Source organism: Vulpes lagopus, chromosome 15, assembly GCF_018345385.1.
Source record: "Vulpes lagopus strain Blue_001 chromosome 15, ASM1834538v1, whole genome shotgun sequence".
NCBI classification, from domain to species: domain Eukaryota; kingdom Metazoa; phylum Chordata; class Mammalia; order Carnivora; family Canidae; genus Vulpes; species Vulpes lagopus.
The window spans coordinates 8,723,610-8,784,557 of NC_054838.1; the positions used below are offsets into that span (position 1 = coordinate 8,723,610).

The window sequence follows — 60,948 nt, forward strand, 5'->3', positions numbered from 1 at the left end:
CCTGCTGTTTTCTTTTCCTTCATTGCACTTACCACTGTCTGAAATTACCCTCTTATTCATTATTTTACCCCGGTTCATTGGCAGTGTGTACCCCCCTAGAAGGTAGTTACCATGAGAGCAGGGAAGCTGACTAACTTGTTCTCTAATGCATATCCAGCTTCTGGAACGATAGCCAGCTCAGAGGAGGCCCTCCATAAAATATTTGTTGAATGAATCTGCTTCACAGGATCCCAGAGCCATGACCACAGTTCTGATTCCCATTCCTCCTGAGACCAGTGTTTCTGATGTATCTTCCTGGGATTGGCAGCCAGGTGCCCTTGGCCTTCACCTTGAGCAGACAGGCTGGTGTCCGTGGCTCCCAGAGGTTTGGCCAGGAGCTGAGGCCAGCTCCTACAAAAAGATCACATCACACCCCCAACCCGCATCCACCCCAGCCATTGGTCTCGGCTGAGTTTCTCCTCTGACAAACCTTGTTAACGTCCTTGGCTTTTCACTCTTCAGGCTTGCAGCCAGGAAATATGACTCTGGAGGTGAGCTCTTAGGAACACAAAGATGTCCTCTCCTTTTCAGTCAATTATTTCACACAAATGCTCTGCTTTTAATTTACCCATCTCTGTCCCCACAGCATCTGCTCCGAATCCCAACTCCTTGGGAATGGTATGAGGACATGATTCCTAGACCCCTTAAATGGATTATCTTTGCCAATTTAGGTGTGGGATAATGCCCAGCTTTTATTGAGAGACTTAACCAAAACCAACTTCAGGAACCCCATTTATGCATTTGCTATGACTATGACACTAAGGCCATTGGCCACAGGGACCCTCAGAGTCTACCATCAGAAAAAGAGCCTCCTGAAGATAAATGTGCTCTGAGAGCTAAGTGTTAGAGCTGCCTCGAATTCTTAGGGAAATGAACAAGAGAAAAATGAAGAAACGAAAGGAGGAAGGAAAGAAAATAGGAGCTAAAAAAAAAAAAAAAAAAGAAAATAGGAGCTAGCCAAAAAAAAAAAAAAAAAAGGTGACCTACTTTGCCACTATAGACATATTGGTCTGTTTCTTCCTCGCTGATTTAATTATTTAAGCATTCAACAAAAATTTATGGGGCACCTATTACACATCAGGCATTGTCTGCAACAACACCCAGGATCTATCAGTGATCCAAACAGACGACAATGTCTGCCCACGTGGAACTTCTATTCGAGTGGAAGGAGACAGACAGACTGAAACAGCAACTACATTAAACAGATAAGTTAGGTAATTTAAAATTTATCAATACAGGTATTAATAAAGAACATATTAAAGAGCGCCTTACGTTGCAACAAATATACGATATAGCTTATATAGTACCCAGTACGTTAGGAGGTAAAATCCATGCCACCATGAGAGAAAAGGTAAAGGTGGACTGGGCAGCAGAAGGCAGGGGGCAGAGGCAGGCTCCGCTGTTAAGGAGAGTGGTCAGGGTGGGCCTCATTGAGGAGATGACCTTGACCAAAGACTTGAACAATGTGAAGGCGTTAGTTCCACGTGCTATTTCCCTTTCTTTTTGATATCCAAGAGGATCAGAACCAAATCTGAGGCTCAAGCCCAGTGCTCTGGAGGCCCCTGTGGTCTGCATATTTGTGGTCTTTTGTCCGTTGGAGAGGCAGGGCAGGACAGTGGTGCAGGTCGTGAGTTCCAAAAATCACACCAAATATCGGTTCCGCTGCTCACCAGCTAAGTGACTTTGCGCATCACAGTTCACCTCTCTGGCCTTCAGTTCCCTATGCCTCAAAGGGAAGGTAATAATAGCACCTACCTCACAGGGCTCTTTTATGGCTTAAAGAAAATAACCTACGCAAATTCCATCGCCTTCAGGAAGAACTCGATAAAAATCAGGTGTAATGACCAAGCCTTGGTCTTGTCTCTCAAAGTGTACTTACATTTTCCTTGGTCCTGATTCTCTATCCTTATTGATATTTTAACATTGCTTTATGGTTTCTGCTCCTGTGGTAAGCTACCTCAAATCCTTTGCAGATTGGGGTGGGTTATAAATAAGGAAGTAAATAAATAAAATCTGGAGAGGGGAACGCTGCCACCGAAGCAAAACATTTCATTATCAGTAGAGTGAATTCCAAGTGCGGCCAAAAGGAAGAAATATTGACTCTAACCTCTAAGAGCCCATCAAAAACCACCAGCAAGATGCTCTCTGGTTACTCAGACCATCTTTCTCTTCCCCTTGCTCCTCTTTCCTAAACCCCTCTTCTTCCCTTCCTCAAGAAAGGGTACATGAGTCACACAGAATGGCCCAATAAGCCTAAGCCCTCCCAACCCCTCAATGACGACCTCATGGCATGGGACTCACAGAATTCTCCTTCTTCCTCAACAGAGAAGAGAAAGGAAACTGGTGGGCTTACTCTCCGTGGTGCTGGGGTTAAGAGATGGGTGCTGTTCAGGGCACTGAGTCAGACAGAGGTCAGGATCTCATTCCTGCCATTAATTAGCGAGTCCTGTGGCAGTGGGGAAGGCCCCGGAACTCTCTGGGCCTCAGTTTCCTTGTTGGTAATAACAGTGCCTCCCTCCTAATGTATCCATGCAGATGAAAGGGGAGGATACAGGGAAGTAACATGGATAGCTTGTTTTTAAAGCCCTTAATAAAAGTTGGACTTTCCTTCTTTCACTGCGCCCCAGGGTAACATTTACCAGGCAATGGGAATCTGAGACTCTTTAAAAGGGGGTTCACAGGGCAGAAACAGGGTAAGAAGACTAGTTTGGCTATATCTCATTGTGACAGAAATGCCCTACAAGAAGGAGACAGATCATTTTTTTTTAGCCTCTACTACTTTGCAGGCACATTCATGCAGGTGTGTGTGTGTGTGTGTGTGTGTACACATCCCTTATGCCACAGGCATATATATATATATATATATATATATATATATATATATATATATATAGTGTGTTACCATATAGATCATCACAGATCCTTACTGTAACTGTTGAGATGAACATGTCACATCTGACAGCTGGGACTGGGTTTGGAACCCAGAGCACAGAGCTAGGAATGTCTGTGAGGCTGTGCTGGCCTTCTGGCATTTTCTTTATGAAGGGCAACAACTAGCCTCCATCACAGGACATCACAGACACCATTGGCAGAAACCTGCGAGGCCCCGGACCCGCTGGAGCGCCAAGCTTCCGTGACTCCTGAGCTGGTTTCCAGAAGAATCTGGACCAGGCTGACCTTGCCGAGGCTCTCTGAGCCCTCCTCCTCCCCTCCCCTCCAACAGCCTCCAGGGCCTTCAGTGTTAAGGCAGCCCTGCTCCATGGATTTTGGCTTTGGAATTAGCCAGATCTGAATTTGAAACACCCACCCCTCGCACAGCAGCTGTAGGACCTTAGGTAAGTCACTTACTCTTTCTGGCTCCTGTCCTGAAAATGATGACATCCAAATGTCTGCGTCCCAAAATGATCGTGAGGATGAACTAGAGCAGTGCCTTGGAAATAACACAAAACGGTGCGGGAACATACTAAGTGTTCATTTCTGGTCACTGTTGTTACATTGACACCATCAGGGAAAATCATCCTTAAGCTGACAGAGATGATGCTCTCAAGGCCTTAAGAACCAACTGACACATCTGCCCACGCTTCTGCACAGACCAAGCATGGTGGCCTGGTTATCTGACGTTTGGTCCATCCCTTATGCCACAGGCAACTACTTGTGGATAACAAGAAGACCTGGCTGGGTGGGCCCTGTGCCCCTCCCAGGGGGAAAAAAAAAAAAAGACTAATCAAGATCCAGGCCTTCCAATCATTGCCTTTGATCCACAAACATGCACTGATGGTCCCTTTTGTGCTGGGACCTGGGGAGAGATGAGAAACCCAGACCTATCCCAGGAGTTTATGGTGCACTTGGAAAAAAAAAAAAAAAAAAGACAAGGAACCGCATCATGGTAGACAGAAAGGAATGAGTGCTGAGTACCCCTGGGGCCATGAGTGAAAGCCCCGTGGAGAAGCACGTATTTGAACCGGACCTTACAATCTAGGTGAAACGTCAGTGCGTGACTTCCCAGGCTGGAAGCACAGAATGAACACAGGACAGAAATGGGAAAAATACCAGAGTTTGTTTAGAGAACAGAATTTTGGTGAGCCTGGAGGACTGGAATGTCAGAGGACTGAGGTGAGAGCTGGCAGTGAAGGGCCAACGAGCCACAGGAGACACAAAATAAAGGTCATGACTACCGTGGAGAGAACAGGGGCAGGGGGCCTGCAATTTAAAACGGGATGGTCCAGAAGGCCTGTTCGAGGTGACACGTTTAAGAGGTAAAGGAGCAAGTCATGTGACTATCTGGGGGAAGCTTCCAGGCAGAGAGCATCGCGGAGCCGCCGTGCAAAGGTCCGGGGGCCAGGGGGTGGCTGCCATGTCGGTGATGCACTGAAGGGGACCAGTGTGACCGGAGCGGCAGGGAGTGAGGTGAGAGTTCAAAAGGAGCCGGCTCCTGAGACGCCTGGCGGGCTGTTGTGGGGCTTTAGCTTTCACTTGCCTGAAACGAAGAGCCACGGTAGGATTTCCAGGGAAGGCGAAGACTTAGGTTTTATACGCATCTCGGACTGCTGTGTGCAGACCCAACTGCAGGGGCCGCGGCTGAAGCAGGGACAGCAGCCTGGAGGCTACCGCGGAAATCCAGGCGAGAGGCGGCGGCTGGGGCCAGGGCGGTAGCTGGGCGGTGCTGCGCCTCGGTTTCCCCGGGAGAGCCTGGGCCTAGCGCCCCGGGCCCTGCCCTGCCCTGCGTGCGGCCTGACGCCTCCGGGAGCGCCCTCCTCCCCCACCGGGAATCGCAGCAACCTCCCGCCAGCAGGGCGCCAGCCGGGTGGGACTGCGGGGCGCGCGGGCAGCCCCCGGACCCCCCGGACCCCACGGGGGCGCCGCGGCAGGGCCGAGCGCCGGGCGGGACGGGCCGGCGGGGCCGGGTCGAGCTCCAGCTCCCGGGACCCACGGGGGAGGGGCGGGCGCGGGCGCGGGCGTCGCGCGGGCAGCCCCGGGGGCGCCACAGGCCCCCTCCTCGCCGCCCCGCGGCGGCCCCAGCACTGACCCCTTTGTCTCGCCGTCCTCGGCCGCAGCCGTCCGCCTGTCCGTCCCGCGCTGGGCTCGGCGCGCAAGGCCCCGCCGGGGGTCCCTCTGGCGGCCGCCGGATCGGCGCACCCGGGCCCGGGGCTCCCGGGAAGAGGAAAATCATGAATGAAACAGACGCACGCGGATCTCCCGCTCCCCCGCCCGCGGGTGCGGGCAGCCTCCGCGCGGGGCGGGGGCGGGGGCGGGGCGGGGGCGGGGGCGCCGGGGCTCGGGGCGCGCGGGGGCGGGGGCGCCGGGGCTCGGGGCGCGCGGGGGCCCTGAGCTGCCGCCCCCGCCCCGCCCCCCCCGCCCCCCCGCCCCCGCCCCCGCCCCCGCCCCGGCCCCGCCGGGCCCTGCGCAGCTCCCGGGGGCGGGGCGGGGCCGGGGGCGCTGCGCCCGCGACTCCGCAGCCCGAGCGCGCCTGCTGGGGCGTCCGGCCGGGGAGCGCGCACGGAGCGCGGGACGGAGCGCGGGGCGGGCGGGCGGACGGACGGACGGACGCCCCCGCACACGCAGACGCACGGAGCTCGGCGCGGCCCCGTCACCCACGCGGGAGCACACGCAGACACGCGCACCCTCGCGCGCCCTCCCGCCCGCGCCCGCAGCCCGCTCCGGCCGGTAAGTGCGGCGCCTCGGTGGCGCCTTTGTGCGGGAGCCGGCGGGGGGGCGCGGGTCCCTCCGGGGCGGCCCCGCGACGGGCGCCCCCACCCCCCGCCGCCCCCGCCGCCCCCGCCGCCCGCCGGCGCCACCGCCACCGCCACCGCCACGCCCCCGTGGGGCTCCCGCGCCCCCGGGCTGGGGGAGGGGCTCGCGCGCGTTCCGGGGAAGGACGGAGACGCTGCCCCGGTCTGAGCCCCGCGGGGAGGCCGGAGGGCGCCGCTCGCCCGCAGCCTCCCCCGCCCGCCTCGCCTCCCCCGGCCCCGCGGAGCTCCGACCCCCCCCACCCCCAAACCGAGAGCCCGAGGGCCCGGCGCGCCCCCCCCCTGCAGGCCCCTTCCCGGAGGAGGCCCGGGCTCCTGCCAGACGCGGAGCGGGTCCGGGTCGGGGTCGGGTCGGGTCGGGGTCGGGGCCCCAGGGGTTACCTTACCAAGGATCGCGTGGCTTAGAGGGTCAGGACCAGATGAACCCTCGGAACTCATTTCACCCCCTCGCCTTACAGATGGGGAAACTGAGGTCCAGGGAGGTGGCTCGACCAAGGTCACCAGAGTTAACGACCAAGCCCGCATGAGAATCTAGGGTCCCTGGCTTTCGTGTTCATTTCCCCCCTACGTAATTCAGTCCTATGCCCACTGAAGCCCCAGAACCCCAAAATTCATGAGTGTGCCAGGGAAGTCTTTGTGATTCCAGCCCTGCCCCCACTTGGAGCGGCAGGTGCCATTCATTTGCCACCATCCTTCCCGTGGGGGGTGTGGGGGGGGAGGGTGGCCTTTAGTTTGCCACAGTCAGCCTCAGAGGAGAGCTGTCTTATGCAAGCAAGCACAGGTTTGGGGATTGCATTTGCAAGAATGAAGCAGCTCTAGGCAGGAGATCAGATCAACCAGTTGATGTGCCAGCCCCTTCCCTCACCTTTACCAGACTATGTGCCTTCCCAGTCACGCTCTCCTCCTCCTAAATGGCAGGGGTCTTCTAATCTAACCAGGCTCCTTCATCATGCCTTTGAGGAGGTCTCCAAGTCCTTCCTGTCGGGCCACCCCTTCCTCCTTGACGTCTGTTGGCTACAGCCTCTTGGTGTTGCTGACAAAGCTGCTGGGGAAGCTTGAGTTACAGCCTCACCAGGCTCGGAGGGTAGCTCAGGGCAAGACTCCCTCAAGGGCAGCTGGGTGTCCCCAGAGCTGAGCCCGATGGCCGGCACACACAGGGTGCCCCGAGAGGTATGTTGAAGGCGTGCAAGCTGGACAGCGAATGGATGAAGTCGAGCACTTTTGAGGAGACTCCGTTGGGTGAGATAGTTGGCAAGGAGGGCGGTGTTCAGTCTCTAGGGGCCTGAGGCTCTTGTCTCGAGAGCCTCCCTCCTGAGTGGGGTGAGCAGCCTGGCAGGGAGCAGAACCGAGGTGACTGGGCGGCCCGACTCCAGGGACCAGCACTGGTCCACGTAAATGGCATCCCACTCCAGAAGCGCCATGCACATAGGCGTCTTAATGCGAGGTGCCCCCTGGCTTTTTGTGGGGTGGTGGGTCCCAGGCAGAAAGTGCAGAGGTCCGGGTTCCAGGCCCTGTGTCCTCCTCACCGTCTGGGCAGTTTCAGTTAAATGCTCATAACCTCTCTGGGTCTCAGTTTCTCCATCTGAAAAATGAGATCGTTAGATTGGAAATTTTCAGGATACCTTTCAGGTCTGAACTGTTGGGGGTGGGGAGGGGAGCGCTTATTTATATAACCACTGTGGGCCTGATTTTCCTCTTCTATTACTCTGCGAGGGAATAAAATGAGATGAGATGATTTATGTAGGGTACTTAGCACTGTGCCTGGGGCATAGAAAGAGCTCTAGAATTGGTAGCTATTAATACTATTAAAAACCCCAGCTTTGTGGATATACCCTCCACTTCTTCCCTCTTCAGGTTGCCCAAGGGCATGGGATTTTAGGGCCTCGGAGTCCCTCTCTTTGAAAAAAATCCCTTCCTCGCCCGACTTAGGGCTCAGCCGGCCTAAGACATCCATGAAACCTCCCCGGGACAAGTCACGCTTCCATTTATCAGTTGTTTTGTAGCTAATCGTGACCGTATTTAGTAACTTATGTAGTGTCGCTTACATTTAATTCTCCTAACACACCCATAATAGCCATAGAGTTATCATTCCCGTTTTATAAATGGGGAAGTTAAGACGCAGAGTTTAACCTACCTAAGAAAGCGTACTTTAAAAGTCTCAGAGCCAGAGAGCTGTGCCTCGGAGCTCAGATGATCTAAATCCAGATTCTAAACTCTTCTAAGTCATGTTGCCTGTCCTTGCCCAACACCTGCCCTAAAAGAGCGACTGATGACCTTTGGGAAAGAGTTGAGAAGAAGGATGGGTTTTATTCTTCTGGAAAATCAGGAAGAGCTTCTTGGAGAAGCTTTGTAGCATTTGAGTTGGGTCTACGTGATTAGCACACTCGAAGAAGGAAAGATTTCAAGTACTGGAAGCCGCATGAGCAGAGAGCAGACAGTGGGGGCTTCTCAGGCATGTGTGGAAACTGGAAAGTGTTTCATTCCAACTGGAGCAGAAAGGATTAACAGAGGAGTTGTGAGAAGGAACTTCTAGGTAGAAAGGTGGAGGCAGTTTCTAGGAGCATTGAATGCCAAGCTGAGAGGTTGGTCTTTAGGACATGGTCAAGCCTGGCCATTAGGAAACTCAGCCTGGCTGCCCTGTGGAGAACAGATGAGGGGAGGACCTACTGGCAGGGAGCCCAGGTAAGAAACAATGACAGTGGTCTAAGTAAAAGATAAGGAGCGGGGGTGGTTGTAAGAATGAAGAGAGGAGGAGGCCCAGGTGTCACCAGAACTGACAGTGGTTTAGGACACGGGTGCTCGAGGGAGGGAGGAATGAGAAGTGGTGGCAAGGTTTTGAGCCTGAGTGGCTAAGGATGTCATTCACAGAGAAAGCCCAATGGGAGGGGGTGTGGGGAGGCCTGCAAGTGGGGGCCGTGGATCTGACAGGGAACCATAATGACTCCTGCAAAGCTGGCTCACTGAGCACCCCTAAACTGTCAAGAGCCAGTTTGTTCATTCATTCATTCATTTGATCTCCAGATACATATAAACATCTGTTACGTGCCAGGTTGTTCTGGGCTCTGGGGATACATTGCTGAAAAAGATGAACTTCCTGCCCAAGCTCTACCAAGGGAGACAGAAAATAAAACATAAGCAGAGATATGACATTTCAAGGGGTGAGCAGTGCTCTGGGGAAAAAAACAGGGTGGGGCGGGGGAAGAGTGAAGGAAGAGGTTTGCCTTTAAATAGAATTGCCTTTGAGGAGGTGATAGTTGACCAAAGACCTAAGTGAAGTGAGGAGACCAGGGGAGAATGGCATTCCAAGAAGAGGAGACCACAAGTGCAAAGGCCCTGGGGTAAGAATACCTTGGCGTTTTCGGGGAACAGGAAGTGTGGCAGTAAGAGATAGAGATAGGAGAGAGGAAGGATGGTAAGGGCAGAGGTAGGAGAGGCAGGGCCAGCTCGTGTAAGTGTTTATAGGCCTGAGGAATAAGAAACCACAGCGTTAATGAGTTCCAAGAGAACCAGAGTCCTATTCTCCTTGTATTCTAGTGACTGGCAAACCAAGCCTGACACTCAGCGCTGGCTCACTAAGTAGTTGTGGAATGAATTAATGTTAGAAATGACCACCTACGTATGAAGCCGTATGTCTTGGAATGATACAAACCTCTAGATAAAGATATGGCATAGTGAGCTGTAGTATGATCAAAATGATAAAGCTCAGATGATTTGACTGTGCTGTCATTCAAGTCTGAAAAGCCCATGGTTCGCAGATTTGTTGGACAGCAAGCATCTTGGTGGGAATTTCTGACTTTGGGCTAATGTAGGGGGTGAACTGTTCGTGGCCAAATCTCCTGGGCACTGTGCTGGCGAAACAAAGACCCTAAATTGTCCTTCCTCTGCATGATGAGGTGGTTGGTTGAAGGCATTAGAGAGGCTTTGACATGTCCGTCTTAAGAGTCAGAACGCTCCCCTCTCCCCGAACTCTCTGAAAGCCACTCAGAGGGATTTGTGTGGACTTTGGTGGCGGGCGCAGTGTGGGTGTCTAGAGTCAGCTCCAAAGATTGTATGTTTCATCATCGGCCTAAAGGTGTTGCCTGGCCTTAAAAAATAAATTGCATCGTAAAAATAACATGACCAAGCTATAAAGCAAATGTAAGATTAACCATGATCTTGAACATCCTGTTCTGTTTCTTCTAAAAATCTGTGTCTTTTTTTTTTCTTCCTGCAATTTATTATTTTTTTTAACTTAAATTCCGGTTAGTGAACATAGAGTGTAATATTCGTTTCAGGTATACTATTTAGTGTTTCGACACTTCTGTACAACACCCATGCTCATCATAGATGAGCATCACCTTAATTCCTCTTTAATCCCCATCACCTATTGCCCCATCCCCTCACCCCCTTCCCCTCTGGCGACCATCAGTTTGTTCTCTCTAGTTAAGAGTCTGTCTCTGAGTTGCCTCTAAAGGTCTGTATTTTTAATAGACGAAATCAGTCAACGTCGGTCTTAGTACCTTGTGTTTTTCACTTAACATTTTTTCATGACTTCTTCTGTGTTCCGTCATGATCTTCTTTTTATCCTCAGTGGCTTTACTATATTTTGTTTAGCCGTTTCTTTGTTGACGGATATAGTAGTGAACATGTTCACGCACAGCTTTCCCATCTCAAATTCTCAAGGCATCCGTTTTAAGCATCCTCTAGAGGGTATGATGGGACCATAGAGGGCCTATAAAGGGGCCCAAGGGACAGAAAAGGAATGACTGTGGACAGAGGCAGGTTGATTTCACCGGCATAAATGATGTGACTGTGGGTCCTGGGGTAGAAGGAGAACAGAGGACACCAGAGCAAGAGCCAGGAGAGGATGGACAGGGAGATCATGGATCAGGAGGCCAGAGGCAAAAGAGCACTTAAGGATGTGACATCCGATTCGAGATGGAGTCCCTCCAGCATTCTGTTGGTTCAGTTTGGGGCGCTTCTTTAAAATGATGAAGTACACGAAGTTTGCTCTTTTACCCATTTGTAAGTGCACAGTTCGGTGGCATTAAGTACATTCACGGTGTTGTACCACCATCACCACCCTCCGCCCATAGAAAGCTTTTCATCTTGCAAAACTGAAACTCTGTATTCATTAAACAATAATCCTTCATTCCCTCCCAGCCTCTGGTAGCCCAAATTCTACTTTTTCTCTTTATGAATTTACCTATTGTAGGACCCTCATGTAAGTGGAATCATATAGTATTTGCCCTTTTGTGTCTGGATTATTTCACTTAGTGCCGTGTCCTCAAGATGCATCCATGTTGTAGCAGGTGTCAGAATTTTCTTTCTTTTTAAGACTGAGCAATATTCCTTTGCATGGACAGACTGCATTTTGTTTATCCGTTCGTCCATTGGTCACTTGGGTTGCTTCCAGCCTTTGTAGACAGTGCTCCTATCAGTATTGATGTAGTATCTGAGCTCCTGCTTTCAGTTCTTTTGGGTACAGACCTAGAAGTAGAATTGCTGGATCGTATGATAATTCTGTGTTTAACTTTTTGAGGAACCAAGGGGGCTTTTTTTTTTTTAAGGGATTTTTGTGGGCCCAGCATGAAGAGGGCCACTAAATGAAGTCTTAGGAGTGCAGAGTCTGGGAAGAAGCCATTAATTAAAAAAATAAAAAAATAAAAAAAGATGTACTCAGGGCACCTGGGTGGCTCATTTGGTTAAGTGGCCAACTCTTGGTTTCAGCTCAGGTCATGAGATCAAGCCCTGCGTGGTGATCTGCATGCGGCACAGTCACTTCAGATTCTCTCTCCCTTTCCCTCCAGCTCACACACTTTCTCTCACTCTCAAATAAATAAAATCTCTTTTTTTAAAAAAAAAAAGGTAGAATTTCATGGCTTCTTCATGGCCTTGAAGATAATAGGAGAGAAGGGAGTAAAAATGAATCCAGCCTCCATTTCTGAAGAATTATTGTGATTTAGAGGCATTGTGGGTGGAAAAAGAAAGTTCTCCAGGGACGTCTTAGTGGATGCAGTTCATTCATGCATGCAAGTATTTACTGTGCCAGGAAATCCACATGGCCATGAGAGCCCTGCCCACAAGGAGCCTATGTCTCCTGGGGGGCCCCCGACAGGTAACCCTGCAACAGTCCTCCGTGCCGATGTGTGATCTGATGGTAACAATAAGCCCTCACTTCTTGGTGCTTGTGACATGATCTCACCTAATCCTCCTAACAGTTCAGCACAGAAGATTTATATTGTCCTCAGTTTCCAGACTCAGAGAGCTTAAGGAACTTGCCAAGAACACACAGCAAGTATGTGGCAGAGCCAGAATTCAGACCTAGGCAGTGACTGTCCTCTGGTGCTGAGCCAAGGGTTGTGGGAGCACAGGAGAGACGCCTGCACAGCACGGAGATCAGAGAAGGCTTCCGGAAGGAAGAGGTGAGGCAAGGATCTTAAGTGTAAGTCAGCCGTGTTCGAGCTTCTTTTGCCCATGATTTCAGAAAATGGTTTTCTGGAGCAGCAGCAGCAGAGCAGCCTTCAGCCCTGCCGCCAGTGACTCTGATCCCCCAGGGCGCCCCACCTCACTGAGACTCCATCCCAGAGGAGGATGATCGTTCTTCATCCCTGGTGCTTATCGTGAGGCAGGGAGGCCAGGCAGGGGGTATTTCCTTTTCCCTCTCATCTCAGCTGCCTCTGACTACCCCAGCTGTCCTCCTTCCAGCCCCTTCCAGCCCTAGGGGCACATGCGGGCCTCCCCCCTCCTGGGCCTGAGCAGCCTCAGGACAGCAGGCCGGAAATGACCAAATACAAAGCCCAGGAGTGGCCATGGGGGTCCTGTGCCCACCTTCCTGCTTCCCAGCAGGGACCCTCCTGGCCTCTGAGAAGGGAGAGCTCTTCCTTGTGGAAGCATCCCTGGCCCCATCCCTCAAAGATTGCCAGCAGCACCTTTAGTCGCAACAACCAAGGACGCTCACACACGTTTTTAAGGTCTAGTCTATGAACAGGGAGAGGTACAGACCTTAAATGTTGCATTCAGTGAGTTTTGATGGTGGAATCGAGTTACGGACCCGTTGCCAGGATTGAGATGGGGCGCATCTCCACCACCCCCGGGCATTCCCTCTTTCTCCCGTCCAGTCAGTAACCTGCCCCCTGAGGTGACTGTTGTTCCTGGTCCTGTCATTCTGGATGTTTTGTCCATTCCTGAGCTTCGTAGGAATGGCATCAGAGCATGTGGTCTTCTGTGGCATCAGGCAGTTTGGGGGAGCCTCCACGTTGGTGTACCCCCAGCCTCGCCGACACAGATTCCTAAATGCCAGCCAGAGCGGCGACACCTGCCACCGTCATCCTGCTGAGAAACAGCGGCCTCCCAGTTAAGTCAGGGTGCCTTAGCCTGCTGCCCAGAGCCGGCTGCTACGTGGGGGCCCCCTCTCCTGCTCACTCCCCAGCTGCTCCAGGGGGTCCTTTCCTCCCACTCCCCCTGCGCTCTCATCTCTCTGGGCCTTTGCCCCAGCGCCGTCCTCTGCCCGGCTGCCCTCCCCGCTGTCTGCCGAGCCCCTGCTTCTCCTGGAGATGCTTCCCAGACCCTCCCCTAGTCCCTCCTTGGCACTCCCATTAGGTAGCCCCCTTGACCTTTAGCACTTTTCCTTCCTTTTTTTTTTTTTTTTTTAATAGTTTCAGAGGTAGAATGTAGTGATCATAACACCCGGTGCTCATCCCATCACGTGCCCTAGTTCATGCCCATCACCCAGCTACCTCATCCCCCTCCCCACCTCCCCTCCAGCAACCCTCAGTTCGTTTCCTAGAGCTCAGAGTCTCCTGTGGTTTGCCTCCCTTTCAGTGTTCATCTCATTTTATTTTTCCTTCCCTTCCCCTGTGTTCATCTGCTTTGTTTCTTAAATTGCACATGTGAGTGAGATCAATATGGTATTTGTCTTTTCTGACTGACTTATTTTGCTCAGCATAATACCTTCTAGTTCAGTCCATATCGTTCGTTGCAAGTGGTAAGATTTCATCTTTTTTTGATGGCTAAGTAATGTTCATATGTATACACACACACTCACGCCCCACATCTTTAGGCATTCATCTGTCGATGGACACCTGGGCTTTCTCCATAGTTGGGACATTTAGCACATTTCTGACTCTATGTACTAAACTGGATGCTGGCTGAGGGCAGAGCCTGGGTCTTAGTCCCAACAGAGCTCATAGTAAAATGGATTTAAGGTCTTGGAGGCCAACTGGATTTAAAACAACCATGCAAAATAAATCTCACGTGCTCTCTGAAGCTGATAAGAGAGCGTGAGATAATCTCTGACTACAGGTGGTAAGTGTAGAGTGAAACCCACCGCCAGTGAGGCAGAGACCTCCAGCCCTTCCCCAGAGGACGTAGCATCATGGGAAGTGGTACCAATGAGTACAAAGTAGTGCAGCTCAGGGAGCCAGGGAAAAGAAATCTGAGTCAATCAGGGAAGGCTGCCTGGAAGAGGTCAAGTTCCAAATGTTTTCAAAGAGGAGTCGGTTAAGCCAGAGAGTTGCATAATCAGGGGGTAGTTCACGGAGACCCTTAAAGCATGATCCACAGTAGCCTGGATCTGTCCTCTTGTGACCCTTGTCCTGAGTCTCACATGGCTGCCCTTCCTTTTCATTTCTTTTTGCTCACTTCTATCTTCTTTTTCTCCCACATAGTCACTCCTTCCCATCTTTTCAAATCTGAGAGTACAGGAAAATGCTGGCTGCACAGAGAATGGTGGAGCCCTCTGCACTGGGCTCCCTGTCGTGGGCCCCATGGGAGGAGGCCCATCCTCTGCCCCTTCTCAGCCTGGGGCAGCTCACAGGAGCCCAGGTTTTTTGTTTTGTTTTGTTTTGTTTTATGATAGAGAGAGAGAGAGGCAGAGACACAGGCAGAGGGAGAAGCAGGCTCCATGCCAGGAGCCCAACGCAGGACTCAATCCTGGGACTCCAGGATTGCGCCCTGGGCCAAAGGCAGGCACCAAACCGCTGAACCACCCAGGGATCCCCGGAGCCCAGGTTATGAACAGGAGAGCTGGGGAGCAGCCCAGGGTGGAGTGCAGTCTGTTGCCAGACTCCGAATCACAAGTCAAATGCCAGGAGGAGAATTCAGCCAGAGGAGCGGTCAGCATGCACTGGGCTCATTCACTGGAGAGGCTTCCTGGAGGAGGTGTGGTGCTGAGGCAGGCCCCGGAAGGGCCCGAGGCCACGGCTCGGAGAAGAGGAGCAGGGAGGCCTTAGCAGGAAGGAGAGCAGGAGAGACCAAGGCTGAGAATCAAAAATGAGCGTGGCCGGAAGCTGGGGCAGTTTTCAGGCTGGAGAAGGATTTGGGGAATTCCCTGAAGTCACGTTTCCAGTTCTTCGACCCACCTTCCCAAGGGCTCTGAGTCTGATGAGGCGGACCTGGGAAGAGCCCAGGGCTCTCCAGAGGGAAGAGGAGTCTGTTCTGCTGGGGAGTCCCTGCATTGTTCTCATTAACTCCAGGAACACCTGACGGAGCCCCAGGAAAAAGGAAACAGACCTTCGTAGCTGATGGCACTGCCTGGTGCAAAGAGCAGGAGCATCTCCTTGCCAGGTTGACTTAGAGGGAGCGGGCAATGGAGCTTTGAGCCAGGTCAGCTGTCACGAGGAGGAGGATGTCGGCCTCGGGTTGCCTGGTACTTCCTTTACTCCCGTTACTTCCACAGCCTCTACCAGAGAACCCTGCCACAGGCAGCTCTGCTGCTCCTGCAACTCCCAGGAAGAGACTGAAGTTCGGAGAGGTCCAGACCCTGGCCAGGGACCCCATGGCAAAAGCGCAGGGTTTCAACCAGATCTCTCTGCCTCTAGATCCATCCTTTTTTCAGAGCGCCATAGGTGCCTTGAGGTGTATGACTTCAGAGTGCTCAGCTGTCATATCTTGAGGGATTCACCCATAACTGAGGACCTTGGTTGACAATCTGCCCTGGACCCCCAGGTTTCCAGCTGTACTAGCACCAGGCACTAAGAGGACCAACCATCCTTGGCCCAGGACCAGACTGTCCTGTCTTCTCCATGGGCCACCTGAGCAGGACTAGAGTGACCCTGAGCTGTGCTCGTGCCAGAGTCTAACCCCTCTGAGTGCCATTAGCTCCTGTACAAAGTGAGGTCATGATGTCTTTTTCCCAGGGTTGCTGCAAGGGTCCAATTAAATAAGGCATTAGAAAGCATGTAGCACATAGTAGGCATGCAGCTGATACTACATTTGCATACAGGAGGTCAGACCCTTTTAAACCTTGACTCCTGGTCCTGTTTTTTTTTTTTTTCCTTTCCCATTCCATTGACGCTCTATTGTCTCTCCTGGTAAAGGAGCCTCAGACCCAACTAATGTTTCCAAATGTAGCCTCTCCCAGGCCCTGCATCTGACTCCGTTTGTCTGAATCTTTCACCAAACCATAAAGTGCCAGGGTCCTCAAGCCTGTGCTGTCAGTGCTTGGGCCAGGCCCGAGCCCTGAGGGGTTAAATCAGAGGCAGAGGGTGGGGACTGTGGCCAAGGACTAGACCTCATGGTGGGCTGTGGCTGAAGCTGGAGCCCTCCCTAGCTGGAAGGGGGATCGACCCTGGTTCTGAACCCCAGCCCTCCTGTCTGTACATGCATGCAAGCCCTATGTGAAAAGTGGGTTCATAAGCATGAAGAGCAGAGTAGATGCCAAATGGGACCATCGTGGATGACAGGTAGTCCAGGCCAGCAGTTGGCATCAGGACATCTAGGGCTGAAACCAGAGGCAGGTAGACACCAGCAGCATGAAACCATTTGTGATCCAGGAGGGTGTGTGACCAACACAGGCTGAGTCAGAATTCTAGGTCCTGGTGGGTTGGGGAGAGCTGCAAGAGTGGAGTGGGCCTCGGTCCTAGAAGGCAAATGACCAAGACAGAGTTCCTGCCAGGCATCAGGCGAAAGGCCAGGTGCTGGGATGGGGCCAGTGTCAGGGCCAGACAAGGAGCAGGGAGACCGAGGACTGCTGCAACTCCCAACAACCCCCGTATGAGCTACTTCTTCCATAGCATCCTCGGTGCCAGGCATTCCTCGAGGAGCAGTGTGTCTGCTCATCCCATGATGTGATTGTAAGGATGAGAAAACTGAGGCACAGAGGGTTGCAGTGAAGCTCCTGATCTCCTCCAAGACTGGCAGCCGGACCCCTCACATTCCTAGCTCAAAATCAGCCATCGTGGGACCGTTTACACTGTGAAAACTAGCAAATGCCACTAATCGGGGCTTTTAAAGTTATTTTTTGTTTCTGAGAACTAATTTGTTAGCACATCACAAGACTCGTTCTAGAGTCTCTATGGGCCTCATTTATATGAGAGAAAGAAGGGCTATATTAACTGAGAAACAGGCAACCTGACATACAAGATGATGACAGCTAACATTTTTAGGTGGGTTTTATTTTTTTAAGACTTTGCTTGAGAGAGAGTGTGCAGGCATGAGCAGAGGGGGTGGGGCAGAGAGGGAGGGAGAAGCAGGCTCCCTGATAAGCAAGGATCCTGATGCAGGGCTCGATCCCAGGACCCTGAGACCATGCCCAGAGCCAAAGTCAGATGCTTAGCAGACTGAGCCACCCAGGTGCCCCTTCAGCTAACATTTTTAGGAGCTTACTGGCCCCTCTTCTAAGCATTTTCCATGTATCTCATGTCAGAACTTCATGTGAGGGGGCACCTGTGTGGCTCAGCAGTTGAGTGTCTGCTTTCAGCTCAGGGCATGATCCTGTGGTCCCGGGATCGAGTCCCCACATTAGGCTCCCCTCAGGCAGCCTGCTTCTCCCTCTGCCTGTGTCTCTGCCTCTCTCTCTGTGTCTCTCATGAATATGTAAAATCTTAAAAAAACAAAAAAACAAAAAAAAAAAAAACCTTCACGTGAGGATCAAAATTCACTTAATCCCCTTTTTGAAAAAAAAAAGACTTTGAGAGCAAGAGAGCACACGAAGTGGGGAGCGGCAGAGGGAGACAGAGAAGCAGACTCCTCGATGAGCAGGGAGCCCGATGCGGGACTAATCCCAGGACCCCAGGATTGTGGTCTGTGCCGAAGGCAGATGCTTAACTAACTGAGCCACCCAGGCACCCCTCACTTAATACCTTTAAGAATCTGGGCAGCCCCAGTGGCTCAGCAGTTGAGCATCTGCCTTCAGCCCAGGGCGTGATCCTGGGGACCCGGGGTCGAGTCCCACATCGGGCTCCCCACATGGGGCCTGCTCCTCCCTTTGCCTCTCTCTCTCTCTCTCTCTGTGTCCCTCATGAATAAATAAATAAAATCTTAAAAAAAATACCTTTAAGAATCCTCTGAAGTGTAGATGGCTATTCCCATTTCACAGGTAAGGAAACTGGGCACCGAGAATTCAAGTATCTTGTGCAAGATTGGACAACCACTGGGGGATCCTTAATTCCTACTCGGCAGCCCAATCCCAAAGCCTGTGCTTTATGGTTTTTAATGAGCCACCTATTCATACTCCACATCTAGCCTGCTTTTCATTGATCTTTTCAAGAAATGTGTCTTGAATATATCTGCCAGGTGTCAGCTAGAGCGGCCGCGTGGGGAGCAGGAAGGTCCGTGTCAGGAGCTGTACACTCAGTGGTTTAAATAAAGCCCCGGCCTAGGGTTGAGGCAAACGGAGTTTCAAGCCTGGTTCTGCCACTTACCAACTGTGTGACCTTGAACAATGACTCAGTCCCTCCAAATCCCAATCTCTGCATGTGTAGGAGGAGGGTGATAACTGTGTTTAGTTGATAGGGCTGTAGTGAGACATGAATGATGTAGTACCTGCCCAGCGGTTGGCATGGTATCCAGCACACAGCGAGCCCTCAGTCGGGGGTGGGGGGGTTGCCGTGATTCTAAACCACAGGTTTGTGTACAGATGCCTCGTGGGGATTGGGGATTCAGGCGTCAATAGATCATTTCTGAACAGAGAGGTGGGAAAGGAAGAGGGAGTACCCAGTTTTTCCTTTCTTTTTTTTTTTAAAGATTTTATTTATTTATTCATGAGAGACACAGAGAGGGGGCAGAGACACAGGCAGAGGGAGAAGCAGGCTCCATGCAGGGAGCCCGATGTGGGACTCGATCCTGGGTCTCCAGGATCATGCCCTGGGCTGAAGGCAGGCGCTAAACCTGCTGAGCCACCCAGGGATCCCCTACCCAGTTCTTCCTAAGGGAGTCAGGGATGGTTCTGCCGAAGAGGTGACATTTGAACATTTGAATGGGATCTTAAACGGGTCATCGAGAGTTTTCCAAGCCCGGAAGGAGAAAGGGGGCTTTTTTTACGGTGAAAGGGAAAGAACGTTCCAAGGAATTATAGGTGAGGGTGGGCATCTAACTGAATACCCTCACAAGGGGTGTGCTCATGCCTTCACGTCTGTGATAGTCTTCTCCTCGTACACTGAACTCCGTACCTGGGTCTTGGAAGGTGTTGGGAGAGGGAGCAGAATGAGTGTTTCAGAGTGTTGGAAAACAGGGTTAAACCAGAGGACCTTTGAACTCTGAAATCCGGCTCTTCGGTTGATCTTTCTCTGGGCTCGCCACACAAACAGGACCATCCGCAGCAACATTCATCAGAACTGGACATGGCCCCAGTGGGGAACTGGCTGGGGTGAGATGGGCCCTACACACTTGCCAGTCAGGTGGCCTTTGCCCAGCAGCTCCGTGGTGCGGGCGGCGCCCTCTGCTTGCTCCCTGCCGCTCCACCACTGCCCGCCTCATTAAATCCACCTCGACAGCCCTGAAGTTGAGCCTTGACCTGAAGGAAAGGCCCGTAAAGGTCATTAAGTTCCATTCCCTTGGTTCTCAGCTGGTGCCACTGAGACCCAGATCTGAGGAAACGACTGGCCCAAGTCACACAGTGGCCTTGGACGAGAGTCCAGGGCTGCTGGGTCCTTGGCCATGAGTGCGTTGCTTGCTCCAGTAATGGAGCACATAGGCCTAATCATATAGGCTCCCCACCCCAGCCAAGGAGGACTCTCTGGGCTGATTCTTCCTATGGAGCAACCCGAGGCCACTGTCCAGGCCAGGACTTCCAGTCATTCTAGGCCTGGGGAGGGCACACAGAGCACACGTTAGGGCCCTGGGCAGGAGGACAGGCATGCTAGAGTCTCCCTCCGGCTCCTCCACTTATTTGCCCTCTGCTTTCTCCTAACTCCAGGCCCTCCTTCTGCCCGGAACACCCCACCCAGCCGTCTGTCATCCCGTGGCTGCTGGCCCCAGCTCCTCTGCTTGGGGAAGCCTTAGTTGCTTCATCTGTAAAATGGGATGCAGCCTCATTGACCTATAGTGAGGATTTTTTTTAAAAAAACATACACAGCACAGCTGCTGTAGTCTGCTGATTCATGCATGTTCACTCGCTTCCCACTTTCAGAACATTGTTTTCAACAAAGGTGGAAAGCCAGAAGAGAGGAGAGCTTAGGAACATGGGCAGTGAGGAGCAGAGCTGGCATTTCTAGCTGTGTGGCCTGGGGCAGGTCACTTCACTTCTCTGAGTCTCCATCTCTCCATCTAGAAAATGCAGAAGAGTATGTTCCTCCTGGGGCTATTGGAAGGATTAAGGTCCGCCTCACCTTGGGAGGGAGGGGAGAGAGATGGAGAACAAGAAGGAAGAGCCGCACAGATGAGCATCTCCATCAAAGCCCCTGCCCCACGTCATGCTCCCTTCCCACGCTCCCCTTGTGAGACTGAATTTTTTTCCATCTCTTGCATGTGCCCTGCTTTCTCCTAACTCCAGGCCCTCCTTCTGCCCGGAACACCCCACCCAGCCGTCTGTCATCCCGTGGCTGCTGACCCCAGCTCCTTCTTCACAGCACATCCTCCATTCCTTCCTGGGAAACTTTCCTGACTTCTCTACCTCATTCGGGGCCTCGCCGGTGCCCCCTGCACTTCTCCATCTGACTGGCCACATGTGTCACCACTGCCTTTTGCTGACCCAGTAGGCTGTGAGCTAGACTTCACACCGTGGCCTGCACACAGGAGCTGTTTAGTGAACACTAGCTGAGCAAACGAACATTCCAGCCCCTGGATCTGACTCGCGCAGAAGATGGAGAACTTGGTGTTGCCCGAACCCCTCTGCAGGCGAGGCCTCTCCAGCATCCCTCCACCTTCCCTTCCTTTGGGTCTCTGCCACACCCACGCCCCAGTATCCCACCGACAGAGCAGGAGGGAGAATTTATCATTTATCTGGGCACATCCCAAGCAGAGAACATGCAGACCCTGTGTTTGGGATCCAGAACACTCCCAAGTTTGCAGTCTGCTCAGACGTGGGGACAGATGGCCGGACAGTGGACAGCTGGGCAGGGAGGGTAGGCAGCATGGCAGGATGGAAATAGCAGTGAACTAAGCGTTGGGAGCTCGGGGCTCGGAGCCTGTCTGTTCCCCACACATCGGCCTGAGTTCTCTGGTAACAAGCAACAGAAGTTGGCTCTGAGTCATTTAGGCAGAAAGGTCTAACAGAACCACAGGAAAGAGACCTCTGGTCCTGGGCCCTCCCTGTGGCAACGGACAAGTGGGCCACCCAAAGAAGAGTTACCTCCCAAAGGGAGTTTGGATTTTGTTAACTACCTGAAAACCGCTGCCCGTGCTGTGTGACGTGAGGCACGGCACTCACCTCTCTTGCCTCAGTCCCCCATCTGGGTGTTCTAAAGCTGGCCTCTCTCCATTCATATCTCTAGTGTGCTTTTTGCTGAAGAGCTTCCTGCCCTGGCCCCCGATGGCGCCTTTCCCCACCCAGACACCTTGGGAATGAATTATGAGGAAGCCAGGTGAGTGGTGTGCGTGGGCTTCCCTGCAGCTCACCCCACTGAGGAGGGCAAGCCCTCTCCTTGTGCATGCGCTGGGACACGGGACTCATTTGCATGAGGTAGTCAGTGTGATCCTTTGTCTTCCATGAAACCAGCATGTCCTTGGCCCCTGCATGCTAAACACGCTGCTGAAAATCTAGGTGGCATTATGGGACTCTTTCTGGTGGTGGTCTGGCCGTCTTCTCCAGGCTGGGGAGCTCCTAGCTAGAGCCTGTCCTCCCGGAGCCCCCAAAGCCACTAACCCTAAGACCCTCCCCCTGCCTTCCACTTGACCTCTCTAACATGTACCCCAGCAGGCTCAGGTTCTGAACACCTGGGATGCAGAGGTGGCTGAGGGGGTGGGGATGCTCTCAAGTGATTGGAAACCTGGGGTAGGGGAGGCAGGGGCATAAGCAGCTAATTGTAGCAGCAGAACACAAAGGCAGAGAGAGGTAGTGAGCCAGGAGTAGGGGCGAGCCCCGAGATGGGAGAGCTTGGTTCTCCCCAGGAGATCAGGGAGTGCTCCAAGGAAGAGGTAATGTTGAGGATGGGTAAGATTTGGCAGGAGGGAGAAAGGAAGCTTCAAGCTGAGGTAACAGTAAGAACAAACGCCTAGAAGTAGGAGTATACAGGTTTGATTCAGGGAATAGCGACATCTGGCAGGATCAGAACTCTGGGAGGGCAATAGGAGTTCCACATCAACAGTGAGGGGTGTCTTGGGGGCCGCAGAGCCCCAGGAGCATGAAGCCCAAGGTAGAGGGCATGCCTGCCTGGGGTTGGGTCAGGAGGTTGCTGGGGGCTCAGGCTAACACCCAGAGTAAGGCCTACCCAGGAACAGGGGGGCAGGCCCCTCGGCCTCCCTCCCCAAACCTATCAGCTATTTCTCTACACTAGTCCTGGGCAAAGCTGGCATCACGTCTTGACAGCACCCACCCATCTCCCATTCCATCCCCTAGGGAGATGTGAGGGCTCCCCCCCATCCCAGACGGGCCTCTGCTGGGCCTCTCATCCAGCCCACAGCAGGTACCTGCCCTGTGTCTCCCCTGCTAGCCGTGAGTTCCGGGAAGATGAGGCAGGCTGGTCCAGATCCAGTCTCCAGCTTCCAGCAATGGTGGGACAGCTGCGGGGTACACGCCACCTTCACACATGCACCCATGAACGAGCGATAGTGATGTCGTTCAGGCCGCGAGGGTTCTGACCGCCTTATTTTACGAACGCAGCTTCAGGGGCCCAGGGTGAGACAAGATTACCCAGTCATAGGCATGTTGGGAGCTGAGTTTAAGGGAGAAGTTTGGTTCGTAGCAGCACTGTTCATAATAGCCAGAAGGTGGAAGCAACCCAGATGTCCATGGCTTGATGAATGGAGAAATAAAATGTAGTATATCCGCACAGCCGAATGTTATTCAGCCATAAAAAGGAATGAAGTACTGATCTGTGCTCCAACCTGGATGAACCCAGAGAACATTATGCTAAGTGAAAGAAGCCAGACCCAAGGCCACGTAGTGTATGATTCTGTTTATATGAAATATCCAGAACAGGCTAATGCACAGGGACAGGAAGCAGATTAATGATTGCCAGAGGCTAGGGGAGGGGAGAATGAGCAGGGGCTCCCTCGTGGGTAGGAGGTTTCCTTGTGGGGTGATGAAAATGCTCTGGAACTAGAGAGTGGTGGCAGTTGCATGACATTGTGAATATATTAAATGCCACTGAATTGTACACTCTCAAAACGGCTAAAGTAGTGAATTTTATGTGAATTTTAGCACAATTTAGGAAAAAAGAGTAGTTCAGGACCAGATGAGATACCACCGGCCAGGTCTACCGTCTGCTCCTCAAAACACGTGCCACTGGCCCCCCTCCTAGTATAGGTCTCCCCTCCTCCCCAGGCCAGGGGTGGAGAGCCTGTGGCACCTTGGTTCATGGCAAGCCCTAAGGTCAAGTGGAAGAAGGCAGGATTTCTGACACTGAGGCCTGCTTCTTGCTGATTCACCTCTGGTCGAGGCCTGGCCCCCGTCATTTCCACATCCCACCCACCAGCCTGCTCCCCTTCAGCACCAAATGTTCCATATGTCTCAGACCTCTGTGCATTGCTTTTGCTGTCTGCACCGTGAAGGAGGTTCTTTCTCTTGTCACCCCTCATCCATCTGGAAACATCCTTTAAGAAGCAGCTCTTACCTTCCCCTTGCAGAAGATCCTTCCCCCTGCCACCCTGCACCCTGCCCCCTCACCACAATCTGAGCTGAGCTCCCCAAGGTATGGCGTGAATACGTCGATCAGAGCAGGTGTGGGTGCAGTGGTGTTTGCGTGTGTGTCTTCCTGAGACGACTGGCAGCTGTGCAGGGAGGGGCCTGGCTTGTTCGTCATTGGATTCCTAGGACAGCTCTGGTGCCTTGCTCACAGGCGGTGCTCAGCGAACGCTTGTTGAATGAGGCAATGGCTTTGGGAAGCTTCTGTCCCCGCCCAGATATTCCCCATCAATGAGGGAGGGACAGGCTGGGTGATCTTGGAGTCCTTTTATCTCTGGGGTTCTCTGGTTCTAAGAACAGCAGTGGGGGGCCCGCCCAGCCAAGTGGCTGCATGTTCTGCTCCCGCCGCCCAGTGCATAGAAATCCAGGAGAAAGAGGGAGCCTGCAGTAATCCACTGCAAGCAGCTATTTCTGCTCTTGGCGGGGAGGAGAGAGGGCAGTGTCCAGAGACTGGGCTTCTCCCTCCAGCCCGAACGGACCATCTCTTCTCTTTGGAAATCTAATTAAAACCCTTCCCTGAACAGCCTCGCCACGCAGGTTTGGGCTGAGGTGGCCTGGAGTCCCTTCAACGACAAAGCCGAGCAGTGGGCTCTTGCTCCATTTTCCTCTGCAGATGAGAGGTGCTACTCTTTCTGCTTTTTTGATTATGAAATTAGTCATTTTCTAGGAAGCTTATTTATAGAGTCCGCTGCACACATGCAGCGCTGAGCTATTCTGAACACGGCTTGGGGCCTGGGAGGCTTAAGGTGTGAAAGCAGCTGTGAGTCACACACGGGTCCCCTTCCAGAGGTATCTAGATACCTTGGTTACCTTTCTACACCCAGCCAGGAGCCAACCCTCATGGGCTGCTCTCCAGCCAGGGTGCTCTTTACAATAAGGACAGAAAAAGCTCAGGATCCCAGTCCCCACGGCCATCAGCTGAATATAGTACCTGGAGCAAGTCAGACCCCCCACTCGATGCCCCATTTGCCTCCTCACCTAAATGAGGGGCCTTCCGGATGTGTGATTCTGTGCCTGCTCTGGACAGCAGCTGCAGAGGCGGGTTCCAGGTGGCTTCATAGAGACCTGCCCACGAAGCAGCTCAGAGAGTGGCCATGTTTCAGGCTCCTGATGTTGTTTTCCAGAAAATCAGGGCGACATTCATTTATTCAATGAGTATTTGTTTATTTATTTATTGAACACCTACTACGAGCCAGGCGCTATACAAGGCTTTGGAGATACAATGGCGAATAAAACTGAAATGGAGCGTATCGTCTAACGTTAAACAACGGCATACATTAAAATGAAATTTCAAACTGTGTCGAGTGCCATGAGTAAAAAGTGCTAGGAAATAGAGCTGGAGGGCTTTCTAGGCAGAGACAAAAGCATATGTAGAGACACTGTGGAGGAAGGAGCCTGTCCAGTGTAGCTGGAGGTCAGAGGACAAAGGGAAAGGGGATATGAAATAAGGTTGGGGGATATCCTGGAGTCAGCCTTACAAGACCCAGTAAAGCATGTTAAAGCATTTCTGTGTTCTAAGTATAATAGGATGCCACTTAAGTAATTTTTTAAAGGAGGTTATATGATAAATGTTGAGTTTTAAAGCAATTGTTTCTAGCTCAGGCCTGCGCCGTCCAGTTGTGCAGGTTGTAAACCGCACACCCTGTGAAGCCAGATGTATTGGAACCACATGAAGAATGTTTTAGGGGCTAGTCTGAATGAATGCCAGAGACCAGTTAAAAGACTGCCAAAGTAATCTAGGCAAGAGAGGCTGGCATAGACCAAGATGTAGGTGGTGGAGAGGGAGAAAAGTAGAGGGATTCAGGAGACATTTAAAGGGCCTTGAAGATAGCAGCCTTCTCTCTGCAAGAGAGCTACGCTCCAAGGACTGGGATTCTCAGAGCCCTTGCCAGTCAGAGTGAGGAAAAGATAAAATAATGCAATGCCAGCTGAGAACAGAAAATGTCAGAGTGAAAAGGGTCGCCCCCTTAACCCTGCCTGTCTATCCGTAATCGTTTCAGATCTGCAGCAGGGCCTCAAACGGGCCTCAGGACCAGTCTGAGAGACAGGATTGCAGAAATAGTGGGCAGAGAGGTAGCTGACCTCTTGGACTTCATGGAAGCATTATCCTGGCAGTGCTGTACTCAAGTTTGTTTGAGTTGCTAATTTCAGAAATCAGATCCCACTGGCCTAAGCTAAAACGTTAGAATTTATTGGAAGGATCTAGGGGCATCTCATGGTTTTGATAGACAGACTGAAGACGCTGGATGGGCAGGAATGAAGCAGGCCCCAGGCCCACAGCAGCAGATGTTTTTGGACCTCCCCTCCAGGACACTGTGGCTACCATGATTCAGAGCCAGCAACCGCAGGCTGCAGAATGCATTTGAAAAGTGCAAGGGAGAGGAAGCGATGGACCCAGCCTGGTGGGTGTGTCTAGCCCTTGATCCCAGCTACTGCCAGGGGTCAGAACGTGAAGGGCAGCGAGCTCCGCTGGAACCCATGTTTGCATGTCAGGCCATTCCCAAAGCCTGAGGAAGCTCTGTGAATGGCACAGTTGCCCCCAGGGTATATCTACTCTGCAGACACTTCTGGGATCTAGCTGAGCTCCAGCAACCTTTTTCCAGCTTACGGGGTAAAGGAGAAAAGCTAGGCCCCAGTGTAGTCCTGGAAAGTGCCCTGATGGGCTAGAAAGAGGGCTTTCTGATATCAGAAAGAAACAGAACATTTAGAGCAGGCAAAAAAAAAAAAATTACATATTTATACTTTTTCTAACTATTTCTGGGGAAGAGTTTTGCATGCCACTTTCTACTGCCCGGGGCACAAGGTACTTGCAGCCCCTGAGGATCTGGGCACAGCCTCTGTGGGACCCAGGCCCCTCTTCTTGCTCCTGTGATTCAAATCCACATGAACTGGGAGGCCGGACAAGACAATAGTCACTGAGAGCGTACGTGTGGAGTCCTAGACTGTACTTCCATATCCAGCTCCACCCTAATGAGCTGTGTGACCTTCGGCCAGTTACCTAACTTCTCTGAGCCTGTTGGTTGATCCCTAATCCACAGGGTCACAATGAAGACTTAGTGCAATAAAGCATGTAAATGCTTTGCACACAGTAAGCCCTCTCTCCATGGCAGAGGGCACAGTGCTGATGATGGTTGTAGGGCTACTGCTGCTCATTATGGGGCATGGAAAACCGCCTGCAGAATCTGTTCTTGCCTCTGCAGCTTGACCCTTCTGCAAGTTGGTCCTTCTCCTCAGGCCCCCCAACCCCAATGAGGCGCTATTCAAGGGGGCCCAGTGCAAGCAAGAAGCCTTTTTATCCTTGTTCAGGGCTCTGCCTTGATCCCAGCTCCATGGCATCATCTGGCATTTTTCATCCACTGCAGGAGTGAGAGAGAGAAGCACGCGGCCGATGACTCCGAGGGAGGGACCCTGGACATGTGCTGCAGTGAGAGGCTGCCGGGTGAGTCTGCCCAGCACCCAGGGGCCCCCGAGCTCCCAGGGCAAGGAGAGAGCCCCGGATGGCTTGGGCTGGAGTGGAGCCCGCTTAGCTGTGAACTTGCTCAGGAGGAGTGACTCAGCTGCTCTCGAGGTCTTCATTTAAATGAGGACTTGTTTTCCTAATCCTTGGTGTCTTTCTGACCTGTTGTCATTTGAAGCTGCTCTGGGCTCCCTGGGAGGGAAGAGCAGGCCACTGAGGGTGTGCCGGGAGGGTGGAGAGCAGGGTGATGGGGAGTCCAGGGCTGGTGGGCCATGACTACTGACCAGCGGTGTGTGGGCAGAGTCCAAGAGATAAGGCAAGGGGACACGACGGTGGGTGGGTGATGTGGAGAAAGTACTTGACTTTCAGCCCCATAGGGAGCCCCCGGCTGTGAGGGTCAGACTGTGCCGCTTGAGTCTGATTGACCATGCCCGTGGGGAGCGTGGCTGGCCGTCACCGCAGAGACATTACCCTGGCACTCTTGCCTATGGGCTGACAGTGTGTCCCAGCTGTAGACCGAGGACCCAGGTTATGGAAGGAAGAAGGAAAGAAGGATAGAAGTTTTTAATACTTGTTTTCTTTATATAAACGTTTGTGGGGTTTTTTTTTATCTTTACAATAAATACCCATCATAGAAATAATAGAAAATAAGACAAATGAAAAAAATTTTCATAATCCCATGCCACAATATTCATTTTCACCTTTCCTTCCAATCCTTTCTGTTCAAAAACAGCCTTTTGAATGTTGACTTTGAAGTCCCAAACCTGTAGCTTGTCAGAAACCTAGTGATTGGCGAGGAACCTTACAGGGGTTTAAAGACCAGTGACGGCCTTTAAGACAGGCACTGAAAACAACTAGGCATGACTCTAAAGCGATGACTCTTTAAAATAAGTAGGTATTTTACTCCCGGGGATAACCAGGGCCGCAGCTGCTGATGCAGCTTCTCAGGCCTCCAGGTAAGGACTGAGCCCTTTGGTGCAGTTTGTGCCGTAGCCAGTAGGGGGTACCGTTGCTCAAAAACACTTTGGAAGGCCTGTTGAGCTGGTCCAGGATGGCTGTCACCTTTCAGGTGCCTGTGGGGACCCGAGACAGCAAGCTTCAAGAACAGAATTCTCCAAAGGGATGCGAGAGCTGTCTGTGAATGTAGAAAAGGCTGTCCTGTGAAGGGGGCAGCAGATTCGTTGCGTGTATCTTAAGAGGCTGGCATAAATCCGATATACAGAAATTAAAGAGGCCTGTTGACACAAGGGATGCAGAACAGTTTTTTTTTTTTTAAGATTTTATGCATTTATTCATGAAAGACACACACAGAGAGAAGCAGAGACACAGGCAGAGGGAGATGCATGCTCCCTGCAGGGAGCCCGATGTGGGACTCCATCCCAGGGCCCCAAGATCATGCCCTGAGCCAAAGGCAGATGCTCAACCACTGAGCCACCCAGGCGTCCCAAGATTGTATTTATTTATTTGAGTTAGGGAGAGAGCCGGAGGAGGAGCAGAGGGAGAGGGAGAAGCAGGCTCCCCACTGAGCAGGGAGACCGATGTGATGCGGGGCTCCATGCCAGGCCTGCGGGATCGTGACCTCAGCCGAAGGCAGCTGCTTAACTGACTGAACCACCCAGGTGCCCCAGAACTTTCCTTCTGAGTCTGAGAGTGGTCCACTCATAGAACTGGATAATTCAAGAGGAAGAAAATGAGTGTGCCATCACCAGAGGCATACAAATATTGTCTGGATAGACAGTGAAGAGGAAATTTCCACAATGGGTGGGAGGTCGAGATGACATCAAAAGTCCCTTTCAACTATTAAACGTTCCGTGATTCAGATATGAGTCATAGAATTCAGAGATGATTCTATGACCGGGGATGGCCCAGTGGCTAGAAAAAAAACCCACGGAAAATAGGACATGATGTATAGGAGTCCAGAGAGTAGCATGGTGTGAAGGAAAGAAGAGGAACCAGCTTTGGCATTTGAGTCTGGCGTACAGGCTCTTTATGGACAGGTCACTTACCCGTGCTGGGACTCATTTGTAAATGGAAACAACAGCAATATGAGCATTTATCCTCACAGTGATATGAATATTTCAATTAAATAAATATAATCACACAAGCATTCAGTCCACAAATACTTCTTGAGCACCTGTGATGTGTCGAGTATTATACTAGGTGCTAGAAATACAGTGGTAAATAAAATAGATGTAGTCCTTGCCCTCCTTTGAGCTGCTTCTGGAAAATGGGGTGGAGCCACCAGAGAGAGACTACATTAATAAGAATAATGCATGAAATTTCAACCACCTCCGAAAGCCAGCAACCAACTTAGTATGGAGGAGGGCCATTGGTCACCGCCAGTGGACCTGGCACACTGCCTTCCTTGTGCTAGGCACTGTCCTGCATACTCTCTCATGTACATCTCACATAATCCCATCTGTTGCCCTAAGAAGTTAGTATCATTTCCTGTCCCCCTCTTACAGATGAGAGGACTGAGACCCAGGGAAGTGAGGGAGTCCGTCCAAGGTCACTTAGCTAGTGTTTGGTAGAGTGAGGATACACTTTATGCCGTCTCTTTCCAGAGCACATGCTCCTGGCCACTTCCCCATTCTACCTCCATTGTCACCATGGAGCTGCCATCGGGTTTCTGGCACTGTGTAAACTGAGGCAAGAAGAGCTAAGGCGTGTCTGTCCCCAGGGAGGAGCCTGGAGGTGATGGGCAGTCACCGTACTGTCCACATCTGCATCTTTCCTCTGGAAACCCTGCCTGCCAGGGGCTAGGCAAGTTATACGCCCCTCTAGACAGCCCTGATGCCATCATGATGTGATCTTGTAATCACGTTTTGTCTGTTTCCTCCACGGGACCATGAGTTCTGTGATGGCAAACGCCTCTCTCTTTCATCCTCCACGTCCAGTCTTCCTTCACTCATGTCTTCATTCACAGAATGACTGTTCATTGACTGCTTCCCAAGGCAGGGCACTCTTGTAAGCACAGAAGATTCGACAGCAAACCAGGCTGAGAAAGTTTCCACCCTCACAGGGCAGTGTTGTGCATTGATTAGGAGCAGGGACTCTGGACCTGGGCTTAGTTCTACCATTTACCCTTGTGGGGTGGGGGGCGGTGCGGTGATCACAGCAAGCGACTTAACCTTTCTGTGCCTCCCACTTACAAAATATAAGCAAGAATACTATTTACTACCACGTAGAGTTGTTGGAGGATCACAATGAGTTAATGGAGAGCTCAGAACAGTAGTTCTGGCACATAGGTAGTTTGATCCATAGGCATTTACTATTCAGAGAAAGACAATAAAATAAATAAGTAAAATGCTTAGGATGGTAAAGAGCGGTCAGTGCCATGGAGAAAATTAAAGCCAAGAAGGGGGAGATGGGAAAGGACTGGGGGTGTCTTGGCGTCGTAAATAAGGCGGTCTTGCAAGCTGGTAAGGAATACACTTCCATAAATGCTCATCAGCCAGGACCACTGATGTGAGCAGCAACGTGGAGATACGTGGGGGTATAAAGGCCGAGAGAATCCGGGTGCAGAGCCTTGAGAATGAGCCCACGGACACTGCAAGCAATTGCATAATGATGGTGTAAAAATACAGCCGTCAAGTAATCTCCCCCCGCCCCCAGCTGTCTTCCCGCCGGGCGAGATGCGGTGGAGTGAGGGCTAGCCTTGCCCGAGTGACTCACGCATTCCCACACTGCCAGGCAGGGGCAGCGTGGCCAACATGCCAGGCCACGGTCACCTGGTCCTGAACCAGCACCAAGCAGGTCACGTAGTCCTCCCAGATTGAGATTTCTGGGGGAAAACCTCCTCCGGCATCGCCAGCACCCCCGGGCAGCCCCCAGCTGCCCCGGGACAGGTGCCCGCATGTGCTCACACACTCGTCTTAGTTCTCACTTGTCCCAGCCCCGTGCCCATGTATGCACATGTACATACCCACACGCCGCTCCCCAGGCACACGCCCCGTCTCTCTCTGCCTCATGCAGCCCCACGGGCGCACACCCACTGGAAGCTCATGCACCTGCGAGCCTCCTTCCTCTTGCGCACTCGGGATCTCTTCCCCTCATGCTGCCATCATCCAGGCTGACTTGCCTGCTCTGTCATTCCAGCTTTAGGTCTCTTTCCCTTCCGCAGCCAGGCCCTTCCTCACGTACACTTCACAGACAAGTGGACACACTCCTTCCCTCCCATTCTCTACCCTTTCTTTCCCCAGGCCCTCAGCTGCACTCCCAATGCATGGCACTCGGTGCACACACACACACATTTTTCTTCTTCCTTGGACACACACTCTTTTACACATGGTCACTCTCCTTTTCTTCTCTTTCACTCCCCATTGCTTGCTCATTTTCTTGCTCACAGTCACCCAAACACATTTATACATTCAAACTCACACTCCCCCCGCCTCTGTGTGTAGGTGTTCATATTTGCAAGAAACCAGGCAACCCTGCCGGTGCTGGGGCCCCCGCTCCTTCCCCAGCCAGCACCACTGCAGGCCTAGCCTGGAACCAGCAGTTTCCTCTGGGGTACAGGTCAGAGGAAGGAGGTAGACAAGGCCATGGTAGATGCTACGTGTGGTGTGACATCACAGAGTGTTGTTCACACTGTCTCTAGCTGGCAGGCTTGTGGGCTGGGCTACTCCTAATGTGTGGGGACCAAGGCCAGACAGCGAATAAGGTCCCTGGTGTGGTGCCTCACCCTTTGCTGAGTCCTACGCTGCAAGAGCCCTCATGTGCATGCATGTGGGCACGTCAGTCTGTGGATCCAAACTTGGTCCACATCCCACACCCAGTTGCTGCCTCTTGGCCATCCCTCAAATCTAAAGGTACCCAAGTGGAAGGTCACGTCCACCCTCAGAAGGGTTTACCTGCACCCATGCACACTTCAGGACCTTTGAGCAGGGAGCTCTGGAGCCCTGGTAGCCAGAGCATGGCCTGGAAAGGGGAGCGTAGGCATACCTCCTGGCCCTGTGGACCCCTCGCCTTCTAGGGAGTGGCATGGCTGGAGCAGAAGGAGCTCAGTCTGGGTGTAAGGACAGCTCTGGTCTTAGAAAAAGGGTGCCCCCACAGCATCCTGCAGCCAGCAGCTGGCTGGAGCCGGGATAGTCACTGCCACCCTGAAATTTAAGTGTATCATGATAGATTCTTTGCAAGGTTATGAGTAGGCCTGAGTAAGCCATTGCCCGTTTGGTAGAAGCAGCTGGCCTCTTGGTGACTCTCGTACTCACTCCCATGTGAGTCCCAGTGTTTTATGTCCTCTCCCCAGCCCTAGGTTCTAAATAGTCATGGGTGTCAAGCTGACCCTCTTTTGTAGGGGGACAAGGTCTAGGTCTCATTGCCCATCCCAAGTGACCTTTTATAAAGCAAGTGCCATTATTGAGGAAATCTTTGTTATCCTGAGCCCGCGGTGACTAACCCTGGCCATCACAGAGGGTCACATCACAGCTTTCCCAGCTGTCCCCCTTCATGACACAGACAAGGTCTTGGGCCACAAGCCAGCAGGAGCCAACTGAAAAGCCCTTTTATCAACCTGACAAACTTTTATTGAGCATCCAAACTCTGTGGTCAAGACTGTGCCAGGCACTGGTGATACAGGGAAGAGCAAGACGGACCCTGGTTCCTGCTCTCAAGGACAGAGCACCAGGGAAGGATGCACCACTAATGAATGCAACCTTATCTTGTGGGGGGGGGGGGGGCGGTCAGGGAGGTTTCCTGGAAGAAATGGCCTTTAAACCATGACCTGAAAGATGAGTAGGGTTCTGGCTCATGTCTTTAGGAACAAGCTACCAAAGTGTTTTAAGGAATAGGTTAACCTCATAATGGACTTTGTCCCCCATCTAACCCTTATTCTCACAAAGACCCTGGTCTGGATTTGGTAGCTAGTACTGGTTCAGACTGGTCTGGGAGCAAGTACAGGAGCCCAGATAGACAAACGTAGAGAAGACGGGCCTGGATATAGTTGTATGGTAGGTGCTGGTCAATACTCAGCAGCTTAGGTTCTGTTGGCTTTTATTTCTTTGTATAATTGGGGTTCTGTTTTCATTCAAAACTTTTAATGCATTTAGGAGAGTTTATTATGGCTGGTGGTACAGTGAATTGTCTTTGTTTTGAGTCTTCAGAGTGGAAATGAAGGAAAAACAAAACCCCATTTGGATGTGCTAAGAACCCTAATTGGAGAGCATTCCATCATGATACCATTGTATTGAGAAGTACCAACCCAGGTCCCCACTGATCAGCGATGGTAGAGGTTAACTCTTCTCAGATGATAGGGGCAGATACGGAGGGGTGAACCCAGCTAGTCAAGTCTTGGCATGCTGTGAGGAGACCGACAGACCTGGGTTCAAATCCCAGCTCTGCCGCTGATCAGCAGCGTGACCTCGGATAAGTTATCTGACCGCTCTGAGTTCCATATGCTTCACTCTAAAATGAGGTGGTACCATAATAATATCTTTACAGAGATTTTTGTGAGGATTAGAGTTGATGCATGCTAAGTGCTAATTCCACAGTGTTCCACAAATGTTAGTAACACTGGTGAGGACTGTTCCAGGATATGGAGTGTGAACAGAAAACCCTTCATATATTCCCAAGGGCCCCGGCCAGTCCTTCAGCAGTGGAGTGGTCGGATAGCTTTGTGGGTCTTTCTTGACTCCCCACCGCAGGCCTGGCACCTCACAGAACCAGCACAGACACTGCAAGAGTGTTGTCTACGTACGAGTCAGGCAGGAAAGAGGCCAGGGTTGTGCGGGAAGCGAGCCACCCACTTTCCTTCACCAGCAGAGAAGTGGTTCTGATATTCTAGGGAGCCGCCTGGATGTGTGATGTGACCAAGGACTCTTCACGATGGGAAGAAAGGCTGTCTGCCTCCACGCGGCTTGATGCTCAAGGTCTTTCAGACAAACGGACATCCATGGTATCCCTAAGATATGCAGCGACAGCGGCTGTTTCCTTTCTCCTTGCCTCCCCGAGGGACTAATCATCCAGCCCCTTAAAAATCATCATCATCATCATCATCATCATCATCATCATCTCAGGGCGCCTGGTTAAGCATCTGACTCTTGATTTCAGCTGAGGTCATGATCTCGGGATCATAGTATAGAGCCCCACTCAGCATGGCATCTGCTTGGGACTCTCCTCTGCCTCTGTCCCTCCCACAACTCTCACTACCCGCCCCCCAGGGAGTACCTGGGTGACTTACTTGGTTAAGCCCCTGCCTTCAGCTCGAGGTGAGCTTGATCAGGGACCCTTCATAGCCCTTGAGCGGCCAGAAGATCATGATCCCGTGGTCCTGGGATCAAGTCCCATCCCAGGCTCCCTGCTCAGCAGAGTCTGCTTCTGCCTCTGCGCCCCCCCCACTCATGTGTGTGCGCTCCCTCTCTCGCCCTCTTTCTCTCTCTCTCTCTCACACACACACACACACACACACAATAAAACAAATAAAAATCTTTAAAATAAATAGCTAAATAAATAAAAAAAATTTTAAAAGAATATTTCAGCCTTTAAAAACAAATCTCATCCTTCCACTTGAGCTCATTTCTTCTTTTCAAGTCCCAACCTCTTCTTTTGGTTAATTTATTTGCTACCTAAGAAACAGTCTTAAAACTTAGTGACTTTTAAAACAATAACATTTTATTGGCTCATGATTCAGATGGTCCTACAGGTCTCAGCTGGGTGATTATTCTGTTCATGTGGCTTCAGCTGAGGTCACTTGCTCACCTGGTGCTGGGCTTGGACAGAAGTCTCAAGAAAGCTTTTCTTACATGTCTGACACCTCACTGTGAATACCAGGATGGGGGGATCATTAGGGCACCTTGGGGGCTGCCTGCCATACTCCTTAAAAGTTGAACCCTTGAAATCCAAAGAGACATATTCTAAGGATACGTCTATATACAGAATGATTTATGAGGGGAAAAAAAATCCACCCACAAAGGAAGAAAAAAATACCAGAAAATATGTCAAGAGGAAACCAGTGCCTTTCTCAGCGTGGTAGGATTATGGATGACTTGAGTTTCCCTTATGGTTTTATGAGGGTTTTTCCCCCTTGTATTTTCCAAAATCGTTTAAAAAACAATTTGCCACTCCAAAATATTAGTCAATCCTTGTCAGACAAGAGTGGTAGTTGGGGGTAGTGGGAGCCTTCTGGGGTGAATCACATCCCTCCAGGTTGGGTTGCTCAGCCTGGCAAGCCCAGAATCTCAGACTGACCCAACCCACGAGATCTTGGAGCTAGTTAATGCTGTGGGGGCATCTGTGGAGACAGTCACCAAACCCCGGAATCTCCCCTCCCTGGAGAGAGCCAACAAAATGACCCAAGTGTCATGTTGGTGAAGTTGCTCAGAAAAGAGGAGACGCAGGGGTCTCCTTGGCAGTTGGCTCTGCTTCAGCCAAGTCCATGAGCCTTGCCCCCTAAAGGAGGTGTCGATTCCCAAGCAGCCAGAAGAGCCATGTCCCTCCCTCCGGCTCTCCCAGTTCCAGGACCCAGACAAGATAACAGGCCTTCCCTTGGCTCTTGTTCTTTCCCTGTTGGGACTTGACTCAACTTACAACTTGGTGGTTTTGTTTCATGTCTCCTTGGGGGAAGCAGCGTAGGTATGATCGTTGTAGGTATTCAGGCGTTAGTCATAGTCCTGGGTGCACGGCTTCGTTATCCTCAGTGGCCTACAAGAGGCCCCTCTCTGCTTTTATTCACTTATTCCTTCTCTTTTCTCTCCCACTGCCATCCTCCTCCTCATAGATAATGTGTTCTGAGGGACTTAGTGTTTGTTGTTTGTTTGTCTCTGTGTGCTCTTGCAGAAGGGGTGGCGGTATTTTGGGTGCATGTACTTTTTTTTAAAATATTTTATTTATATATTCATGAGACACACAGAGAGAGGCAGAGACACAGGCAGAGGGAGAAGCAGGCTCCCCGCAGGGAGCTCCATGCAGGACTCGATCCCAGGACTCCAGGATCACGCCCTGAGCCAAAGGCAGATGCTCAACCACTGAGCCACCAAGGCGTCCCTGTGTGCATGTACTTTTAATGTGTGTTCATGGTGTTGTATTAGGTCTCATTCTGTCCACTCAGGATTCTTTCTGAGATCCTTCGTGTGGTGCCATATGTACTCTGCCCCACTGTCCCTGAGGGCTGCATAGTACTCCCCCCAGCATGTCCCCAGCCACAGCCTCCCAGCTCCCCCGAAGTGTAGTTCCCCCCTCTTCTCCCACCCCGACCACAGAGCGTAGGCTTTCATGGCCCCTTAGGGACCATGTGAGAATTTCTTGGAACGGAACCACTGGTTTCCGGACTTCTGCTTCCCAGACCGGTTCCTGCAGAGGTTGTGGAAGGAGAGAGAACTAGGAATGAGGTGGTGTGCCAGGAGGCTGCGGAGATAACACAGACGGAGCCTTTCTTTTTGCCCATGACAAGGACTTTGGTCTTTGTCCTGAGAACAAGGGAAACCCGCTGAATTAAATTAAAGCAGGGGCTCACGGCTGTTGGTGTGTCTTTGGCACTGGAAGGACCCTTAAAGACCCCTGGTCACACTAAATTTACAGAAGGCCTCAGAGGCCCATGGAGGCAGTGAGAAGCACAAGGCCACACAGCTTGCTAGAGGCAGAGCTAGGACTGTCATCGTGGCCTCTTGACACTTCACCAGCATCATGAGCCTCCCCGGCTGCAGAGAGTCGCCCCAAAATGGCAACCTCTGGAGGCTTGGGATCTGTGGGCGCTGCTGTCCTGGGGAGTCTCGGGTCGCTCCGGCTCCCTTCCTACCTCCTGGCCTTGCATATACTTCTGAGGGCACTTACCAGGGCCCACCAGAGAACCCCAAGCCAGGACTCAGGCTTCTGCTGCCGTGGGGCCTTTGGCCTCAGCCCTTCAGATGCCCACTGGCAGCCCCTGTGAGACTTCCCTTGCTGGCATGCTGAGCGAGAACTGAATTAGAGGGTTAAAGACACACGTGCCCATCCTGGTTCTGCCTCTTGCTGTCTGAACCTCAGTTTCCTCATCTGCGAAATGAACGGGTAGACCAGCCGTTCCCTGCAGTCCGTCCCTTCCTCCCCATGAGTCTGTGCTGAAGTCTCAAGCACTTAGGACCTCTGGTTCCCCCTCCCCGCAGGGCCTCTCTGGTGGTTCTTTTAGTTCTCAGCGTGGGCAGCTGGGAGGGAGCGGGCCGCACCCTCAGAGTTTCATTGACCCTTTTCACCCTTGTACTTCTGGGCCTCCGCTCCAGAGGGGCACAAAGAACGAAGCCATTGTTTGCCGCAACAAAGCTGTTTGCAATTTCACATAGAACCATTTTATTATATCCCATCTAAAGATTACTCGAGTCGTGTTTTGTCTTGAAAGCTTGTTAGCAGTCTGGATTTAATTAACTGGCAGAGACAGCCTCCTGCCACCTGCAGCCCATGCCCACGCCATCCACCGACCCCAGTTGCCAGCCTACAGCCCCACAGCCTCTGCCCACGTGGGGTCAGGGCATCCGCTGTCCTCCTGAGGGGCTCGCCTGGCAGATGAAGGGGAAGTCCTTCCTGCTGCCTCTCCCTCTCCCCCTCACCCCTCCCTTCCCCTCTTCCTCCTCCTCTCTAAACGATGCCCCTGTTATTGAGCGCTCACATGTGCCGGGCTGCAGACTGAGCACCTTGCATGTTTTACCTTAGGGTATCCTCAAAATCCAGCAGACGAGTCCTATTATGTCTGTTGTCTGGAGGAGAGATGAAGTCACTCACCCAAGGTCACAGCAAAGTCAGGCCTCAAACCTCAGTTTGTGTGGCTCTTAAACTTCTGCCACAAGCCACTACCAAAGGCTACCTCCCTGGAGACAAAGCCACCTGGGGTGGGTAGCGGTGGGTAGGAAGAGTTGCAGAATGGCACACAGGCGACAGGTCCTGGGGATAGTTCTTGTCACTTCAGTCTGCCTCCTGAGAGCATTCACTCCTGGCTCCGTTCTTGCCTCTCGCCATGCCCCCTCCCCTAGCCTCTCCGCTGTCTCCAGCACTCCCTGCCCACTCCACCCCTGCCTCGTCCTCTCCAGACTGAACGTCGGAGACCTGAGTTCCCAGACTGCTTCTTCTCACCTTCAACCCAATCCTGCTTTTCTCTGCCCACCGTGGCCTTAGCAGAACACGCCCCCTACCCTGCCCCCATGCCGGGGTGTGATAGGAGAAGGCCTGTGCCCTCCATTGCAGGCTCGCCCCCTGTCCTAGAATGGGCTGAAGCTCTTTCCCAAGCTCAGTCCCCCCGCCACAGGCAGGAGGAGGAAGCCGTGGAGACCCAGGCAGGGGTGGGCAGCACGGGGTCTGGTGAGGAAGACAGATGCTGGAGCCCAGCTGCCTGGGTCTGGGGCCTCACTGTGCCTTCCACGAGCCATGATGGCCTTGGGCAAGTCACTTAACCTCCTAAGCTCCTGTTTTCCAGTCTGTAAAAGGGAACAGGCCCCTTACCTAGCCCCCCACGGGGGTTACAAGGCCTGAATGAGTGGGTATGGGTAAAGCAGTCACAAGGGTGCATGGCACCGTGCCTCTTAGGCTGGTTAAGAAAAAAAAGAAATCGAATTCTGTGACTTGGAGGAAGCAGAGCTTGTGTAGCCTAAGCCTCACGCACACAGGCTCGCACTCTGCATCAGTCAGAGAACCAGAGTCCCGAGCTTGAAGCAGATCACTGAGAAAAGTTCTGGAGAATTCTGCATCAGACAGAAAGGAGCATAGTAGACCCGCCCACTCCCTCTTCTGTGGCACAAATTTCTCACCTGGCACACGTGAGCTCCCAGAACATCATCCTTAAGCACAGAAGCCCCACACGTGTGATAGTTCAGTTGTCCCATGGGGCCTGAGGTCAGGTCCCCCGCCGCCTCCCACTGCATTGGCCTGTGTGCTGAATGTCAGGGTTGACGGGGGCTGCTTTTCAGCCTTCAGATTTTCCTGAGCACCTGCTACGTCTAGTGTATTCACTCTCAATCTCGCTCGCTCTCCACTCTCTCCCCTCTTGCAGTCTCTGTCCACAAGGCGGCCTCAGGGCAGCTGGAGTTTCTTAAATGACTGCCGGAGGTTTCCAGAGCAAGCATCCAGAGAGAAACTGCAGACGCTAGATGGACTTTTCGAACCTAGTGTCAAGGGTCAGACGTCATCTTTTGCCACATTCCCCGTCTTTAAGGCCGTCACCCAGTCCAAGGGGAGGGGACATTTGCTCTACCGCCCCATCGATGAGAGGAATGTTCTGGAATTCACAGACACATTTGAAAACCACTGTAGGAATCAAGTCACTCAGAGTTTAGGCAGTCTACCTAAGTCATGTAGCTAATAAATGGTGAGCACCCGTGTTCTAGTCCAGAACCTTCTTCTGCCAAGGTCAGCTTCCTTTCCCAGGCTGTCCTGCCTGGGGAATCAGCAGTGAGACTTGCACCTTCCCCTCGGCCAGCTTACCATCCGAGAGCAGGTGCTCGCTGCCAGCCCAGTTCCCGCCATCTCACTCCTCTTTCTGTGGGTGTGTCAGCCTTGCTTGCTGATTAGCAGGACTGACAAGGTGGAGGGCTGGGAGGGAGCCACTGCAAACCTCCAGAACCACACACCCACCCTCAGTTTGCCTTTGCTCAGAGGGGCTAGACTTTTTGTTTTGTTTTGTTTTGTTCTGTTTTTGCCAGGGCTGTTGTCATGCCAAGGAGTCCTGCTGGTCAGCATTAGGACCGAGACACAAAACATGAGAGCCTAGAACAGCTGCTTGGTGAACGTTTGTCAAATGAAAACGTTGTTTTGGGGGAATCTTCTAACCCCCCCCCAACACATCTCCTCTGACTCCTAGTTTACCTGCTGCACGCCTCCCAAAAGGGAGCAGAAAACGGAGACCTCCACGCTAGCCTCTCTCAGGGAGGACAGAGTCCACCGCAGTACCTGTGCCCATCGAAGCCAGGCAGTCTGCTGAGGAGTGTGATCATTGTGGTGGCAGAAATGGCTGATTGGGCCTCTTCCTTCTAGACTTTTTCACCCCTTCTTGGTTCCCCTGGGAGCACCTGCCTCCTGTGGTTCTACATTCAGGGCTGACCCAAGCAAAACCTCAGAATAGGCCCGATTGGCCTGCCCCTGCCTTATCCCCTCGTGGGTTTCCAGATCTTTCTGTGGAATAGCAGAGGCCCATAGACATGGGTTCAGATCCTAGTTCTACTGCTTCCTGGCTCTGTGACCCTGAGTCACTTCTGGCCCTCTGGTCCTGAGCTTCCCTCTCTGAGATTAGCAGGCTAGACCAGATGCCCCTCGGGGCCTGTCAGGCTCTGACTGTCCATGGTTTGAAAAGCCTGGTCAGGACCAAGTGTGATGTTCTGTTGGTCAAGGCCCCCTGTGACCCTGTGGGCATGGCTGGGCGGTCACTCCTGGCCATGTTTGGGAAAGGAAGAAGAGCTGAATGGGACAGAGCCTCCTTGGTCATGTAAACAGGAACAGGCTGAGCCAGCCTTCTGCTCCAGTTCCGGTGGGCTGGCAGCCTGTGAGCTCCAAGGATGAGTCACCGGCAGGAGCAGCCGCGGGTTCTTGAGCTCAGGCGGCGCCAGCCCCGGGGCACACAGCAGCTGCAGAGTTTAGTGGTGGGATTCAGGTGCTAGGTGACAGGAGAGGGATCACAGTGCTTCCACATGCCCCGGGTAAAATCTGAAGGCTATCCGCTTGCAGGCCTTACCTGGGGTCCCTAGAGCTTTGGCCGGGAATACCGAGCACCTGCTTTCCACTGCTTCCTCCCTCCACACTGTGTAGTCTTTGAGGAGCCATCAGCCGGGGCGGGGGCACAAATGCTGCGCCACCCCCACCCCCATGCAGCTGGTTAGGGTTCAGGATTTCCCCCCCAGGTACAGGGCCTCCCTCCCAGGCTCTCACCACCTGCCTCCTCTGCTGCAGCGACCCTTCCTGATAAGCGGTGTGGTAAAATGGAAAGATCACTCGGTGTCAGGAAGCCTTGGGTTTGAATCTCAGGTCTTCCCTTCCTTGGGCCAGCCACTGGACTCTCGAAGCCTCCATTTCCAGGCCTGGAAAATCCCCTTCACCCTGCGCAAGAGGCAAGCCCAGGAGGAGCCCTGTGTTAAATCGTTGTCAGCAAGCTGCCTCTGAGTCAGGGTTTCATGCGTGGCAAAGCAGCTACCTCGCTGTGAACTATTGAAAAGCCAGCCTTTGACACAAGCAGCCGCCTCTCACCGACAAAACGGGGCTGATGATGATAATGTCTACCTCACAGGGCTGCCGAGGGAAGCAAATGCAACTGCGTGTGCAGAAGCACTTCGGGAACTGCACGGAGCCTGCCCGGTGAGGTGGTGCTGTCACTCCCAGAACATGATAGCAAGTGGCAGGGTGGGCAGGGCAAGGCTGAGAGCTGAGATAATCTCTGGGAGCGGGCCCGGAAGCCGAAGGGACTGAATGGGGCCAGGACCTCGGTGGTGTCTGCAGGTGGAGACTGGTTTTGTTCACTCTTGTGTCCCCAGAGCCTGGCCCAGGACTCGGCAATGTATATCGCTGGTGCTCAATAAGTGTGTGTTGGACTCATGCCTGAGCGAACAGAGACTAAAAGCGAGACCGTTCCCAGGCCTGTTCTCCACACCCCCTGCTTCCATGACATTCTATCACAGAGCTCTACTCCCCACCCCCGAGGTCAGAGGTGCTTAACTGGAAGTCTGTGGATCCCCTCCAAAATTTTAAGCAGAATGTAGTATGCTTCTGAAGATGTGTCTTCCTGAACTGAACTTCAGCTCTCTGCCCAGAAAAATTTTTCAGGGCAGCCCCAGTGGCACAGCGGTTTAGCGCCGCCTGCAGCCCAGGGTGTGATCCTGGAGATCCGGGATCAAGTCCCGTGTCAGGCTCCCTGCGTGGAGCCTGCTTCTCCCTCTGCCTGTGTCTCTGTCTCTGTCTCTGTCTCTCTCTCTCTCTCTCTCTGAATACATAAATTTTTAAAAAACTTTTTAAAAAATTTTTCAGTACACCCTGCTCTGAAAGATAAAGCATCTCCCAGGTGCTCAGTGAATACGCACATCCCTTGGATTCATCTGGCCCCCAGGGCTGCCAGGTGCCCTGTGGATTTCAAAACAAAACAAAACAAAACAAAACAAAACAACCATTCTCCCTGAGATGTGCACACAGGGCCTACCAGCCTGCAGTTTTTCTTCAACCCCCAGAAGGTCCCCAGCCATTGACAATGCCATCTTTCCTACAGAAGGCTGATGATCACGCATCATCAGGGGGCCCGTCTTCAGAGTGGCTGTTACACTGTGGTGGGGGGGTCACAGAGCTGTGTACACTGTCTCACTCTCCCCATTCCCCCCTTGTGCATTTAGGTGTGACACGTGTGGTAGTCAGAGCCTAGAAATCTAGGAGTATTAACGAGGTCTCATGGTGTCTGAACTCAGAGCAACGATCCCTTCTTTTTAATATATTTTTACTGTAAATAAGTACGTGTGTATGTGTGTATATATGTGTGTGTGTGTGTGTAGACACGTGTTTATGCATCTGCTTATCATCATACATATGTATGTATATGTCTATTGGAGAAAATTTTTAATATATAAATAGTGAAAAAAATCGGTTCTCATCTCCCCTACCTCCAAGGAACTACTGTTAACACCTGGCTTCTGTTCTTCCCGTGTACCATGTACAACATTTATCGAGCACTTACCGTGTGCCAGGAGTTTGCTGTGCTGCATATCTCCCAATACTATCTGACATTAACTTCTCATCCTACACTGGGTATTTGTCACCTTATCATATGCACATTTATACTTTCTTAATTTTTAAGGCCAAGAAGATTGTACTGTTTTGTCACCTTGCCTTTCTCCATACCATCAGAATTTCCTTCCATAATATTAAATATTCATTTACAGAGTCTTTTATAAAAGCAGCATGATGTTTTATTGCAGGCAGGTTCCACGCTCCTTAGACTGGGGTGCGTGTACCCCTGAGGGCAAAGTCACAGGATAAATCGTATCACATTTTCCTGAGGGAGAAATCTGATTCGAAGCTTTGGGAGGGGAGAAAGCCCATTATTTTAATATCAAAACGAGGACAGATACACCACAGCATAGAACAGAGAGCACCCATGAATTTTAAAACAAAGCAGAGAAGTCCAAAATCGTGTGAGCTTGCTGCTAATCCCCAAAGACCCACGTCCCCTCTCCTCTGAAGATGGAAGAACTAGAGCTTCAGAGGTACCAAGTTCTAGTTCAAACCCCTCTTTCTACAGATAAGGAAACTGAGATGCAGGGAGAAGGCGGGATTGCCTAAGGTCCACAGTGCATGCAGTCCGGAGCCACACCAGGTGACCTCTGGGCCCTGGACCCCTCCCACCCTTCCAAATTTGTCATCGCCCTTGGACTGCTTTTTCTGAGGGTGTGGGTGGAGACCTTGCCACTTGAGCAATCAAGCCTCCGCGTATCGATCACGGAAACTCCAGGCTTCCTGCATGATCCATCCTTAGCAGCTTTTCCTTTTTCACCTGGCTGGCCAGGATCTGAGCTGTCTCTTCATGTCAGTAATGGGGCCCTACATGGGCAAGAATGGGTAACCCTAAAAAGTGACTCCACCAGCACTTGGATTTTCCACTGAATGCGCTGGATTATGAGCATGTATCCACTGGTCTGTCTTACCCATGAGACTGGGAGCCTTTTGAAGGCAGGAATTACGTGCTAACATTATAATCGGACATTTACTGAGCACCTGCTAGACTCCAGGTACCATGCTGAGTGTTTTTTATTGATAGAATTTACAGTCGGAATGTATGATCATCGCCATTTGGTAAGAAAGCTGATGGCAGGTTAGCACTGGCCTACCGTCAGGCACTCATTTGGTATCAGTATTTATTGCAGACTTACACGTCAGGACTTTGCTAGATGCTGTGGACAGTTGTGATGAACAAAACTGACTCCACTCCTGCCCTCATGGAACTTACAGACAAGTGGGAGAGATGATACTCAGCAAATAATTTTACAAACCACAGCCCATGTAATGTAGCCCCGAGCCCATCTCCCTGCCTCAGTTTGAACGCGCCTCGATGACTCGTTAGCTAGCTGACCTGGGGAGAGTCTTGTACCCTCCCTGCATCTCATTTTCCTCTTCTATCGAATGATGGTAATCATCGTGCTGATTCCGTAGGAGTACCGTGAAGAGTGAAGACATTCAAGTATAGAAAACACTCAAAGCAGGGCTTCGGACATTCCAGATGTATTATTGCTGCCGGTGGTACGGGGAGGCAGGCAGTGCTAGGTGAATATGACAGGGGAGGATGGACTTCAGGTGACTTCTGACTTGAGTTCCATAAGGTGAAGAGGAGTTAGCTTGACAGAGTTGGGGGGAATGGGCAGGGGAGGGGAGCAGGAGGTTGGAGGGATGTTCCAGGCAGAGGGAATAGCAGGTGCAAAGCTTGGGGGGGAAGGAGGCGGGCAGGCGGTGCAGAGCAAGTAGGGGAGCTCACCTGGGGAACTGCAAGGAGTGTGGCTGGATTACGTCACATGGGGAGCTGTAGCAGGTCAGCATCTAGGAGGATACAGGTGTCAATGTCACCAGGACCTGGGCCCATTGCACCACAGTGGTGATCCAGGCTCAGTAAGATGCTCCCTAAATGTCCAGAAGGCAAACAAGTGGAGAAAAAACTCTCGGCTCTGAGCATCCTGTTGTCACCCAACTAGAACAAAAAGAGTCCATTGTTCCGTTTACACAGAGCGGTGCAGACCGCCCCATCCTCACTGTCAAGCTGTTTGCACATCCATTTTGCTAGTCCCTCTCTTCTTGGCAACAGTCAGCTGTGTGGGCTCCAGTGGGGACCTCCAGCACCTGGGCTCCAGTGGGGACCTCCAGCACCTGGGCTCCAGTGGGGACCTCCAGCATCTGGGCTCTGATGGGGACCTCCAGCATCTGGGCTCCGATGGGGACCTCCAGCATCTGGGCTCCGATGGGGACCTCCAGCATCTGGGCTCCAATAAGAACCTCTAGCATCTGGGCTCCGGTGGGGACCTCCAGCTTCTGGGCCTCATCAAAGTGGATGCTGATAGAATCGCTAAGGCCAGGGCCCCAGATCTAAGCCAGTGGTGTTCACACAGTTTTCATAGTGGAAACTGATCCCATGTTGGAATCATCTCAGAGGGAACCCAGGGCACGGCATGGGGACAAGCAGAGCTTCCACACCGAGGTCCCTGAGCGCTTGGCAACACCGGGTGCACCTGAGAAACAGCAGGGCTCTGTAGAATAGTAAGGAAACCAAGGGTTGAGCTGAACCTCTATTTCCCGGGTATGGAAACGGAAGCCCAGAGAGGGGGTGACTCTCCCAGGGTCCCACCACTAGGGACACACCCAGAACTAGACCGGAGACCTCCGATACCGATTCTGCTACACCAGGGTTTCCCTCCCCGCCGCCCTACCCGCCCCACGGCGTGGGGGCCTTGACGTGGGGAGGGGCGCACGGCCGGGATCTTGTCCGGGGTCCGGCCTCCGGCCCCAGGCAGGGTACAGACCCCACGAGACAAAAATCTGGAAGGCAGGCGTGGGAGGGCTGTTGGGGGTCACGGCCTGGTTACGCCGCGCCTTTTTCTCCTCTCTCTCTCTTTTAATTGAGTTTGAGGTGGTTGTTTTTTGTTTCCTTAAGAACCGGGAAAGAATGAAACTGCGTAAACACGGCGGTGTTAACTCCCTGAAAAGCCTCCTGCCATTTTAACTCTGTTACTGGAGAAATAAAAGAGAAATAATTTGTCCACCCACACTTAGCTCTTTCTGACGAAGGTAGGTGAATGTTGCTTTGCTAATCGAGGGTGACGGCTGGAAGTGGAGCCGGAGCCGCGCTGACTGATCCCGGACTGAGAGGAGCGGCCGCCCGGGCGCGGGGCCCCAGTCACCGGGCGCCTGTCCGCCTCCCGCAGGGCTGCCCCAGCCGGCAGTGATGGCGACGCTGGACCAGGCCGAAGGGCTCGGGGCCCCGCAGCGAGAGATGCCGCCGCCCCCGCCGCCCTCGCCGCCACCCCGAGGCGCCGGGAGCCACTCCCTCAGCGGCAGGAGCGGCCTGTGCCTGTTGGCTGCCTCTCAGCTCCTGGTAAGGCGAGGGCAGGCGCGGGGACAGCCCTTCCGGTCGCCCCAAGATGGCCCCCTGGGGACGGCGGGGGTGAGGTCCAGGTGTCCCTCCGTGACTCGGAGCTGAGACCCTCGGGCCGCCTTCCCCAGCCCAAGACGGGGGCCCTGCACCTCCCCAGCGGCCGGCCTGCGGGCCGTCTAGGGAGAGATCTCTGGGAAACTTGGCCTGGTGGGCAGGGGGGTCCCCTCTGGGAAGGGCTTTATCTTGGCTCCCTCGGGTCAGCTCCTCTCCAGGGAGAGTCCTGAGGCCTCCTCTGCACCCAGAGTTCCCCGGGCTCTTCCCTCAGCTGTGCAGTCTGGACCTTGGGGGGGTTGGGGGCAAGTTGAGGCTGCAGGGGGAGGATGGGGGCCAGGAGCCCAAGCTCCAGACTCAGTCCGTCCCCCCCCCGGCTGCCCAGCTTGCCTGCGGGGTCCTCTGGCTCAGCGGCTACGGCCCCATCTGGTCACAGAATGCCGCAGACCTCCTCTCCTCCTCGCTCACACTCCTGGAACAGCTGGGACCCATGGTGAGTAAGCGCCAGGGAGCGCCAAGGTAGGAGGGAACGACGGGACCCCTCCAGGCCCACCAGCCCCTGGGTGGGGCTCGTCTGAGTTCAGAAGATACATCCACGCCCCTGAAACCCCTCACCCTGCTCCCCACGCACACCTGGTCGGCAGCTTTCAGAGCCTGGTTTGTCACCGTAGGAATGGATGAGAACTATGTCCCCACCACACCACCACCCTGACCTGTTTGTCTCATGTTCTCCAGGCCCGGCTGGGCGCTGGGACCTGGGAGGTCCCCAATCTGCTGCTGGTTACTCTGTCTGTGATCCTCATTACCACCCTGGTAAGGTGCCCCCTGACCTGACCTCAGTGCTCCCCTCCTCTGGGAAGGGAGTCCCGGTGCCCACCAGCTCCCATTTGATCCCCCCACTAGATGTTTCAGGTCGGGGCAGGGACAGGCTGTCTGTCTCCTTCCACCAGTGTGCTCACAGCCTGGGATGAGGGGCACCTTCTTCTTGAAAATGGGTTTGTGGTGTCCTAGGCTGTTGAAGACTCCCGTAGCAGCCCCACATCCCACCAAAAAGACCTCAATCCACACGAAACTGAGGGTTGGGAGGAGGGGGCAGGGGGGAAGGTAGAGGCTGGAACCTCCCACCCAGGTGAAGGGCAGTGGCATGCAGGCAGCTCCCAGGGGAGCAGGGCTGCTCTAGAGTGAGGGGGCTCAATGTCATGGACACCCCATCACCCGGGGACCAGCCAGCAGATGCCAGGTCCATGATACTATATCTCCCCAACTAGGTGTGGCACCTCCTGAGGGCTCCCCCAGAGCCATCCACCCCACTGCCCCCTGAGGATAGGCGCCAGTCAGTGAGCCGTCAGCCCTCCTTCACCTACTCAGAGTGGATGGAAGAGAAGGTGGAGGATGACTTCCTGGACCTGGACCCTGTCCCTGAGACTCCTGTGTTTGACTGCGTGATGGACATCAAGCCTGAGGCTGACCCTGCCTCACTGACCGTCAAGTCCATGGGTCTACAGGAAAGGTGAGAGGGTGGAGGAGGGGTGGGCTCTGTGGGCTCCTGAGCTTTCAGCTCCCCAGCAGAAGGGCAGGTGCCTGACTCTGACTCCCAGTGGCCAGGACAGAGCTGGCCTCATGGTTTAGCCAGTGTAGACAGACACATGCTCCTCAGGTCGGATTCACATAGATCAGAATGCCCCAGGGAGGGTAAATGCTGTTACTGCACGCGAGCCCACAGGCATGCACATGTGTATGTACTCACACGTTAACTCCTATACCCAACTAAGTTTGGGTAGGTTCCTGTGTTACAGGACTTGTCAGGGCCTTTAACATACTGTGTTCATCGTAAATCAGCAAGGGGGTAGCATGTGGCATTCCTCAAAGTGTTGACACAGACCCTTACTTTTAGAAAGTGTCCCATAGTGTTCCCTAGAGCGTACATTGGGAGGCGTCAGCACCTTCTCCTTGGAGCCTCGCTGGGTAAACCAGACGCACCAGGTTTGCGTTATTCCCACGATGTCGTGGAAGAAGCACTGGATGAGGAGTCAGAAAACCTAGCTTTCTGTTTCAGCTCTCCCATCCCCTTACTGTGTGAGCTTGGGCAATTCTTGTCCTCTGTCTGGGACTCCGTTTCCCTTTCTATACAGTGAGGGGCTTTTCAGCTGTTCTGTGTCTTTAGTCACTGGACATGGTGGAGCTTGTCTTGCGCAGACACCCGCCACGGCTATGCTGCCCCAGGATTCCCCCAGGACCCCCCCTTCCCCTGGCAGCCGAGAGGCCTGGCCTCTCCCCGGTGAGATGGACTCATCGGCAGCCCCATCCAGGACCGGTGGGTGGGACCAAGGCTGGGTGCAGAGGGTTAGAGCCCTGCTTCTCTGCTCCGCGCAGGTGCCTCCCCCCCACCCCCGCTGGGGCCCCCGGGGCTGGGAAGTGCCTCCAGCAGTGACAGAGGACAGGCCAGGGAGGGCTGTGTTGAGATTGCCTTGGATGGAACCACTGGAACTGGGGCCCCAGGCCCCCCTCAGTTAGTGACTCCGCTGCAGGGGCCAGGAATTGGGGAGTCAGTCGGGCCCACTGCTCCTCTGGGTGCCACCCTGCTCCCACTCTTGACCCCTCCCTCCTCACGCCCCCACCTCTGAGACTCGCTCCCCTCTCCCGGTCCTTCCAGGAGGGGCTCCAACGTCTCCCTGACCCTGGACATGTGCACGCCAGGCTGCGGTGAGGAGGGCTTTGGCTACCTCATGTCCCCGCGTGAGGAGTCGGCCCGCGAGTACCTGCTCAGCGCCTCCCGGGTCCTGCAGGCCGAGGAGCTTCACGAGAAGGCCCTGGACCCCTTCCTGCTGCAGGCAGAGTTCTTTGTGAGTCCCCCCCCGGGGCCAGCCACCCACAGTGGGCAGACCTTGCTGCTCACGTCGATCATGCACTAGCGGGGCAGCGGTGTGGGGTGCCCAGCACCCAGCACCCGAGTGACTGACGTCGCTTCCTTACCAGCTCTCCCACCATCTTGGGCAAGCTGCTCCCCTCCTGAAGCTCAGAGGGGCTCTTTCCAGGTTCCTCATACGGAAAATGGGGATAAAAATCATTGGAATGTTGCAAGGATTAAAGATACGGCTGAGGTGTGCAGGGGACACAGCCAGGTGATAGGAATCTGGTGGCCTCCCCGCGCCCTTACTGCCCAGCACTGGGCTTTGGGAGTGGTAGAAAGCCTTCCTCCGACTCTCCTCTTTTCCCTCCCTCCTCCTGCCCGCTATCTCTGCTATCTCCGAAATTTTGCTCCTCCTCTGACATCTCTCCAGTCACCTCCCCACCAGAACTCCCCGCGAGAGCCTCCAGCTGCCTCCTGTTGGACTTTGAGGGGCCCCGTAAATGACCTACCTGCTTTACCTGCCTGAGCACCCAACCAGTGATTAGCTAGGATGTAGGAGATGACAGTGTCACCTTTATTTTTGTTGGTAAAGGCTAATTTTGAAGTGAGGCCCAGGTGCGTAGCAAGAGTGAGCTTCCTAATACTGACCCCAAGAATCCACAAGTTTTCTGACCACCGCAGGGGGTGCACCACTTGCCCCCTGAGGGCATCCCTGTATTTCTTTCTCTGCAGGAGGGTCCCCAAAGGAGGAGGAAGGAAGGAAGGGGTTTGGGCCCAAGAGTGCTCCTCCCTCCATCTCACCATCTGCCACCAGTCTGGGTGGGAGAGGGCAAGAGGCCATGAGTATTTGGGGACAGTCCCCTCCTGGGAGAAGCCAGGGGGATGGGGAAGCCATGTGCTTCCCTCGGCTTCCCTTACCCAGGCCACCTGGCCTCCCACCTGGCCCGGATGGCTGTTTCCTCTGAGAAAACCTCTGCCGCCCTCCGACCCACCGCTCCACATTCTCAGGGCTGGGCATGGTCTGTCTCGCCCGAGCTGGGCTAGCCGAGCCTCCTTTTTCAGCCCTGTGCCCCCTCCCCTACAGGGACTGTCCACTTCAAACTGGACTACCACCTCCCTCCACCCCCAGGCCTTTCTCTTCCCCACCTCTACTCACATCCCCCCTACCCCTACCCTGCTGGATGCTTCCAGAAAGCCTTTTTCAACCCCCCCAGCCTCAGCTTCGCTGCGTGTTCCCACCACCCTCACCTCCCTGGTGTTTCCTATTCAATAGCGGATTGTTGATTTTGCCCAGAGACCAAGGAACACAGCCTGCGCCCTCACTCCATGGGCACTTTTGTACACATTGCCTTTTGGGGAATGAGAGGGTTAGGGGTTTTTTGTGGGAGTTTTTTGGATTCTCATAATAACCCTAGAAAATTAAGTGTAGTGATCCTTAACGCCCATACTTAACTATGTCCAAAAACTGTGGACGTTGTGAAACTGGAGTCAGGTGCTGAGCGATGGGGACAGGTGGAAGGGGGGAGAGGCCAGAGGCACTGGGGAGTCACCCCCATGAGGAGTAGGGAGGGGGCAAGAGGTGAACTTAAAAGCTGGGAACTGTTTGGAGAGATGGAAAAGGGTGGGACCAGCGCTCCCGACCAGCAGAGGGTCAGAAGGAGTGCCGGGAGCTCAGACCAGGAGGCAGGGTGGCCGGGGAAGAGACTGGCCTGTAACCAGAGAGCAGCCCACGGTGAACAAAGACCAGATCCAAGGCGACATCACATGGCCAGGCAGAGTGGATTGGATTTGGGGCTTTTGACACAGAGTTGTGATTGGAAGGCACAAGCCCATCCTTGAGGGGCTCAGAAGGAGGCTCCTTTCCTGCTGGAGAACGAGGGAGGGCTTCTTGGAGGAGACGGTGCTTAAGGTGGACAGGACAGAGGAAGCGGAGGATGGGGTGGATGTTTCCACAAAGGGAGCAGCACAGCCCGAGCCCCTGAGGCCGGAACCCAGGTCAGCCTCGAGGGGAGGGGGATGGAAGGCAGTGATTGGCCAGGTCACTTTTTCTCTTGTTCCCTGTTCATCAGCCGTTTATGGAGCATCTACGAGGTGCCAGGCTGGCCCCGGGGCAACAGTCGTAATAACGGCATTTATTATGCACTCACTAGGTGCCAGGCACTATTCTTAATGCTTTTCCTGTGCACTGACTGGTTTAATAGTACATGTTCACTGAGTGCGTGCACTCAAGCACACGCCTGGACTAGAGGTTAGAGGCACACCAGTGCCTGGATCCCGACGCCTGTGAGAGCCGGCCCACCGCGGCTAACGCCCCCATGTCCTCCTCTGGCAGGAAATCCCCATGAACTTTGTGGATCCGAAGGAGTATGACATCCCCGGGCTGGTGCGCAAGAACCGGTACAAAACCATCCTGCCCAGTGAGTACTCACTGCCCCCGGGGCGTGGGGTGCACCTCCCCTGGGAGCCCCTCGCCCTGAGGAAGACCTCAACCCCGGAGCTAGGCCTCGAGGTCACGAGGAGAAGGGAAGGATGGCTGGGGGCACCCGGGGAAGGGGATAGGCCCCCGTGGTGAGGGCAGAGCTGAGCTCACAGCTTCACCCTTGCCCTCCCTGGCTGTGCTTGGCTCTGGAAACCCGGAGAGAAAGAATGACGACAGTAGCAGCTCCCAGACAGTGCCCGGTGACCCCAGAGTGTTTTCACGCTCTTTCTCCCTGCAGAGTGGGCAGGCGGCTAAGAGGGGAAAATGAGGCTCAGAGAGGTAGAGTCACACGGCTAGGAAGGACAGAGCTGAGTCTCACCCTGGGCCTCTTTGACCCTGGAATCGGGCTCTTCTGTGTACCTTGAGTGGAGTTTGCTCAGACTGGGAGTCCTCTGACAGGAAGAGCCACCCCACAGGGCATGAGGTGCCGGTCAGCTAGTGAGCTCCCCGTCACTCAAGGTGTTCAAGTGAAGCTGCATGATCAATCCCCTGGCAGATCTGAGAGGGATTTTTTTCCCTCTTTGAGGGCAGTCAGACCAGGTGACCTAACGTTCCTCTTTCAGCCCTGGGGTGTCATTTTCAGCTAACTTTCATCAGGCCCCTATCTGCCTGTCACCCCTGCCAAGTTCTGGCCCCAGGCCCCCCCGGGCTGGCTTAGGGGGTGACTTGTTGAAAGCGAATCCTCACCAACCTACTCCACTCAGTTTGTGGAGTAACGAGGCTTTAAAAAAGCAGTTTTGCCATCAGCATCTCCAACAACATGTAAGATGTCATGACTTATTTTTAACTTTTAAAATATCGACTTGTGGTTGCCATGGTTACACAGTCTCTAGGTAGTTCCGGTTAAACAAAGCACCATTTAAGGCCAGGATGCGTTCTTCAGGGCTGCTCACCTCCTTCCTCATCTTGTCACCCTCCAACCACCCAGCCCCACCTGGAGGGGCTCAGGCACCCCAGAACCTAGGGCTTGGCTGGTCACTCGGAATGGTGGGGGAGAGGGTGGGAGCCAGACCACCCCTCACCTGGCTCCCCCTGGACGGCTGAGAGGTCCTGAGCCGCTTCAACGATGCGCTGAGCCCGCGAGGGCCTGGAGCTCAAGCGAGCATCCTCTGTGGCCAGCAAGAATTGTCCCTGTGCCTCAGAGACTGGGACCGGCCAGGGGTTGTGTGTGTGACAAGGAGGACGTGTCAGGCTTGGCACAGGCCTGCTGGATCCAGGACACCCTGAGGCTTGGTTTCTCGTTCATTTGGCACCAGTTTCCTGAACTCTGCCCCAGGGCCTGAGACTTCAGGCATGAATGAGCCACGGGGACTTCATGGTCTCATGGGGGAAACAGACCCATGGACAGTGAGTAGGACAGAGTGACCAGTGACCCAGCTGGCAGCACTGAAGGCAAAATAACAGGGGAGCGATTTCTGTGCTTTTTGTCACCATGTCCCAAGTGCCAAAATAGTGCCTGGCACCTCGTAGACAGTCTGCTCCTATTTGAGTGAGGGAGGGAAGGAGGGAATGAATGAATGAATGTCTCTCAGGTCAGCTCAGCCTCTCCATCCTCACTGCCGGGTGACTTTTCAGGGGCCAGGGCTTGTCTGTTGCCCAGTCCCATACCACCCCTGGAGTTGTGCCAGGCAGTCGTCTCCTGACTGCCCTGCCAAGGCCCACACTCTCCCCTCCTGTCCTTCGGCTACCGTTAGCACAGAAATGGTAGAAAGCAGAAATCCAGTCATGTCATCCTCTTCCTTAAACATTGTCACCATCCCCCTTGTAGTCCTCGGGTTTTGGCCTAGCCTTGATTTATAAGACACTCTGTTGGTCCCTCTCCAGGCCATGTCTCTGCCCCCCCCACCCCCCTGCCCTGTGCCCTGTGCCCTGGAATCAATCACACAGGGTGCTGCTGTTCCTTACTCCTCTCCTGCTGTCAGACCCCACACAGCCTACCTGCCTGCCCGCCTGCCCCATACTCAGGGGCAAGGATGTGTCTCGTTCGCTGAGGAGTCCCTACCCTCAAGCCCCGCGCCAGGCACAGAGACCGCGCCCAATGGGGTCATCATTCCCACAGTGGTTCTTTAGTGCCACAGGCCCTCCTGGTGTCTGGTCCGAGGGTGCTGTGCCCACTTCTGACACCTAATCTGGGCAGGCACCGCCAAGAAGGGAGATGGCCCCTCAGCACGCCCTGCTCCTTCCTTCCACTGACCACGCAGCATCCCCTCCACTCACCCTCCCTCCCTCTGCCCTCCTAACACCCCTCTGTGCCCCCATCCACGGGGCAGCCCCACCATGGGGCTGGGCATAAAAGGGCCGGAGGGTAGAGGCCTGTGAGTGTCACCTGTTTGTCCTACCCGGTTTGGGATCCTCTCTACCTGTTAACTTCTAGGGAAGCTCTGTGCCATATGGTGTGTGCCGGGCTAAGATACTGGTCTAAGGCCAAGCTACCATTCCCTCCTTTCATCCTTACAAGACGAGTGGGGCTGTGACGGAAGGGATGTCTCCAGTTCACAGACCCACACAGGGAAATTAAGTCAATGGTGCACACTGCTAGCAAGCCACAGCATCAGGACTCGAACCCAGCCCTCTGGCTCCCCGTACTGTCTCAGAGAGCCCCCGGCTGTGTGCTGGAAGCTCCTTCAGTTCAGCCCTCCCTATTTAGGAAAGAAAGGGAAACCCAGAGAAGGGATAGGACCGTGGGCTGGTGACAGAGCCAGGGCAGAAGCCAGGGCCCCGTTCCCCCCACCCCACGAAGTCCCTGCCCACCCCACGCACCCTCCCCATCTCTAGGCCCAGCCTCTGCGGCCTGACTGAAGAGGCAGTTCAGGGAGGCTCTCGCTGGCACAAAACGGAATCCGTTCCAGGAAGAGGAGCAGGAGGTTGTAAGAATCTGTAACTGTGGGATTGGACATGTCAGTCGATGGAGAAAAAAGAAAACGAAAAACAAAAACCCTTCGTGCACGTGTGTGCGTCTGTTGCAGAGACCCTGCCATTGCATGGCAGGCGCGGGAGGCTCGGCTCTCTCCATCCTTCGGCTCTCCCTCAGCTTTCTACCCCCAAATCTCAACAGCCCTATATATTTGTAAAGCACTTGACGGTTTACATCGCACCTTCCCAGCTGTTTTCTCATTTATCTTCCCGACAACCCTAGGAAGTAGGCAGCTTTACCCCTGTATTTCAGACGGGACAGTTGAGGCTTGGGAAGGAAGGCCGTGTGCCGTTCAGGTGGACCCAGCCCGTCAGTGACTGTGTGCGCCAAACCCTCGCTGCCCCCGCTGACTGGGATGTGTCCCCTGGGTCATCCTTTTCTTGACTTAGCTCTGTCCTCTCCAGAACATGAGGCCCAGGGAGCCCGGGGCAGCTTGAGGGACCCAGGTAAGGGGCCGGCACTCCTGCTGTGCAGGTAGACACCCAGGGCCACGGAGATAGGCCAGGGTTTTGCTCGCAGGCAGGGGAAGGAGGAACTTCAGGAGCCCCGGGAGAGATGTGGGTGCCCTGCAGTGAGCCAGATGGGATGGGCCCCGCGCTAGAGGGGTTGTCGCACCTGTCACATGCCAGCCTCACCTATCTCCCCCCACCCCAGACCCCCACAGCAGAGTGTGTCTGACCTCACCAGACCCTGATGACCCTCTGAGTTCCTACATCAACGCCAACTACATCCGGGTATGTAGCCCTATCCCAGTGACACCCCCCCCCCCCCGAAAGGGAGGCCCAAGCCAACAGGATCCGTCCTCCAGGCTTGTCCCTAAGCCAGCAGGGGCTCCTGCCACCCCCTCGCTCCCCGGGGGAGGGCCCGAGGGTGAGGACTGGGCCCAGATTGCACCGCATCGGACCCTGACGGCCTGAACTTGACTGGCCGCAGGGCTATGGTGGGGAGGAGAAGGTGTACATCGCCACTCAGGGACCCATCGTCAGCACGGTCGGTGACTTCTGGCGCATGGTGTGGCAGGAGCACACGCCCATCATCGTCATGATCACCAACATCGAGGAGATGAACGAGGTAGGCACCCCTGCGCTGTTAGCAGGGGTCTGTCCTTTCCATGTTAATCTCTAGAACAATGCTGAGGTTGGTAGCCTGCTGCCAAGGTGAGGGAATGGGAGGCCGGGCAAGGTTAGGCCATTTGCTCAGGGCCACGTAGGTGGGCAGAGCCTGGAGCCGGCCTCTCCACCCCCGCTGTCTGTGACCTGAAACAGGCCCCCCTGCCCCAGCCCGGCTCCAGCCAGGGCTCACTCTGCCTGTGTCTGTACCCATATCAACCCATTTCATTGAATCCCCAGAAGAGTCCTTCAAAGTAGGTGTTACTTCCAATTTCCAGATTAGGCAACTGATGCTCAAAAAAGAAAATTTACAGGTTAGGAAGCTGAGATTTGAACCCAGCGCTCTCTAACCGCAGTCCTGTTGCCCTTTTATGTCTTGCCCTGCTGGTCCTGGAGAGGAGGGGCTGGCGGTGGCGGCGGGGAGCAGGGCGGGGGCGCGGGGAGTGGTAGGACTGTGAGTGTACGAAGCCTGGTCTGGGCCCCCGCAGAAGTGCACTGAGTATTGGCCGGAGGAGCAGGTGGTGTACGACGGTGTGGAGATCATCGTGCAGAAGGTCATTCATACTGAGGATTACCGGCTGCGAGTCATCTCCCTCAGGGTGAGGCCAGGGGCCGGGCCGGGTGGATGGGGGGACAGGGCCCAGATAACAGGGTCCAGGAGTGCACTACGGCTGAAATCCAGGCCTGTGTCACTCTCAGGATGTAGCAGGGAGGAGGGAGGAGGGGTGGATGACTTGGGGGCCAGAGGCAGGAGCAAACCTCAGTTGCATTTTACGCTCTCGGAGTCTCCCTGTGTCTGTACTGTCCTTGTCAATGCCTTCCAAGTCTGCTCCAGATGCATTCACGTCCGGGACTGCCTGGGTAAGGGATCCCCAGCAGCCCCCTGCCCCACCCGGTGCTGTCCTGATGAGGGAAGGTCTGTTGTAACTTTGAGATCCTACGGTGTGCAGTGTGTCCACCAGAGGGCAGGCACTCCTCGCTGCATTTGGGTTTCACCAGGGAAGATCTGTAGTATATGAGCGATACAGAAAGAGTGGGGGGAGGTATCCTCCCACCCTGAGGTCCTGCTTCTTCCAGGTTCAGCATAAGAGAGGAGATTGTTGCCTTGGAATCAGGACGATTCATGGGGTTCTGTTTTTGAGAAGGAAAACTCATATTTGGGGACGGTGGAGCCCAATGTAATAACCCCACAGGTTGGAAGAGGTGAGCCAAGCACCAGGAAGCTGAGGCTCTATGTAGAAACCGAGGTCTACTGGCGCTGGCAGCCACAGGGTCGGACCCAAGGCCTGAGACTTGTCCCTCTGAACTGCCGTCTCCCACCAGAGAAGGGAGAAGGTGGGGTGTCAGGGAGCACTCAGACCCCAAACGGCAGTGCCCACCTGAGCAGGCTCCAAGATCTAGGCCTTACTGGAGGGCAGGAAAGGGCAGGAGGCGGGGGCAGAGGCTCTGATAGCTGTCACACCAGATAAGCTGGGGGCCCAAGGAGCCAGCTTTCTGCTTCCTAGAAAGAGGCTGAAGCCAGGTGAGGGCTGCCTCACTGTCTCAGTGCCCTGGGACAGCTTGGGGGTATTTACTTTTGTCTGTGAGTCTTTACAAGCACCTGCCTTAAGCCTGATTCTGGGTTGGGTATTGGGTGGGAACACAGAGCTGTCCAAAGCCTGGACTCCCGTAAAGGAGCACCCAGAGATGATAAGTACCAAGCTAGAGATAGGCAAGAAAACAGAAGGGCACTCTGTTAGCCAGGGTGCTCGGGGAGGGCCTCCTGGAAGTGGTGGTACTGAATGGGGTTTTGCAGGATGAGTAGGATTGACTCGGGGGTAGAAGGGACAAACAAGTGGGAAGACCATTCCAGGCAGAGAAAAAAAGAAAGGCATGGAAGATGGACTAGCTCTGTGTGTGTGTGTATGTGCGTGTGTGTGTGTGTGCATCTGTGTGTGTGTGTAGCAGAGGATTTGTCTACAAAGCCTTTGGAATGCAGGAGCACTGAGAAGGAGTAGACAGGGCCAGGAGAAGGGCCTGGAGCGCTGGACCCTGTACCTTGTCTTATTGGCCAGACTGAAGAGTAAGAAGAATGGGTTTTACTGGGAGCGAGCAGGAGCCGCGGGAGCGTTCTGAGCGGGAGAGCAGCGTGCCCAGATTGGCGCCTCAGACGGACGTGCTGGGCCGCTGTGCGGATGAGCGGTCAGGGAGGACTCGGAGGACTGCCACACTGGAGAGATGAGAAAGGCCCAAGTGGAGGCGGTGCTGGCGGGGAGGAGAGAGAACAGACGAGACTGGGAGACGGGCCGGGGGAGGGCAGGCGGAGAAGAGGGGTGACTGACGGGAGACCAGAGGCCGGGCTCTGCGACCTGGGACTCCCGCATGACTGGGCTGTGCCTTAGGATAAAGAACCAGAGGACACGGGTTGGGAGAGGGACTCCGCCTCTCTCGGACGGGCCTGCAGCTGTGGGGTAGAACCGATGAGGAGGACGGGGAGGATGAGGGCCAGCGACCCCGGCCAGCTCCCACTACCACGCTGCTGCCAGCCTCTGTCCGGTGCCCCATGCTGCAGGTGGCAAACACCACAGGCCCCACTCCCTGGGCCCCCTCGCCACGCTCTTGCTGCCCCCACCCCATCTTTGCGCCGGCTGGTGGGTGCTGCGAGTTCACGTGTATCTGGGGCGGGTCTCTGTCGCCCGGACAGAACGGGACCGAAGAGCGAGGCCTGAAGCATTACTGGTTCACGTCCTGGCCCGACCAGAAGACCCCAGACCGGGCTCCCCCACTCCTGCACCTGGTCCGGGAGGTGGAGGAGGCAGCCCAGCAGGAGGGGCCGCGCTGTGCCCCCATCATCGTCCACTGCAGGTGGGTCCTCCCCACCGGCTGCCTGGGCAGGGCGGCCTCCCTACCCCCGATGCTGCCCCGTTGCTTACCCCCCGCGCCCCCTGTGCCCTCAGTGCAGGGATTGGCAGGACAGGCTGCTTCATTGCCACCAGCATCTGCTGCCAGCAGCTACGGCATGAGGGAGTGGTGGACATCCTTAAGACCACGTGCCAGCTCCGTCAGGACAGGTCAGCCGGTGTGCAGGGGTGGGGGCACAGCTTGAGTCCCAGGGGCAGCTGGGGGAGCCTGATGCATGCATGGGGCAAGGGGCCCGAGGACGCGCTGCCCGTGGACTGGCCGGCAGCAAGTAGAGAGGACAGATGAGTAGAGCGGGAGCTGGGTCCAGACAGCTGGGGGCTGGAGGAGGGGAAAGGGACAGCTGCTGAGCAGGACAGGGGCTAGGGGTGGAGGGGCATGTCCTCTCTGTCCCTGCTTTCGGGCCGAGCTGGGAGGGGCAGCAAGGGGCAGAGGGGAGTGGCTGCCAAGGACTGGCCCCTCCACTCAGCACAAAGACAAGGCCCCCCACAAATGCTTGGTGGTCGTGGGCTTGGGGATCCCCTCCCAGAGCCCAGCAACCCCGTCTGCACCGCGTGTCTCTACCCGCAGGGGCGGCATGATCCAGACGTGCGAGCAATACCAGTTTGTGCACCATGTCATGAGCCTCTACGAGAAGCAGCTGTCCCGCCCGTCCCCAGAGTGACTGCACTCCTGCCCTGAGGTCCTCTGGGCACCACCCAGCCTGAGTCGGGGCCCTCACCCTGGCCACAAGCAGAGCCCTGCCTCGGGTCCTGGCCTGCCCCGCTCCCTGACCCCCCTGCTTCCTCCTCTTTGGTCTGTACCCTCTCTCCTCCCTTCCCTCCTCCGTCAGCCTTGGCCTGGCTCCTGCTCCCCAACATAGCTCTTCCTACTGTACATACTGGGGAGTGGGGCGGGGTGGGGGAGGGACGTGCCAGGCCAGGCCTGGGGCCCCAGGGCCTGACCCATGCCACGCAGACCTGGGGCCTCAGTTTTTAATGACGGTTCCATTGCTACTTGATCCAAAACGTTTCTGTGCCGCACTCCAAATGTCCTGCCGCAGCGTGTCTGTCCGTCCATCCATCTCTGCTGTCTGTACCGGACACTGTGTCTCCTCGGCCCGGGGAAAGGGGTAATGAGCTCCAGCCCCAAAGCAGCCCGGCAGAGGTGCCTGCCTCAGGCCCCCACCCCCACGTCCCACCCGACAGGTGGCATTTTGCCCGGGTTATTGGGACCAGGATGGGGTGCTCCTGAGGAGTTGACAGAGAGATCTCAGCGAGGGGGAGAGGTCTCTGGGTTGGGAGGGAGGAGGAGTATTATCAGAGCAGGGGTGACCTCCTGGTGTCAGATGCCCTCAGGAGGCAGTGACCAGCCTGTGATGTGCTGGGGAGGAAAGGGGAGAGAGGGGCTGTGAACCCAGAGGACCTGGGCCCTGGTGGGGGTGGGGAGAAGGGGGAGCTCTGGGGGGGTGGGGTCTGGGCCCCAGATCTGTGTGAAACATTTTTCTGTGTCACTGTGGGAAAGCCTTCCCAGAAGTCTCGCTGCGTGTAGCTCTGCGTGTGTTCCTGTGTTAACGCGTGTGTTGAGAGCCCGGCAGCAGGGCATGCATGACTCTTGGCAACTTGTGTTACCTTGGAGCCACGTGTTTTTATTGCTGACTTTAAATATTTATTCCACGGCAGACAGAGACATTTGGTGTCTTTTTATAATTTGCTCGTGGTCATTGAATAGAGCAATAAACGGAGCATTTTGAGCAAAACTAGCCCCCCGGGTCTGTGTGATTGCCTCTCCCCTCGCTGCCTCCCTGTAAGCTGGTATTTGTGTACACCCTCTACACACACACACACACACACACACACACACACACCCTCCCTGGTGCCTGTGGAGATTGGAAGTGTGCACCAAACTGATTTGGACAGGCTTCTCCTGCATCATCACCCCCAACTCATCCAGGAGCCCTGGACCAGGGGGGCCTCAAGGACAGGTGTAGGAGGCTTCCAGAGAAAACAAAGCATCTGGCCAGCCACCAGCTCTGACAGATGGGCCAGAGAGGCCAAAGCTAGGGCAGAGAGACATTTAGGTCACACCCAGGCCCCTCCCTGTTGGCCCACCCACTTATCCCATGAGCCTTACATGTCCCAACAGCAGCTGCAACCTGGAAATTTCCCTTGTAAGGCCTGGGCTGAGAGTGGCCTCTCCCAAGGGGCCCGGAGACTCTGGCCCACGGCTCAGAACCTGAGCCATCCCTGACACCCTGCTCTATTCTTACCCCTGCCCTCAGGGATGCAGCAAAAGTAGCTGTGGTGATGCTGCTGCTGGCAGGTGGGGTCACTCCAGGGCAGGACTGCTGACCAACCAGTAGGTCCTTAAAAGGATATCAGAACTCCATGTGGGTTGGTCGAGGGTATGTGGGTATACTACAATGAGGAAACACCCGGGAG

The 60,948-nt window shown here is 54.1% G+C and overlaps 1 protein-coding gene across 7 annotated transcripts; it reads left to right on the forward strand.

Annotated features, from left to right (window-relative positions):
* The first annotated feature begins 4,351 nt into the window (after window positions 1–4,351).
* Window positions 4,352–60,269, forward strand: PTPN5 (protein tyrosine phosphatase non-receptor type 5). 7 transcript variants are annotated; one of them, XM_041729580.1, is made up of 15 exons: window positions 4,352–4,446; window positions 21,419–21,508; window positions 27,132–27,208; window positions 45,924–46,226; window positions 46,663–46,770; window positions 47,013–47,090; window positions 47,546–47,787; window positions 48,931–49,120; window positions 51,461–51,545; window positions 55,176–55,255; window positions 55,455–55,592; window positions 56,119–56,229; window positions 58,314–58,474; window positions 58,567–58,680; window positions 59,099–60,269. In XM_041729580.1, the coding sequence occupies exons 4-15, from the start codon at window positions 46,077–46,079 to the stop codon at window positions 59,190–59,192; spliced, it is 1,551 nt and encodes a 516-aa protein (XP_041585514.1). In that variant the 5' UTR covers window positions 4,352–4,446; window positions 21,419–21,508; window positions 27,132–27,208; window positions 45,924–46,076; the 3' UTR covers window positions 59,193–60,269. The 7 variants fall into 7 exon arrangements, with proteins under 7 accessions (XP_041585514.1, XP_041585516.1, XP_041585511.1 ...); XM_041729582.1 differs by having other exon boundaries at window positions 45,948–46,226; XM_041729577.1 differs by having other exon boundaries at window positions 46,057–46,226.
* The last annotated feature ends 679 nt before the right edge of the window (window positions 60,270–60,948 follow it).

Bases quoted from the DNA above. Each gene is read 5' to 3' on its own strand.
- PTPN5 (XM_041729577.1), top strand. From the start codon at position 21,489: ATGAATTATGAGGAAGCCAG. The intron at 47,788-48,930 runs GTGAGAGGGTGG...CGGTCCTTCCAG, and splicing joins TCCATGGGTCTACAGGAAAG to GAGGGGCTCCAACGTCTCCC. The intron at 58,475-58,566 runs GTGGGTCCTCCC...CTGTGCCCTCAG, and splicing joins CCCATCATCGTCCACTGCAG to TGCAGGGATTGGCAGGACAG.